At 44.0% G+C, this 72089-nt stretch overlaps 1 protein-coding gene across 1 annotated transcript; it reads left to right on the top strand.

Annotated features, from left to right (window-relative positions):
- Nucleotides 1–32043: 32043 nt before the first annotated feature.
- CIDEA (cell death inducing DFFA like effector a) lies at nucleotides 32044–56172 on the top strand. Its single transcript, XM_066579526.1, has 5 exons — nucleotides 32044–32156; nucleotides 38101–38248; nucleotides 38947–39093; nucleotides 43067–43248; nucleotides 55829–56172. Exons 1-5 carry the CDS (start codon nucleotides 32104–32106, stop codon nucleotides 55956–55958), a joined length of 660 nt encoding a protein of 219 aa, XP_066435623.1. The 5' UTR covers nucleotides 32044–32103; the 3' UTR covers nucleotides 55959–56172.
- Nucleotides 56173–72089: the final 15917 nt, after the last annotated feature.

Raw genomic sequence — 72089 nt, 5'->3', positions numbered from 1 at the left:
GTCACACAGGTACAAGGACATCCCGTTTCCATAGCGACCGTTCCCGGCGCAGGTTAGAAAGTGAAAGGAGCGCTGTGATTGGCTGCTGAGGTAAACGCTGGACCATTCCTCGCTGCTGCCCCCTAGGCCACTGCCATGTACACACATTAGCTGAACGCCACTGGCTTATTTGCCTATTTAGGTCGCCATTTTTCTGCAGTGTTTGTAAGCCCAAACCAGGAGTGGTACCTGCAGAGAAATTATGTGATGGGAAGACTTGTACTGACCAAAATACCATGGCCCCCTCATCAGACAGGACGGGGGCCGGCTCCCCGTTGTCCCGTACGTGTCTGAGATTTATGGCATATCCTATAAAGGCCGCCTGCACATGACCGGGTCGGATTCCACACGCAGTGATCCTGCGTACCTGTCCGGATTCTTCTTTATCAGCATTGCGGATGTACCAGCCGGCACACCAGCGCAGTGCAGATAATGCATCGCTGCCTCTAGGCGATGACGTGGATCCCATGACCTTTCCGCAATGATGATTGTGGTAGGTCCGCGGGGCGGACGACTTCCATTGACTTCAATGGAAGCCGTCCGGACAGAATTTGCCTAGGAATCGCGCATGCTGCCATTTTTCCTTCATGAAAAGAAAATCGCAATTCATTTCCGTTAATGGGCAGGAAAAAACGCTTCTCCATAGCTTGCTGTGGGCGGTATTAGCTGCGGAATCCAGGGGTGAACGACCGCTCCGGATTCCGCAATGCAAATCCGTCCGTGTGCAGACGGCCTAATATGGATAATTGTCTATAATTGGACTTTTCCCAATTAAAAAGCGCCGTGCCATTTGACTAAAGCGTACCTTTATGGCTTCACACGAGCGTATTTGCCCACACAACACGCGAGGAACAGAACCTATTGATTTCAATGGGTTCGCTCACACGCGCATTTTTTTCCTGCACATTTCAGTCACTCACAAAAAGCATGCAGCATGCTCTATTTTCTGTGCATTTATGCACCAAAAGCCCCCATATAATATGAATATGAATGGAGTTGAAAACAATGGTCTGCCGGCACCCTTGCATTGTTTTTCATGGAAGGGCTTTACATATAAGCTCTTCCCTGAAAAACAAGGATTTTAGTGTAAAAAAAACAAACTTACCTATCCGCCGCTGCCGTGTCCCCCGCGGGGATGAAGAACACATCTACTGCATGGGGCAGATGTTTCCTTCATCCCTGCTAGTAAAAAGAATTCCCTGCTGCTACATCTGTGACAGATGCAGCAGAGGAATTCCTTAAAGGGGTTGTCCCGAGGCAGCAAGTGGGTCTATACACTTCTGTATGGCCATAATAATGCACTTTGTAATGTACATTGTGCATTAATTATGAGCCATACAGAAGTTATAAAAAGTTTTATACTTACCTGCTCCGTTGCTGGCGTCCTCGTCTCCATGGTGCCGACTAATTTTCGCCCTCCGATGGCCAAATTAGCCGCGCTTGCGCAGTCCGGGTCTTCTTCTTTTCTGAATGGGGCTCCGTGTAGCTCCGCCCCGTCACGTGCCGATTCCAGCCAATCAGGAGGCTGGAATCGGCAATGGACCGCACAGAAGCCCTGCGGTCCACGGAGACAGAGGATCCCGGCGGCCATCTTCAGCAGGTAAGTATGAAGACGCCGGACCGCCGGGATTCAGGTAAGCGCTGTGCGGGTGGTTTTTTTAACCCCTGCATCGGGGTTGTCTCGCGCCGAACGGGGGGGGGGTTTAAAAAAAAAAAAAAAACCGTTTCGGCGCGGGACAACCCCTTTAATTCCCTACTGCAGCTGTCACACATGACAGCTGCGGGAGAGGATCCTGCTGCCGGCACCCATTCAAAGCCTCCAGCGCAGATTCATCCCAAAATCCCAAACTAAAAGCGCAGCATGCAGAGCTATTGTAGTGCCCAGAGTGACCACCATCATTTGTAAGCCTGTTTGTCTTTAAGTAAGTTATGTCAATCTTGCGTGAGTCTGCTTGTCTCCCTATCCTATTACTGTGATGTGATTGGTAGTTTGGGAATTGGGTGAGGAGTTGAGAGAGAGAGATAGATGGAGAAGAGAGTAGTTGTGCCAGTCACTGCACTGGCTGCCCGTCAAATACAGAATACAATTTAAACTCGCTACCCTCAACCACAAAGCTCTCCACAGCACCGCCCCGCCCTACATTGCTTCCCTCATCTCAATTCACCACCCAGCCCACGCCCTCCGCAGAGTTAATGAAATCAGACTAAGTGCCCCTTTAATTCGAACCTCTCATTTCCACCCCCAAGACTTCTCAAGAACAGCACCTGTCCTCTGGAGCACGCTACCAAAAAATATCCGGGCAATCACTGACACACTAAACTTCAGGCGTTCACTAAAAAAGCACCTCTTCAGGGAGGCATACCATATCCCCTAAACCAAACCCCTCTGTACTCCGCCTGATAACATGCTCCCTGTCCCACAGACTGCAATCCCTGCTAGCTGTAATCAACTGGCACCTGCAGTCACCCCGATTTCGCCACTATACAGCCTGATAATTGTCTGTGTGTATAGCATCCCTCACTCTCCATCTCGCCATACCATGCACATCTCCAGCCCCTCTACCTTCTGTATCACCCCATTATCTGTAGTATGTAAGCTCATTGGAGCAGGATCCTCACCCCTGCCGTTTCCATTAATTGATTACGTCATGTAACCGTTGTCCTGTGTTATTTCCCCTGTAATGTAAGTGCTGCGGAATATGTTGGCGCTATATAAATAAAGATTATTATAGTTGGTGGTCGGAGAAGGAGGTGCACACAGGACTGTGTCTCTGCTGTTAGAAGGCTTGTCTCCTCCAGAGACGGAAGCACAGGAGATACTGCCTAAGAGTTGGTGTGAGAGCGCAAGGGCCGCATGCGCCCCTGCTGAACTGCATCCTGGGGGAAAGCGCAAAAACCCGTTACAGCTAAAGTAAGAGTGATTTGAAAGGTCGTATAACACAAGAAAGTGTCCTTCAGATAACAGCGACTGAGCATGTGTGTGCTTTGGAAAAAAAAAAAACCTTTCTGTTGTCAAGTGTGTCTGAAAAGGTAGAGCTCAAAAATCTTTTTAGAAGCATGTATCTTCATGTTGAAACGTACAAGTAATTTGCCTGTGTTGGAAAATCAAAGTTGGATTGTGAGTAAAAGGAAACCGCGTGTCTCCGGTTTTGAAAAATCACTTTTGCTTATGGATTCATTTATTCATCGCGAGTTACTTATTGCTTATGTAGGGACACTGGCGTCACGACAATAATCTAGGACTGATCTGTGGTAATCAAGTCTGCTAAAATCTTATCTCCCTTGCTAGTGACTGAGCTGGGCTATACTTCAGCTTTTGGGAAAGGAGACGGTAGAGCCACTGTGAACTACTGCTATCTTGTACTCCACTGTCTCCGCACTGAAGGCTTTGTTCTCGGTCGCTGCACTACTATGTCCAGGGAAATACTGAACGGCTTGATAGAAACTGGACAGATCCCATTATAGTCAATGGGGTCCATCCAGCACCATTCAGTTTCATCAAAGAACTAATCCATTCCCTGCACGGATTCTGTTTTCTGCTGACAGAGGTGGAAAACAAAAACCCTAAATGCAGACCTGAACAAAGCCTAAAGCATTACGTTTCTTTACATCGCCCTTTGATTAAAATGAAAAAAAAAGTATACATTGAATATACACTTTCTTTAGAAGACAGAATAGCCTAGGTAGACTCTGCTATTCTGCCCTCCATGAAAAATAGCCTACGTAAAAGCCAAAGATAGTTAAAAAGTGTAAAACAAGGAATACATGTGAATAACTCTTTATATTTAATTTGGACACAATCCAGGACTATTTGTGGCACTATACAGTAAATAAACCTATAAATATGGGAGGTGATAGGGGCCAATGTCTGCTGCATGTACACTGGCACTGAAATGTAATGACGTTATGTCATAGAAGCTGCTCATAGTAATTTCTAGCAACACTGCTTTAATTTACTTATTAAAGAGCCACTTCAGCAAAAAAAAAAACAACATTTTTACATCCTTGCACCTTTCACTCAATTGCCTGTCACATTCTGGAGGTCTCCTAAGTATACTACAGTCAATTTAATGCAGTGCAGCCTCTTGTCTGATGCTTATCAGGCACCATCTTAATGCAGCGATTTGTCCTTGCTTTCTCTTTCACTATTCTGTGGTATTGATTCCATGTCTCAGTACATCCCATGAGCAGCTAGGGCCTGTACCATCTCTGCTGCTGGGAGGGCAGTGTGATTACCACTACTCTGTATAGAAAAGCTACAGAACATAAGTATATAGTCAGGAGGCTGAGCTATCATCTTCTTCATTCTAACCCACTGCTAGGAGTCTCTGATCATATGCAGTAACTGTTATAGGAGTTTCTGATCCCTCTAACGTCCTTGTGTAGTAGGGTTCATCACATGGGAATTAGGATGGTTTCACATCTGCACCCGAGGTTCTGCTTTCTTGCACGAAAGGGAATCCCCACGGATAAACGGCTCCAACTCTGAAAAGAACTGAAAAGAGTCTTGCGGACCGCATTGACTATAAAGGAGTTCATCCACTTTCCGCCTATCTTTTGGATGGAAGAAAAAGTGCATCATGCAGTGCTTTTTCTTCTAGTATTTTGAGCCGGATCTGTGATGGAAGCTCCAGCTGGAGACTGAAAAACTGACTTTTTGAGAGGATCATAAAGTCAAGTAAATCTCAGGTAGTCAGAATGAGATGACCTACCTGAGGAGAAGGATCCCAAGAAGTTTCAGAGAGAAAGAGTTAACTAAGTAAGGTAGTACACGCGGGCTTATATATACTGGGGAGATAGCTACAGAATGAATAGAAAAAAAAAATCACTGAAGTTGCCCTTCAAGCAAAACACATAACAGTTTGTTCCATTATTAGTGAATTATTAGTCTGTGTTCTATACTTTTTTTCACTGTCTTATGCCTGTGCCCATACAGCAGCCCTCCCAAATTCTAGCTGTGATTACTGCTCTGCTCCTGCAGTTAGTAACAGATGTAACTGTGATGTTGCTGATAACACAACTCTGGAGTGCTCACATCGATTGGTAGAAGTTGTTGACAGCCACCAACAAGTATTATTACTTTACTGTGAGATCTTGTGAGAGCTGTAATGCACTTTGCCATTACTGGGACAATAGCTCACTCCTCCATGTCTATCTTCTCTCCATCCAGTGAAGAGAGTCCGGGGTCTCGGATCAGGGCAGCACTCCCATTGGTCAAATACAGGAGGCAACTAAGGGAAAGCAAGTGGCAGCATGAATACTACTGGCGGAGCTCCAGACAGGGTCACTGTCTACTGAAAAGGAGTGGATGGATTATAATGGTGCAGGAGCTCTGGGGCACTTTTGGGTTTGTGCCCCAAATCACATCACTACACAATCTGAGTCATAAGAGCTACAAGTCCATGTATTTATTTCAGAAATGACAGGTACACTTTAAGGGCTTCTTTACGTGGACAGATGATTATGAATAATGGAATGTCCTTTCACCCAATAATCTGCCAGTGTGATAGCGTCACTGATCCCCTGACAAATTAGCACAGGCTTGTTTGTCAGGTGATAGCATCTTTTATGCGGCACCAAAAAGCATCCGTTGTCGATAGAACATTGAACTATGTAGACAACAATCGAACTGCATGTTTTTAATCACTTGCACTAATCACTTGCACTTCAGACATATAGAGTAGTGCTTATCACGTCATGTAAACGGAGTTGAACGAGACCCAAACAACTTGTAAAAACCGTCGATCAAAGCTAATTTCTGGCAGAAAAAGTGTCAGTATTGAGAGACCCGTAAGGGTCCTTTAAAATGAGTCAAACAAATTCTTGGCCAAATGTTAAAACAGTTGATCAACATGCATGTTGATCGGCGCTCATTTCATTTTCCTTCACATGTGACAAGAATTGACTTATGGGGATGAAAGATTGTAATTACAGTCGTTCGTCCCTATAGGCTGGCTATACAACTTCCTGTTCACATGAAGAGATGTTCAGCTAATCAATGAGTATTTTTATGTTTCCTCAATCCGAACAATCAGCCGATGGCGAGCGTTTGCTCCTTCGTTGGCTGATCATTGGTCCTTTTACACCGCCTGATTATCGAGCTAATGAGTGTTTGGAAGAACATTGGGGTCTGTTAATCAGTCCATGTAAAAGGACCTTAGGTTGCTATAAACTTTGCTATTAATGTTTGATTTTTCCATACCAGATGACAGGTACACTTCATTGTGCTTTGTCTATTATGTTCATTTTGGATTAACATTCTCTAAAAGGTGGGCGATTGGCAGTTTTTCCATCCTCTGCCCGCTAAATGAAAGAATTTTGCTTAATTTGTTAAACTGAAGAAAAGACACTGGCAAGTAACATAACACATGCTTTCATAACACTGAAACAATCAGAAGTGGGGAGATAACTAATTATAGAATGGGGCAGCTATTATTGGGAAAGCTGCTACAGTATACAGTACTGTATATAGTAAATAAGGGCGGATCAGGGTATAAATAGAAATCTAATCGTTAGGTAGAGCATAATTAAAGTCAGCAGTTCCACTTTGCTGGTTCAGTCCTCTATAGCAGTGGTTCTCAATGTGGGTGTCATTGCCCCCTGGAGGGCGTTTTTACTTCTCAAAGGGATGGTGGAACAAAAATGGGGGGCATTCTATGTTTGCTTTGTTGATTTTTTTTCGTTTAGTAACTACATTTTTTTTAAAAATTAGTAGCAATACCTTGGTTTTCGTCGATAATCCGTCCGAAAACAATCATTGAAATCCGAAACCGACGAAAACCGAGGCAATTAATTCCATATGAATCACTTACATGTAATGGGAGTTGTGTGCAGCCTGCGCACCTCTATCATATAATGTATAACTTTTACAACTCCAGGACTCCACTACCGATCAATCACACTTCATAACACTGGATAACCTACAGCACAGCCTAACCTGCTGTATTCCATAATGCCGCTGATTGGCTGAAACTGCTACAAACTTGCATTTGTGTAAGTCTCTGGGAGTTGCAGTCTTAGAGGACGTTAAGTGTCTTTGCAGCCAATCAGCTGCACTATGGAATACAGTAGGTTAGGTTGTTCTTTAGGTTATCCATTGTGATTGATCTGTAGCGGAGTCATGGAGTTATAAAAGTCATACATCATTATATGATAGAGCGACAAAAGCAGTGCTTTCTTGAAGCATACTTTATAAAAATAGCTGAAAAGAAGAAATGCCATCTATATTTAAATGAATACTTGAATTATGGATTCATCCCTTCTCATACAAATGGACAGCTTCCCTTGTGCCTCGTTTATGAAAAGGCATTTTCGAATGAAGCTATGAAGCCTTCGCTACTGAGTGCTCACCTTGCAAAAATGCATTCAGACAAAGTGGGTAAGCCTATTTCATTTTTCCAAGGTTTAAAGTTAAAGTTTGAGAACCGCAGCACTGTAGGCAAGCCATTTGAAAAATCTGCTCTCAATGTTGACAAAGGCCTCCTTGCTTCCTATAAAGTCTCTTTATTAATAGCACAATGTGGCAAATTACATACTATTGGGGAAACACTTGTGTTACCCGCAGTTAAAGAGATTGTCAGTACTATGCTGGGGCCTGACATGTGTGCCATGGTGAAATCGATTCCTTTTACTAATTACACAGTTTTAAGAAGAATCAAAAACGCTTTTTGATGTACTAAAGAACATAGAACTTGTAATGCAAATTGAGGAGTCAATGGTTATAGACAATGAAGCATTGCTGCTACCTTACATTCGTTTCATTAATCGGAATGAAGAGGTAGTGGAGGAACTGTTGTTTACCAGAAATTTAACCACCGACATAAAAGGCTCCTCTATACACAAAAAAGTGTAAGAACTTTTCCAAGAAAAAAAACATCCCTTTAACAAATGTACTTGCTTGTACATCCATGATTGGTCGATATCGTGGATTCATAGCACATTTAAAATCTGCAATACCTGGCATAATGGCAGTCCACTGTGTGGTCGGCAACACCTTGCTGCTAAATATTTATGTGAGCGATTACATGATTTTGTACGCTATGTAATAATGCTGCTAACAAGATAAAAAAGCACTCTTAGAACGAAAGTCTTTTCCGCAAACTCTGTCAAGACCATAACCAAGAATTCGAATGTCTACTCCTACACACCAAAGTGAGGTGCTTGTCAAGAGGAAAGTGCTTACGATGCTTCTATGAACTTTTTGACACAGTAGTCGAGTTTCTTCGGCTGATTGACCCAAGCCTTTGTGATGCACCACGTCGAACCACGTCTTGACGTTGCCTATCTTGCAAGCATATTTGACAAATTCAACGAGGTCAACACAAAGTTACCCTTAAGTCTTCAAAATGCCGCTACTCCTTTGCACAGCACTGCTGTGTGCCTGGACTCTTACTCGCCTTTCAAAGAGGAGAGTGTGATATAGGGCGACCCAAAAATCGTCCCCAATCTTGACGTGTCGGTCTACCACTGTTCAGATTCCAGGGAAAGCTGGGTGGTCAGACAGCTGTCACTCTGCTATTCCCAGCTTCCACAGAAATCACCTACATTCCTTTCCTCCCGTTGTCTTGGAAGTGTTAATGGCCCCAGACTGGAGGAGCAAATGTCCTTCTCATACAAACAAAGGGGCAGTGCCGAGAATGTGCTAATTTGTATATGGCCCTGGCTCTCTTTTGAAGCAAGAGACACGAGGCAGACAAATCGGCCACAGAGATAGCTCATAGGGAAAATCCATAATGGGGATTATGGATCACCAAAAGGTCCCAGCGCAACAGCGATTATATTTTCATAACTGGGATGGCGCTGCGGACCTAGCCATCCACTCCTTGTCAGAACCGGCAACTCTCGGGGCCGCCGTGCCCGCACCACCGGTCCGGCCACCCGGGGTACAGGAGCGCGGCGCAGAGGTACCCCGGTTCTGGTGATCTCCCCGGGCCGCTGTAAGACTGGTCGCCGCCGGGTTGCTAGGGAGGCAGCTGGTGCTTCTAGTCGCTCGACTACCAGGCTGGCTTCCCTAGTAACTGTCTGTGCAGCTAGACTGGGGGCGTGCCCCCAGCACCGCCCTGATTAGCCCTGCTGCTGTCAGGCTCTCCGCCCCAATCAGCTTCTGGGGCGGGAGCGCTGACAGCATTTAAATAGGTGTGTTTTCCTCTCAGGCCTTGCCAGTGTTAGTTTGGTCTTCCAGCTGCACCCGCGTATTCTTTTGACTCCTGTTTGTGACCCCGGCTTTCCTGACCTCTGCTTTTGGACTTTGACTACGTTTTGCCTGACCCCCCTGTACTGCGTACCCTCCTGTTGCCGACCCGGATTGTCTGACCATTCTACCGTTGTTTGTCTTCAGTGTCTGTTTGTCTTCCCGTGTCCCGCTTCCCTAGTGAGGGTAGGGACCGCCGCCCAGTTGTCGCCCTGGGGGTTAGCCCAGGGGGGCAAGTAGGCAGGGACAGGGGTTGCGGGATATCTCAGGGACCCCCATATCCCGGACACTGTCCTGACAGTAACACTGGCCGAACGAAGGTCAGACCCTTGCATCCGCCCGGCAACTCTGAACCCCTCGATGGAGGCCATGGCAGCTTTAGCGAACCAGGTCCAGTTCCTTACGAACCTTGCCCAGGACCTAACAGCCCGCTTGCAGCGACAGGAACAAGCGGCAGCTGCAGGTCCCATGCAGCCCCCTTCCGCTCCAGGAACAATGACAGAACCTCGAGCCACGCTTCCGGATTGTTTCTCCGGAGAGAGAAGTCAGTTTTTCGCATTTAGAGAGAGCTGCAAGCTCTACTTTGATCTCCGCCCCCACTCCTCTGGTACTGAATACCAGAAAGTGGGAATTGTAATTACCCGCCTGAGGGGAGAGCCCCAAAATTGGGCTTTCTCATTACCTGCTGGCTCTCCCGCCCGACTATCCCTTGACGCCTTTTTTTCCGCCTTGGGTCAAATTTATGACGAACCCGACCGTGCCGGCTACGCAGTCTCCAAGCTTCTGGCCCTGCGCCAGGGTTGCAAGATGGCGGAGGACTACTGTTCCCAATTCCGCCAGCACTGTACAGAATCCGGGTGGAATGATGCCGCCCTAAAAGACCTATTTTTGACCGGTCTGTCTGAGGGTCTTAAGGACCTACTCGTGGCCCACCCGGAGCCAAGAACCCTGGAGCAAGCCATGTCGCTGGCTATTCGGGCTGACCGACGTTTGAGGGCCAGACACGCCGCTCGGACCACTCCACTCCCCACGCCCACTTCTTCTACTGACCCGACTTTTCCACCTCCCACCACCGAGGCCATGGAGCTGGGAGCCATGAACCCCAAGCAACGACGGGAAAATCGCCTGAAGAAGAACCTCTGCTTCTACTGTGGGGAGCCGGGTCACCGCATTGCAACCTGCGCCAAGAAGCCATGGCAGGGAAAACGTCCGCTCCTAGGCAGTTGTCCGGAGGACTGTCTAGGAGCCAAGGTACTCCCTGTGTTGTCCAAAATGTTATTGCCTTGCACCCTAGAATTTCATGCTTTCCACCGTACTGGGCAAGCCTTTGTTGATTCTGGGGCTGCGGCGAATTTCGTTAACTTTAATTTCGTTGCTCAACTGTCCGGGGTTTTTTTACGTTTAGAGACCCCGATTCTGGTTTCAGGAGTGGACTCCACCCCATTGCAAGCAGGGGTGGTTAATCTGGTTACCCCTGAAGTAAGGTTTACCATAGGAGCCTTACACGTGGAAACCTGCACCTTTCTAGTGATGAGAGATTTGTCTGTAGACGTCGTCCTAGGCCTCCCCTGGCTCCGGGAACACAACCCGGTAGTAAATTGGGACACGTTGGAACTGGTAAAGTGGGGTCCCCGCTGTGCCAACCACCTTTGTGCGGTGAAGGTGGGAATCTCCACCTGCGAGGGGACCCCCCTACCAGAATACCTCTCCGAGTTTTCTGACGTGTTCTCCAAACAATTATCCGAAGCTCTGCCCCCTCATAGGGAATGGGACTGTAAAATAGACTTGATTCCTGGGGCCAAACTTCCCAAGGGCCGCATTTATAACGTTACGGTTCCTGAGAGAGAATCCATGAGGGACTATATCCAGGACAGCCTGGCCAAGGGGCACATCCGGCCCTCAGAATCCCCGGTGGGTGCCGGGTTTTTCTTCGTTGAGAAGAAGGATGGGGGTCTCCGGCCCTGTATTGACTATAGAGAGCTAAACAAAATCACAGTCCGAAACCAGTATGCTCTTCCACTCATTCCTGACCTCCTCAACCAGGTCGCTGGTGCCCGATGGTTTTCTAAACTTGATCTCAGGGGAGCATACAACCTCATCCGCATTCGGGAGGGGGATGAGTGGAAAACCGCCTTCAATACGCCCCTCGGGCATTTTGAATACCTAGTTATGCCTTTTGGATTGTGTAACGCCCCCGCCATTTTTCAGGGGTACATGAACTCAGTGTTTCAGGATATCATGGGGGTGTTCGTGGTTGTATATCTAGACGACATTTTGATTTTTTCCTCCGACTTGCCGAGTCACCATACTCACGTTCAGACTGTACTAGCTCGACTCAGACATAACAAGCTGTTTGCTAAACTCGAGAAATGTGTTTTCGGGGTACAAAAGATATCATTTTTGGGGTATATCATCACGCCATGCGACTTCCAGATGGATCCTGAAAAGGTGAAAGCCATCACGGAGTGGGCCCAGCCAGGGTCGTTGAAAGCCCTTCAACGCTTCCTCGGCTTCGCCAACTACTATCGCAAATTCATCAAAGACTTCTCCGTGGTGGCTAAACCTCTAACGGACCTCACCAGAAAGGGGGCAGATGTGAGGACCTGGTCTTCTGAGGCTCTGAGGGCCTTCGATACCCTAAAGGCGGCGTTCTCTTCTGCACCGGTCCTAGTACAACCGGATCTGTCCAGCCCTTTTGTGGTGGAGGTAGATGCCTCTGAGTTTGGTGTGGGAGCGGTACTGTCCCAAGGTCCCTCCACTCTCACCAACCTTAGACCGTGTGCCTATTTTTCTAGGAAGTTTTCTTCCACCGAACGGAACTATGATATAGGCAACCGGGAATTGCTGGCGATTAAGTGGGCTTTCGAAGAGTGGAGGCATTTTTTGGAAGGAGCCCACCACCAGATCACGGTACTCACAGACCATAAAAACCTCACCTATCTAGATTCCGCTAAGAGGTTAAATGCTCGGCAAGCCCGCTGGGCCTTGTTCTTCTCTCGGTTCAATTTTGTTGTTACCTATAGACCCGGTTCTAAGAATGTCAAGGCTGATGCCCTGTCTAGGAGCTTTGGTTCTCCGGAACCTGCCGAGCCGGAGCCTGAGAGCATTCTCTCCCCTGGGGTGGTCCTCGCTGCTGTCTCCTCCGACCTTTCACCTCTCATTCACGCCGCTCAACAATCTGCTCCTGAAGCCCTTCCGGAAGGCAAATTATTTGTCCCGTTATCACTGAGATTGAAAGTGTTAGAGGAGACACATGCTTCAGTCCTAGCTGGACACCCCGGCATCAGGGGTACGCTGGAGTTAGTGTCCAGACTCTATTGGTGGCCGCACATGGCCAAGGAGGTACGGGTATTTGTGTCCGCGTGCCCGGTTTGCGCAAGGGGGAAGAATCTCAGGAGACGTCCTGAGGGTCCTCTTCTTCCCTTGCCCATTCCGTCCAGGCCATGGTCCCATTTGTCCATGGATTTTATTACTGATCTGCCATCCTCGCTGGGGAATACGGTCATCTGGGTAATAGTAGACCGTTTCTCTAAAATGTCACATTTTGTTCCGCTTTGCAAGTTGCCTAACGCCAAACTTCTGTCTGAAATGTTCATCAAGGAGATTGTTCGGTTACATGGGATCCCCGAGGACATTGTGTCAGATAGAGGGGTTCAGTTCGTCGCTCGCTTCTGGCGAGCCTTCTGTAAAAATCTAAACGTAAATTTGTCCTTCTCCTCCGCTTTCCATCCCGAGAGTAACGGACAAACGGAACGAATGAACCAAGAACTTATCCAGTATCTGCGACTGTTTGTCTCTGATAACCAGTATCAGTGGGCCAACTACTTACCTCTCGCCGAATTTGCTATCAACAACCATGTTAACTCGTCGACCCAATTGTCACCTTTTTTTTGTAACTATGGGTTTCATCCCCGGTTCTCGCTTTCCACTCCTGTGGTCTCGAACAATCCGGCCGCCGACATATCCTCTGAGGAACTGTGCACAGTTTGGGCCCAGGTTCGTAAGAACCTTCAGGGTTCCCAAGAGAAACTGCGTAAATACGCAAATAAAAGATGTACCATCTCTGCACCTTTTGTAGTCGGGGAGCAAGTTTTGTTGTCATCCAAGAATCTGAGACTCAAGGTTCCCTCCCTGAAACTTGCTCCTCGGTTCATTGGCCCATTTACTGTTTCTCAGGTTATCAACCCGGTGTCATATAAGTTGGCACTTCCTGACCCCTGGAAGGTCCACAAGGTTTTTCACAAAAGCTTACTTAAGAAGTATGTGACTCCAGTTCTACCCACCCAGAACCCGCCTCCTCCTTCTCTGGTACAGGGGGAACTGGAGTATGAAGTAGAAAGGCTGGTGGATGCCCGACGGGTTAGAGGTGTGCTGCAGTACCTGGTCCACTGGAGAGGATTTGGCCCTGAGGATAGGACGTGGGTCCCTGCCAGGGACGTTCATGCGCCACGCCTAGTCCAGGCATTCCACAGGGCTTTCCCGCTTAAGCCCGCACCTGGCCATGGGGGTCCGGTGTCCCCCCGTAGAAGGGGGGGTACTGTCAGAACCGGCAACTCTCGGGGCCGCCGTGCCCGCACCACCGGTCCGGCCACCCGGGGTACAGGAGCGCGGCGCAGAGGTACCCCGGTTCTGGTGATCTCCCCGGGCCGCTGTAAGACTGGTCGCCGCCGGGTTGCTAGGGAGGCAGCTGGTGCTTCTAGTCGCTCGACTACCAGGCTGGCTTCCCTAGTAACTGTCTGTGCAGCTAGACTGGGGGCGTGCCCCCAGCACCGCCCTGATTAGCCCTGCTGCTGTCAGGCTCTCCGCCCCAATCAGCTTCTGGGGCGGGAGCGCTGACAGCATTTAAATAGGTGTGTTTTCCTCTCAGGCCTTGCCAGTGTTAGTTTGGTCTTCCAGCTGCACCCGCGTATTCTTTTGACTCCTGTTTGTGACCCCGGCTTTCCTGACCTCTGCTTTTGGACTTTGACTACGTTTTGCCTGACCCCCCTGTACTGCGTACCCTCCTGTTGCCGACCCGGATTGTCTGACCATTCTACCGTTGTTTGTCTTCAGTGTCTGTTTGTCTTCCCGTGTCCCGCTTCCCTAGTGAGGGTAGGGACCGCCGCCCAGTTGTCGCCCTGGGGGTTAGCCCAGGGGGGCAAGTAGGCAGGGACAGGGGTTGCGGGATATCTCAGGGACCCCCATATCCCGGACACTGTCCTGACACTCCTATCATTATGCGACCCTCGGAACCCACCAAACGGCCTATATGCATAGTAGTTCATCAGCTTCACATCGTGTTTCATAACCACAGATAGCTGGGGTTATGATATACAGCATGGCAGCCCTCATTTTCCTATGGGAGCGCCTCCTGGGAAAATATGGCCAAAAAATTTAAGGAGGCCAGGGGATCTGTGGTCTGAGGACACCTTGAAGCAGAGGGGTTCCCTGTCATTCTCAAAGATTCTCTTCAGCGAAGGGCTGTGTTAGGGTTTCTGCTGGGATTTATTATTCTACATAGGTTTTTTAACAGCATAGCTTCACAGGTGGTGTTGATTGAGCTGGCTGGGTGTGGATTGCTCCAGCCAGCCAATCCCCAAGGTCTGCTGCTCATATATACCAGCTCCTTTTCTAGAGGCTGCTGGCCTTTTCTCTTTGTTCAGTGTGTTCAATGTGGGCAGTGTCGTGCTCCTGTGTGTCTGTGTTTCTGGCTGAACATGAGGTATCTGTGCAGCATTTGGGATGTTCAGTGTGAACAGTGTCATGCTTCTACGTGTCTGTGCAGCTCTTGGTACGTGTGGTGTGAACTGTGTCTTGCTGTGGGTTGTTTATCATCTAGAACGAGGAAGGTGCCTAGGTTCCAGCATGGGGTCATCCCTATCTGGACGATTCAAAATATGAACTAATACCTTGTATTATATCTATTACATCTGTTTATACGTGCAGGTATGCTTGGTGTGTGTTTTGAGTGTTTATCAGCCATTGGTTTGTGTCTTTCCGCGAGTATAGAGTCAGTTCCACAGTTTTGCTGTTCAGTCTGGTTTTGCCACTTTGTAAGTGTGAATGGCGTAACATTTATGTCTGTTTCTCAGTTATGTTCATGAGTTTCGTGTCCAGTCCACAGTTCTGTGGTTCAGTCTGAGTTCGCCTGCTGCCAAGTTTTGTGTCCAGTTCGCAGTTACATAGTTCACGTGCTGGTAAGATTCTGCAGAGTGTTTTTGTCTCAGTTTGACGTTACAGACTGCCTTGTTCTTGTGACTCCGCACTACTAGAACTTGGACTGATCTCCAGCCTGGTATGGTATTTTATCCCTGTTTATTTTTAGTACTGTTTGTGTTTGTATGCCTGTATACCCTTATACTCCCGTGTAACATCTTTTGTGTAAGAGCGGCATTGTGGAGTGCTGGAGTGCGTTAAACTGGATCAGGATGCGATTTGTATTTTCAGTCTGCATGTGGCAGGATCCCATGAAAGCTGATTACAAATCCAACTGTAGTCTGACGACTCCACACTCGCAATCCCAGTAGAGCGATTGGACAATTTGCCATGACAAATTGAATACAATGGTTAGAGCGATTTCTCTCTTTCTTTCTTATCTGTGACAGAGAGGTCAGGGGAGAATGATCCTGGGTGCACATACTGACGTCAGTGTGTGCATCCTGCAGCAGCGCTAGTGAGTGATTACCAGACGGGGAGCCACAGCACCCTGGCTGATAATCACTAACATGGTGACCTGGCGTCCTGAAAGTGGGACAAATGGCTATCCCGTTTGGAACCCTGGGAAAAGTGGGACATAGGCTCCCAAAGCAGGACTGTTCCACCTAAATTGGGACATATGAGCATCTTACTAATGAGGGGGCCATTAAGAGTATGCCAAAGTGTATCATTTTCACTTTTTTTGCAATACAGAAAGCTTATTTTTTGCTAGTTAATAGTGTAGGGCTTTATGCTATTGTGTACACCAAAAACAGTAATGCAAGACATGACTGGAGACCAAATGAGCACTATAGTATGTGTCAATGCCCAGAGGCACCACAAAGGTCAGGTTATGCTACAGTGCCCCTACATTATCACATGACTATTCAGACCTAGGCCTGTTGTAACAGGCTACAACTAGCTGTAAAGTATTTTAGTAACATTTATTATTATTTGTACTAAATACAGCACACTAATCAGTAGTATATCACAACACTGCATGTAAGACTCTCCATAAAAGTTTCCATCACCATTGAAACTTGACCTTTCTTCAATTGACTGTGTTAGGAAAACAATGTTATTTTTTCGGGACAAAATGTTTCTGTGCTGATTCTAAATTTCTGCTCAGATTTCTGTCAGGAACAGATTTTCAGAGAATAACCTTAAGGCGACTCTAACGCCAATTTCGATCGCGGCACTCTAACACAATTTTACTTTAGTTTTCGGATGCAGGTACCTGCCTCTGACAGCGGGATTTGGTGCACCTCATCATTATGATGGGTGATGAAGTGCGCTAAATGCAGTAAAATGGAGCCGACAGTGCTTGTAAGTTGCGGCGTTTTCTGAGCACATGTCTGCGAGGACCCATTGAAATCAATGGGAACATTATACCGCATCATTCAAAACACTGCGGTAATCGCGGTACAAAATTGTGATAATGGCCTACGGCGCTAAACGCTACCATTGATTTCAATTGAGCTTCTCAGACTTGCGCTAAAATGCATAATTTTTAACGCTGCGTTTTTCAAGCGCTGTTTGTTCTATTTTCATGCATTTCTGCAGTTTAAAACGCGATTCTTTGCCCATTTAAATGAATAGGGTGCATTTTCAGCGCCGCTAAAAACACGGTGGAATATGGTTTGCTGCGTTTATAAGGCCACTCGCACACATGCACTTGTAAAAGTGCTGCCTTGACATGCAGTTTTGGCACAGTTATAAATGCAGACAAGCAAGCTGATAATGCCAAAACTGATAAAACGCAGTAAACACATTCTACCGCATTTTCAGCAGCGCTGAAAACGCACCCCATTCATTTCAATGGGCAAAGCATTGAGTTTTAAAATGCAGAAGCACATGAAAATAGGGCAGCGCTTGAAAAAAGCTGCATTTTAGCGCATGTCGGAGAAGCCCCATTAAAATAATGGTAGTGTTTGACAGCATTTAGTGCTGCACTGAAAATGCAGCATTTAACGCTGGAAAAAAGCATTGTGAGAGTGGCCTAACGGCTGAAAACGCAGTCCAACACTTTGAGGGACATGTTGCATCCCAAATCTTTGTATGATTTCAATATGTTTGTCAAAATCTGTTCGAAGTTGTTTGATCTCCTTTTACCCAATTTGTCTGTTACATTCTTAAACGCCATCCAGGCAGATTTTTCCTTGCTTGTTAAGCATTGAAAGTAGGAGGTCTTCAGAGGACTCAAGACTTTCCTGTTGAACATTTTTGCCCCAAACTCTCTAAATTCTGGCTGGTCAGTTTTTTCTTATGTAGGGAGATTGCCTGTCACATCTCTGCCACTCACAAAGAAAACAGGAATACTTTGTGAACCCCGTGTGCATTCCCAATATGACAACAATGACCTTAACCCCTTAATGACGCGGCCCCCTTTTTTTTTCATTTTCGTTTTTTCCTCCCCCCTTAAAAAAAATCGTAACTCCTTAATTTATCCATCAATGTCGCTGTATGAGGGCTTGTTTTTTGCAGGGCAAGTTGTAGTTTTCAATGTTACTATTTAAAGTACCATATAATGTACTGAAAAATTTAAAAAAAAATTCTAAGTGGAGTAAAATGAAAAAAAAAAATGTCATTCCGACATCTTTTAGTGCGTCTTGTTTCTATGGCGCACAAACTGCAACAAAAACGACATGATAACTTTATTCTATGGGTCAGTACGATTGCTTCAATACCAAACTTGTATAGTTTTTTTACTGTACTACTCTTTTAATTTTTCAAAGACTTAATTTTTTAAAAATTATTTTCTGCAGTCATCTTGTGCGCACAATAACTTTTTTATTTTTTTGTCGACTTAGTTGTGCGAGGGCTCATTTTTTGTGGGATGTCCTGTAGTTTTCTTTAGTACCAATTTGGAATACATACAATTTTTTGATCACTTTGTATTGCGTTTTTTTCTGGGAGACAGGGTGACTGAAAAAGTGCATTTCTGGCGTTCTTTATTTTTTTTTCGGACAATGTCCACCGTGTGGGGTAAATAATGCACTACTTTGATAGATCAGACTTTTACGGATGCGGCGATACCAAATATGTATTTTTATTTTATGATTTCGATTTTTAAATTATAGATATGGCAAAAGTGGGGTGATTTAAACTTTTATAACTTTTTTTTTTTACAATTAAAAAAACTTTATTGATTTTTTTTTTACTCTACTTTTAAGTCCCCCTGGGGGACTACAACATGCAATGCTTTGATCGCTCCTACAGTATGACGTAATGCTACAGCATTACGTCATACTGCTTTTTGACAGGCAGCCTATCAAGCCACCCCACGGGGATGGCTTCATAGGCAGGCTCCCAAGGCAGCCCTGGGGCCACCAGCTGCCATGACACCTGCACTGCTCCCTCGATCTCACCACGGGTGGGCCGTACGGGGGATTTAAGTGCTACTGTGAGAATTGACATTTAAAGGGTTAATAGCCGCACTTGGCCGCGCGGCCGATTGCAGCTATTGCCCGCGGGTGTCAGCTGTAATACACAGCTGATGCCCACGCTGTATGAAGTGAGGTCGCCCCGCGACCTCTCTTCATACATACCCCGACGCTCCAGGACATTAATGTACGTCCTGGAGCGGGAAGGGGTTAAAGACTCCACACATCTTCCACTTATGTTTTAACATATGTAATTGAGCGAAGCATATGCTGCCGCATTTCATAGGACTCCTTTGCAAGACTGGTATAACCAACTGGAACACAATGCGGCACATTTCCTGTGTGAAGCATAGATATCTGTTAGGTCTGGCAGACGTGGGCGTCTTGCTCTTAATCTGTGATTGCCTTTTTTGCAGCACTGTCATGGTTAAATTGGTTCTGCCTCTTCCACCCTGCTGCAGATTGTTGGTCATCTCTTTACCACTATATAGAGGCCTCAGACCTGACAGCCTCTGTTGCAGTGTTGGTGTATGATCCCTCATTTATGCATGTGTTGCAGCTGCTCCCGTTTGTTCCTGTGTTTGCAGTTTATGCTTTGTGTTCAGTTTGCTCAAGTACTTCCAGTCTGGTCCTGAACTTGCTCACTCCTTGGTTCTGCAGACGGCGTTGGTGTTATCCAACTTTCTCGTGATTAGTCCTGACAGAGTTAATCAGTGCCTAGGTTCCCGTGCAGGGCCGCCCTTGTCAGGGTGACTACTCTGCTGTTGATAGGCAGGGACTTTCCATCTCCAGCTTCCAGCACAGGGCTAGATCCTTTGGTCACCTTGCATTCCAAGTTATACCTTCCAGCAGTGAGCATCTGGGTTTCCAGAGTCGGCTGTCTGCCCTGCCGGTCTGTTCTATGTACTGGTTGGGCAACACAGTGGATCCACATCAAATCCCGAACAATATCCCAAATGATATTTATGTACCTGTATCCACCAGTTTATTAATTTCACATAGCAAGTGGCACAAAAGAAATGTGGGGCCAAGTCTCATCCTGATCTGCGATTTCACATCGTATTACAGATGGCAAATTCTTCTTATGTCTGTCAAATGTAAACTCACCACACATATAGCAAAAGCTGTCTGGTTTGTTTCGACATATGCCATGTTGTTTCACTAGGAAAATATGGTGCCTTATTTATTAAAACTGTTTAACAGTAAAACTGCCTGTTACCTATACCAACCAATCAAAGTGGAGCTTTCATTTTACCTGAGCAGTTTCAGAAATGAAAGCTGAGCTGTGATTGGCTTCTATGGGCAATAACGACAATTTTACTGTTAAACAGTTTTGATAAATAAGGCCCATGGTTTTAATGGTCAATATACAGTAACAAAATTATATGTGTATTTACATACTCCTACACTAGGTGGCAGTAGATACTAATATATGTATATCAATCAACCTTGCCAGATTTCTTCTATTCTCACATATTTCTTGCCAGCAATACAGATCTTCACATAAAATTTAATGCAGAGATCATCTGGGTAAACATGACAGGGTGCTTTCATTAATAGTGTTTTAATATGGATTTTTAAAGCCAGTATCCGGAGTGAATTGTAAACAACAGCTTATGAGCGAATCGTTGTGTGTGATTACTACTATGGTGCACTTTTCGTGCACTTTTCGTCTGAACAATGATTTTTAGGTGAGCTTAAAAACCATCATTCAGACCGCACACTGTGTTCTCCATGGGAGCTAGAGATAACATTGTATTTTCTTTGCAGCCCATGCAAGAAAACAGACCACGCATGGGTGCGGCTGATTACATTGAATTCATGCTGTCAGCTCCTGACAGCCCCTGTAAGAACAAAGGAGCTGATTGCAGAGCTCAAACCACCGGTTGAGTTCTGCAAGCAGCTCTTGGAAGCTCTATCTCATATCTATCTATCTATCTGTCTGTCTGTCTGTCTGTCTATCTATCTATCTATCTGTCTATCTCATATCTATCATCTATCTATCTATCTCATATCTATTATCTATCTCCTATCTATCTATCAATTAGAGCTGAGCGAACATACTCTGCCGGGCTTGATGCTCATTCGAGTATTAGCGTACTCGATGGTGCTCGTTACTTGAACGAGCATCAAGCCGTGTTCGACCCCGCCCTAGGGCTCCTCCCCGCTGTGACGTGCCTGTTTTGCCCCCCCCCCCCCCCCCGCCGCGACGCAGCGCGCGTCATTTGGAAATTTTTTGTCTGGCAGGCAGGGGAGAGAGAGAGTGAGAGAGAGAGAGAAGGGAGAGAGAGAGAACACACGAGCCAAGAAAAAAAACAAAACTGGGGACCCGGCGTCCCACAGAAAAATGCTCGAGTCTCCCATTGTAGTCAATGGGGTTCATTACTCGAGTAGAGCTCTCGAATTTTACGAAAAGCTCGACTTGAATAATGTGGACTCCAGCATTTGGGTGCTCGCTCATCTCTACTATCTATCTCATATCTATTATCTATCTATCTATCTATCTATCTATCTAATTAAGTTTTATTAATTGTAAAAAAAAGTAATAAAAGTTTAAATAACCCCACTTTTGGCATATCTATAATAAAAAAAATCTAAATCATTAAAGAAAAATACATATTTGGTATCGCCGCGCCCATAAAAGTCCGATCTATCAAAGTAGTGCATTATTTTTCCCGCACAGTGAACGTCATCCGAAAAAATTAAATAAAAAACGCCAGAAATGCACTTTTTCAGTTACCCTGTCTCCCAAAAAAAAAACGCAATAAAAACCGATCAAAATGTCGCATATATTCTGAATTGGTACTATCATAAACTACAGGACATCCCTCAAAAAATGAGCCCTTGCACAACTATGTCGACAAAAAATTTTTTAAAAAGTTATTGCGCGCAGAAGATGGCGGCAGAAAATAATTTTAAAAAATGAAATGTCTTTAAAAAAAAAAAAGAGTAGTGCAGTAGGAAATAAATCTATACAAGTTTGGTATCGTAGCAATCGTACTGACCCATAGAATAAAGTTATTATGACGTTTTTGTTGTGGTTTGTGCGCCGTAGAAACAAGACGCACTGAAAGATGGCAGAATGTGTTTTTTTTTTCTCATTTTACTCCACTTGGAATTTTTAAAAAGTTTTTCAGTACATTATATAGTGCAGTAAATGGCACCATGTAAAAATACAACTCATGCAGCGACGTCAATGGATAAATAAAGGAGTTACGATTTTGTTGATGGGGGGAGGAAAAAACAAAAATGGAAAAAAAATGGGCCGCGTCATTAAGGAGTTAAAGGTTTCCCCCTCCAGTGTGGCTCTATCAGTCAATATGTTTAGGGTCATTGTCTTGCTGGAAGCTGAACTTCCATCCCAGCCTCAAATCTCTGGCAGACTATAACAGGTTTTCCTCAAGAATTGTCCTGTAATAACTACCAGACATCTTATTTCAGGCAAATTTCACACGAGTGATCGCAATATCGCCAAAAAAAGCACGCCTTTTTCTCGTTGCCGTGCAATTTTACCACAATTTTTTAGTTCAAAAGTCAGTAAAACTTTCTAATGTTAAAAACGCATCGCATCGCATGTAAATCACAAGTTCGTGCTTGGCAATTTGATAAAAAGGAGGCTCCATAGGGAAATAATCAGAGATTTTTGTCACGTTGTAGAGGCGAGATTTAGGAATTGGCCAATCAATGCTGCTGCTTAGCCAATTCTTAAATCCTACCTCTACAACGTTATTGGTTTTTCAAATTGTGCTCAGCCAATCAATGCAGAGCTGGATGAACCAATCACAGCCCTGGCATTGGTTCATTGAGCGCTGCATTGATTGGCTGAGTAGCGCTGGATGAAGCAATCAGAGCCATTGCCTTCTGAAGGCGGGATTTTTGAATCCCACAACCAGTAAGTAATCTTCTGTGGGTGATCGAAGACTGCAGGATGCCCAGCGGAGCTACAGGGAGCAGCGGGAGAACCTGAACTGAGCCTTTTAGATAAGTATTTCCTTTTTTTCAGGGTATTCAGCTAGGGCTTTTTTTTAGGGGGAGGGCTTAACCGTCTTGCGATAAAACTGTGCAAGTTTATCGCTCGTTTTTATTGCTGACAGCAGCAAAGCAATGCACGTTTTTTTAAGAAGGAAAAAGAATCACTGACACTACAAATCGCAGAAACGCTACGAATTTGTAGCACCAATATCATTGTCACCCGTGTGAAAGAGGCCTCCGCCTCCTCTGAACAGACAACCTTTCATGTGTTTGCTGAGTCTACCACATTTCAGGAGGATAACAGATCAATGGCACAACACAGGCATATGAGAAAAGACTAGCTTGTTGCCCACGACTTCGGCATCAAATTTTTTATTTTTTGATTAAAAAAAATGCTGTATATTGAAACGTAAATGCTGCTGAGGTAAAATGATAGCTGCGCTGCGATTGGTTGCTATTGGCAACACAGATTTTCTTTAAAATCTCAATCCATGTTAATGTGTCTTTTGTTCACGTTTTAATAATCACATATGTGCAGCAGCTACGTCCGCCCTCACGTATCTGCCCATTTCGGAAGGCCTAGCTTATGATGTGCACCCCCTTCCCTCCTCTTTGCCGTACTTAAAGGGGTGGTCTCGCGAAACCAAGTGGGGTTATACACTTCCGTATGGCCATATTAATGCACTTTGTAATGTACATCGTGCATTAAATATGAGCCATACAGAAGTTATTCCACTTACCTGCTCCGTTGCTAGCGTCCTCGTCTCCATGGTTCCGTCTAAATTCGCTGGCAGCTTGCTTTTTTAGACGCGCTTGCGCAGTCCGGTCTTCTGCTCAGCGCGAGCCGCTTCAGTGTGTTAGACGCTACAGCTCTTCTGCGCATGCGCAGACGAGCTGTAACCTCTCGGGAGCGCGCTGGAGCAGAAAGGTGCAGAAAGTTCAGCAGCCCAGCCGAGCGGAGACGAGAAGCCCAGCCGAGAAGCCGCCCATGTAAGTCGCCTGTCCCCGGAGCCCACCGCCTGCCCCACCGCCTGCCCCCGGAGCCCACCGCCTGCCCCCGGAGCCCACCGCCTGCCTGCCCCCGGAGCTCACCGCCTGCCCCCGGAGCCCACCGCCTGCCCCCGGAGCTCACCGCCTGCCCCCGGAGCTCACCGCCTGCCCCCGGAGCCCACCGCCTGCCCCCGGAGCCCACCGCCTGCCCCCGGAGCTCACCGCCTGCCCCCGGAGCTCACCGCCTGCCCCCGGAGGTCACCGCCTGCCCCCGAGCCCGCCGCCGTGCTGCCCGAGCCCGCCGCCATGCTGCCCGAGCCTGCCGCCGTGCCCCCGATGCTGCCCGAGCCTCCCGATGCTGCCCGAGCCTCCCGCCGCCGTGCCCCCGATGCTGCCCCCGATGCTGCCCGAGCCTCCCGCCCCCGGAGCTCACCGCCTGCCCCCGGAGCTCACCGCCTGCCCCCGGAGCTCACCGCCTGCCCCCGAAGGTCACCGCCTGCCCCCGAGCCCGCCGCCGTGCTGCCCGAGCCCGCCGCCGTGCTGCCCGAGCCTGCCGCCGTGCCCCCGATGCTGCCCGAGCCTCCCGCCGCCGTGCCCCCGATGCTGCCCGAGCCTCCCGATGCTGCCCGAGCCTCCCGCCGCCGTGCCCCCGATGCTGCCCCCGATGCTGCCCGAGCCTCCCGCCGCCGTGCCCCCGATGCTGCCCGAGCCTCCCGCCGCCGGGACACACACACAGACAGACACACACACACAGACAGACATATATATAGACAGACAGACAGACAGAGATATATATATATATATATACACACAGACAGACAGACAGACATATATATATATATATATATATATACAGACAGATAGAGATATATATATATATATATATACACAGACAGACACACACACAGATATATATATATATATACACAGACAGACACACACACAGACATATATATATATATATACACAGACACACACACACACACATATATATATATATACACAGACAGACACACACACACACACATATATATATATATACACAGACAGACACACACACACACATATATATATATATACACAGACAGACACACACATATATATATATATACACAGACAGACACACACACACATATATATATATATATATATATACACAGACACACACACATATATATATATACACAGACAGACACACACACACATATATATATATATACACAGACAGACACACACACATATATATATACACAGACAGACACACACATATATATATATATATATATATACACAGACAGACACACACACATATATATATATATATATATATATATATATATATATATATGTGTGTATATATATATATAATGTGTGTGTATATATACACTCACGAATACGCGTATGCGTATACTCGTACACACGTATACTATATATATATCTCTCTATATATCTATATATAGATATATAGAGATATATATATATAAAAGATGTGTACACGCATATATACACACACACATTATATATTTATATATATATATATATATACACATACACATATATACACACGCATATAAAAAAACACGTGTGGGTATGTGTGTGTATATATATATATATATATATGTGTGTGTGTGTGTATATACACTCACGAATACGCGTATGCGTATACTCATACACATGTATACTATATATATCTATCTATATATATAGATATATATATATATAATGTGTACACGCATATATACACACACATATATATTTAGGTGAAAAAACTATTTCATCTAAAACAGTGGCAAGTGAATTGCAGGGAGGCATTACAGTACCTTCTGCTGAGAATTCAGCACTGGACAGCTCCCTGCTATTACGAAGCCTGGGTTACTTGTGCAGGGGGAAAGGATCAGCACTGGACAGCTCCCTGCTAATACGAAGCGTGACCGGCGTCTCGGGAGCGAGCACGTCGGGCTGAAGCAAGCGCAGGGAGAAGAAGCGGCGGCCATCTTTGGGAAACTTTTTATAAGTTCATGAAACGCCAGAACTGTAAGTAGGAACCGGCTTTAAAAGCCATTTACATTGGTACTTTGTAATGTATGCTGAAGAAGGGGGACTGGGCAAAAAAAATATTTCACTGCTGCCTCGAGACATCTCCTTTAATAATCGCATACGTGCAGCAGAGACGTCTGCCCTCATGTGTCTGCCTGTTTGTGTAGGCATAGCTTATGATGTGCACCCCCTTCCTCTCTGCCTTGCCGCACAGAGCGGCACCAGTGGCAGAGTGTAGGTACGCCTGCGTATCACCAAATAAATCTGTCTTGTCACGCCCCCTAGAGAACTCTATAAATTTTCGGGCTAAAACGTACCCTATGTCATTCTTCAAGATGCCAGCTATCTCCCTGCTAAATTTCATCAAAATCGCTTCAGCAGTTCAGCCATGAGAAGGTAGCAGTCAGACAGACATAGTTACTGTCGTATTTATAATACACTTAATGGACAAAAATATTTGGACACTGCAGAAAATCAGCAAATATGCAAATACTAAGATTGCTAAACGGTACACTGGGAAGTGCATGGGTAACATAAAAAGCTGCTCATTTTGTAATAACTATTCATTCATCCGATCGAGCACTTGTGGGACGAACTGGAGTGACGGGTACGACACCGCCACCCACGCCAATCTTCACAACAATCTCTTCTCACAGGCTTTTTGAGAATACAGACCCCCCTTTCCTGATAGATGGGTCCTTAAGTAAGGATGGGAACCCATCCACGGGTTCCAACATAGCCCCAAAACACCAGCATTCATCTAGAAGGTTTACCTCTAGACAACGATATAGGAGGACCCCCTGAGGCTATAACTCCCCCAGGACCACCTCTAATTACCAACGTGGTAGACCTGTATATAACGAGAATAACAGGATCTTCAGAAAGGAATATAATAAGTCTAGACCTACCCCTCCTCCTGTTACACATAACAGATATCACAATAATAATATAAGACATGGTACAGGGTATCCAAACCACTATGATAACTATACAGATAGGGAATATTACACAAGAGATAGGTAGATTCCGACCCTACCCATCTATTCGAAAGAGAGATCTAAAGACTACTCTATTCATAACAATATTGATAGTAGGAGAACTACCTTGAGTCGCACTCAGTCCTACTCTAATGGATCTGAGTGTTACCCCAGGAAATACCACATTCGCAAAGGGAATATCTCCCCTCAAAACACTATTATACAATCTTCTTCCATATCCTCTAATCCTATCAATATTACGGTTCTTCCTCTAGTCCTATCTCGAAATAGGGAGAGACATGTATTACCCCTTGTGAATTATGTGATACCTGAGGAGAATAATGTTCCTGTAAGTGCACCTCCACTAATGGGGCATACATCAGGAAGCCCTACCAATCTCATAAATTTTCTCCAACAAAACGAGAACTTACCCACCAGGCCTAACAGTCTGGTTGGCAATAACCCTTTAGATTTCACATCTGATATGGACCTCCAAACTCCTACATCAACAACGGCGATATCTTTTTTAGGGACAACGGACACCCGGCCCATTGTGACCGAGGTGTCAACACACAATGCTAGAATCATTCAAAGCTCTACCCTCCCCACACATATGAGGGTGAAAACCCTAGCCAAGAACAACGGAAACAATCCCAGAGGAACGAAAATTACACATTTTTACAAGTCTCCAAATGGAAGGCCTTCCAACTGCAGAACAAAAGACGCTGTAGAATGGGAAAACAGGCAGGGAGAAAGACATACAAAATATCAAAAGGCAGCTCGAGGGATCAGGAAAGTACAGTTTCCAATGCCGAAGCGATGAAATCTGGTGTATTCAACCTTTCACAATACAAGTTTAAACAAGGAGAGTTGCAAATATTAACAAGGGGCCTCTTCTTCAGTCCATCTATAGAACGAGGTCTATTTGAACTCTATATAGACCTAAATCGGTTCATTAGAAAATTAACATTGAAGAGATTTTTCGCCCAGAAGGAGTCCTATTCAGGAGAAATCCATATTGAAAATACAAGAAATGAAGCTCTGGATCTGAGGGCCACATCGGGAGAACCTATAACTACTAACCTGAAACCAGCAAGTCACTTTTAACCAGTGGAATCGAAGGGCCCTCATATCATCACGCTTTATGACCGCGTGATGGAGGATTTTAAAAACTTGATAGAAGAAAATAAGAATTCTAAACGATTTCACAAGAGACTATCAAAAAATGGAAATCTAAGTATCCCACAATGGAAGTTAATTAAGAAACTGGCGGACAAAAAGATTTGGTGATAAAGAGTGCCGATAAGGGTGGGGGCATAGTAATAATGAATAATGTATATTATTTAAAAGAGGCTTCAAGAATCCTGGATAATCTAGAATATTACAAGAAATTATCAGGGGATCCAACCCCAAAATTGAAGGAAGATCTACATAATATGATTCAAAATGCCTTCTGTATGAACAGTATAATTAAGGATGAAAGGAATTTCCTATATCGTACTATCCAGAAGTGGCATAGTGTTACTTTTTGCCCAAAGTACACAAGTCTCTAACAAAACCCCCAGGAAAGCCCATCATAGCCGGAATAGGCTCCCTGACAAGTTGTCTATCCCAATACATCGATAGGCAATTACAATAAAGCGTAAAGACTGCAGCATTCAGGTTGTCGGTGTAAAAGCATCTTTTTATTTCCCCATGACATATAGTAGACAGCAATGTTTTAACCTTGATGGTCTTTATCAAGCTATCAGACAATGCAACCACCCCCTCTTAAAAAGGTATAGCAGGGCAGTCACCACCAATCACATGAAAGGTTACACCCTCTAATCCCCACACATTTAATTACAATATTGAAAACATCTGTGTACATAATAAAAACATACAATTGCTTTGCATATGTTGCTGACATCACATTGATCTCTCATACTCTGGGTCCACCGCTCCAGCCAATGTCGGCGTCTCATTCCAGCTACTGTGCATACGCGAGAACGATATCGTGATCTCGCGAGGCAGCGCCATCTTGGATGAGGCGTAGCGATATACATAAACACAGTGCACAGGTGTAAGCCGCGCCATCTTGTAGGTGGCATATTCAAAACCTAAAATGCCATTCCCTACCTAGTAGTGATACGTAATGTATGTGCATCGGATCTTCATAGTCACACCCCTAGGTAATTGCTGGGCAGCACGGAGATAATACAAAGGGGTTAAACAAGATAGAGTAAACCGTACTTCCATTACCTACGCTGACTTGGATTAGGGGGGCACTCATTATAGAGGCACCCCTGTGAAGTAAGCTTTCAAGTATTTATACCGGGGAATCTGTGGCCACTGGAGCGCTGGGGCTTTTTAGCTTATGCTTTTTTTAGCTTATGCTTATACCTTCGTACCTTTCGTTTCCGGTATATATACATATATTCGGAGTCCCCCAGGATGCTCTCCTTATGTGGTTGTTTTAAGGACTAGTGATCCTTGGATTGCCCATCCTACTAGATCCCCCTATAGATGAATCTGAGTCCACCACTCTCAAGGAATACTCCATAACCTAGAGATTGGATCCATTCCCTGCCGTCCTGGATCTTTGACGTACCCTAGGGAAATCTGATGCGTCAGGGTGAGTAAATATTAAATTATTTTCTCCACCTATTGCCACTATATACCCTGAATAACCCTCCATACCCTGGAGTGCTGCCTCTGATTATTTTTCTACAGCCTTGCACGAGGAATGGCCAGCTATTCCTGCCCAGACTTACAGAGAACTTGTGTAAAGTATGCCTCAACATGCGGCCGCTGTAATACAAGCAAAAGGAGGGCAGACACGTTACTAAAAATAATAATAAAGCACTTTTTCTAAAAAAAACCATACAGTGTTCAAATACTTTTGTCCATATAGTGTATTAGGATGGTTATGGGTGTTCCAGAATTGTTACTACTGCCTCCCATACAGTGCCTGCTGCTATCGCCAATATGGGATCTGCTTTTACGCCCAATCCTGTGCCTTTTGCTACTCCCAATAGAGTGGCTGCTATTTTCCCAATACTGTTCCCTTAGGTGTGCCTGCTGCTGCCCATAATATGGCGCCCGCTACTCCCTCAGATGTCCCAAAAGCTGTGTCTCCTGTAACAATAAGTATGTTGAACAGGTTAATATAATATAAAAAAGCCTACAGGCTTTTACTTGCCTACACTTTGACCCCTTTGCCTATCCTTTGGTGGATTATTTTGGTGTCATTAGCTTAGTGACATCCTCACCACCACCGTAAAATCCTAAAATTTGAGTTTGATGCATCAAGTGACCTGTGAGGGCGGCTCAAATTTGCAATGTTAAGTCTATGGGCACGCGCCACTAGGGAGAGTGAAGCATTGCAAAGCAGCACGAGACGTGAGGAGGGGAGAGTGCGGCTGGTTTAACACGGGTGATATCGGGTCATGATTCACGGCCCGATATTACACTTTCCATCATGTGAAAGCCCAGTGGATGCAAGGCATTTTCATGTGAAAACAGCCTCGCATCACTACAGGGAATTCCTTCATCCCTGTGAGGATCAAGGATTTCTCCCAGCCGTGGCTGAAGGTATTCCCCAGCCGCGGCTGAGGATTGCGAAGCTCTCCCATTGCTTTCAATGGGAGGGGGGAGGGAGGAGGAGAGGGAGGGAGAGAAGCGTCGAGAGAAAAAAACTGTGAGAGAGAAGCGACGAGAGAAAGAAGCAGAGAGAGAGAAGCGGCGAAAGACAGAGAAGCAGTGAGAGAGATAGAGAGAGAAGCAGCGAAAGACAAAGAAGCAGTGAGAGAGATAGAGAGAGAAGCGGTGAGAGAGGGAGAAGCAGTGAGAGAAAGAGAGAAGCGGTGAGAGAGAGAAGCAGTGAAAGAGAGAAGCAGAGAGAGACAGAGAAGTGGTGAGCGAGATAGAGAAGCGGCAAAAGAGATCGAGAGAGAGAAGCGGCAAAAGAGAGAGAAGCGACGAGAGAGAAACATCGAGAAAGAGAGAAGCAGCGAGAGAGATTCTCAGCCCAATATTGCACTCATCCTTCTGAAGTTAGCCTAACTGCGAGTGATAGAAAACCGCTCATGTGGATAAGTCCATTCAAAAGAATGGAGTTCATATTTGTGTGAGTTTTGTGCATCTCACAATGCACAAAATTTGCGCAAGATTCTCGCTTATGTGAATAAACCCTTCTATTAATAATAAGACAATTATTTTTAGGGGAAGCTGCATCTACCCACAAGAGATTGTCTTCATGAAGCAACCCCTTCCAAAATACAGCTGCTGAGATGGTCAAGCTGACAGCTCTAAACAGCCCAGATACCTGATTTTCCGAGGGCAAACGGTGGCTAGCCAGACTATTCCCTTAGGGCCCTTTGAAACCAGCGCAACTCGCACTGGTCAGCATATGGGCACCCCATCCATGTGCTGTTCAATACCCACAGGCAATGGACATTACATATCTGATCATGTTCTGTCATACAGAGTAGAATACGATATGGTGTGCAAATATCCTTATTGGCTATGATTCCATGTACTGTCCATGAAATACACGGACAGCAGAGAGATGGGAAATATGCCTGTGTGAACAGGCCCTTACAGTGACTGCTGCATGGGAAATGTGGCATTCTAAGACGGCCTGCGGATGACTTGCCATCCAAGTAAGGCTGCCTGCACATGAATGGACTTTTGCTGCGAAATCCGCACCGTGAATCCGCAGCAAATACCGTCTATAGCATGTTATAGGAAATTGATTGTTCCTGCACACAAACGGAAACCAATAGCAGTTTCCACAAGTGGAGGAAAAAAAATCACAGCATGCTATATTTTTGCACAGATTCCGCGCTGACAGCTTCCATTGAAAAATTGCTGCGTTTCCTCGTGAGGGATCTCTCATTATTTCCTGTGGGATTTTTTATTTTGTTAATCACACATTTGCATGTGAGTGCGATGTCCTATTTTTCACACAAGTACACTGATGCGAGGCCATGCGTTTTTCACGCAAAAACGTATGGTGCTTGCAACTAGAATTGTACGTTTACAAGCGCGTTTCTTGGACCGATTGCACTGGCCCATGTGAATGCAGACTGCCTACACTGATTGCAGATGAAGCTGTTGCCCGTAGTAACTAATTACCGCTTCATGTGGTTGGAAATTGGAAGCTGTAATATGATTGGTTGCCATGGCGACCCTTTGCCCAGTTCCATACATCCCCGTCATGCATCACTGTGTACGAATGGTGTGTAGTATCAGCTGTGGGCAGGAGGAGGAGGAGATCCGGCGGCTCCATACTGGAAGTAGGGGAAAGGTTAGCCCTCCTCCTCCTCAGTGCTGCCGGCGGCATCAGACACACGGGAGGATGCAGAGTGCCCGGGACTACGCCAGCGCCTTGTCTCCGCGGGCTCTTCTACGGTGAGACCCGGTCACTGTGCGGGCGGCCGCGGCTATGGGAAGAGGCAGTCGCTGCTAGCATGTAGTACAGGCGGCTACTACTGGGCGGCGTTATACAGGGGTGGAAGTAGCTGTAACCCCGGCTGTAGGGGCTGAGCCTGCTCCGGTACATGTGCTCCGGTGTGTGCGGCACAGCTGTGCCCGGGTCACGTCTGTCGTCCGGATATTACCGGGCTGTGCCCCGTCCCGGCTGCGGTCTCCATGGAAGCAGCAATCATTGTGAAGCCCATACATGTGATATGTAATGAAGATGGGCTCTAGAGGACCGCGAGGCTACACCGGCCCGCCGTGTAGGCTATACCTTCCCCAAGGCCGGCACTGTGGGGACATTAATACTAGAGGCGGCTCTGGACAAATTATTATTCAAACAAGCGGAAGTGACCGATGATCGTTAAGTCTGAACGCCGCCGGCGGCCGAGCGATGATCGTTCACTCTTCTTTTGTCATTCGCTTAGTGCAGGCATTAATCACCGTTGGCCCGTCCACTTATCGTGGGGTTTAAATGCCCATCGTTCAGTCGTTCTCATTCGCTTATACTGTGAGGCCGCTTACACGTAAATGGGTCTGATCCGGCAGCAGAGCCCGCCCAGCGACGCCGCGTGCCTGTCCCCATTCCTCATTCTGTACTGCAGAATTGGCCAGCGTAAATGCGCAGTACAGATTATGCCGCGGCGGCGTTAGGCGATGACGCAGATTCTGTGAGTTTTTTGACAAACGTGAAACGCTGCGATTATGTGCGCAGGAAATTCCTGCATTAAAGGAAAGACTAGAAGCAATGGGATGAAACGGAAAGGCAGGAGACACAAATTAGATATTAGACAGTGAGGCCTCATGTCCACGGGCTAAATATGATTTAAGATCCGCAGCGGATCACCCGCATGCGGATCTGCATCCCATAGGGATGCTTTGACCACCCGTGGGTAGATAAATACCCGCGGATGGTCAATAAAAGTGATTTGAAAAAAAATGGACCATGCTCCACTTAGATGCAGGTCTCCCGCGGGCTTCTATTGAAGCCTATGGAAGCCACCCGGATCCGCGGGAGACCAAAATCAGAATATACTCACCTGCTCCGGATCTTCCCTTCGTCGCGGCTTCATCTTCTCTCCGTCGCGGCCGGATCTTTCCCCTTCGGGCCGGCGCATGTGCGCGGCACGCAACCGACGTGCCGTGCACATCCGCCGGGCCGAAGAAAGAAGATCCGGCCGCGACGGAGAGAAGATGAAGCCGCGATGAAGGGAAGATCCGGAGCGTGCGAGAGGCGAGTTAATTCTTCTTTTCAGCGCTTATGTCCGCGGGGCAGGAGGGACCCGCTACGGATTCTCCAGTGGGCCTGATTTTCCCCGTGGACATGAGGCCTGAGGGTGATCAATGAGTGGAACAGATTACCACGGGAGGTGGTGAGTTCTCCTTCAATGGAAGTGCTCAAACAAAGGCTGGACAAATATCTGTCTGGGATGATTTAGTGAATCCTGCACTGAGCAGGGGGTCGGACCCGATGACCCTGGAGGTCCCTTCCAACTCTACCATTCTAGGATTCATTACAGGGAGAATAAAACCCATTGATTTCAATTCATTTTTTTGCTCCCGTTGTATTTGCGTACACAAAAAAAAGGGGATCTGACCTCTTTCTGCATTTTGCGCACCAAAGACCTCCATATGAATCGGCTGTAATTGAGGTAGTCGATGTGACTCGGTCAGGGACGCCTTCAGAATCTCAGCGCGCTGATATCTTCAATGGGCCCTATATTTCCCTCCCACTTCCTGTGTCCCTGCCAGTATTATGTGGCTTAGTTTTCCAGCCGTAGACCTTGCTGAGCCAATGACTTCAGCTGGAACAAAATGCAATTTAGACCTCTGAAGCAAGTAGCTCCGCACAGAAGCATAACGTAACTCTAGATACGGTAGTTGTAAAAGTGCAATTGCAGTAACCCACAGGCCGGCCTCGCATGACCGAATTTGTATTGCGGTTTCCGTTTCGCCGTCCGCTCCGATTTTGGACGATCCGTGGTAAAATGCAGGTATTGGAAGACATGAACCTTCTATTTATTTTCCTTCACACTCGTGGTTCCGAATTGCATATTCCGCGAGCAGAAGAAAAATCCCAGCATGTTCTATTTTGCCGTGCAATCCACGTGGACAGTCTCCATTGAAGTCAATGGAGTAAAGTTTGAGCAAGCCTTGATACCAAGCATCTCTCATCTCTCACCTTACTTTGTCCATTAGATATACAGTTGGAAGAGGTTTCGTGTTCCTCTTAAAGACATGCGCTTCCATTACTTCAAAGAGATGAGGGACCCCTAAAGATTGTTTCAATATTAAGACTTGGCATACTTCATTTCCCACTTCCTAAAATGCTACAATTAGGAAGCCTGGTAATACAGTTTAGCATCAGGCAATGCTAGTCCACCTTCTTCTGCTAACTGTAAAGTCTCTAAACTTTTTTGGGTGCCCGTTTTACACCATAGTAGGTCTCGAATGATACAGTTTACGGTCTATTTTTTTTTTAAAAAGGGGGTATCTAGTAAAGGGCATTATGAAGTAAATAAACTAACACTGGCATCCAGATAATTTTGACCATATTAACTCGGCCAATTACTGATAATGGCAACTTGCAAATATCTCTAATTTTTGCTTAAATCTGGGTTCAATTTGGCATAGTCTTTATATATTCCTTGTGACATAAACTCCCAGGTACTTAAAGAAGTGTGTACAAACTGTGGGGTCAGAACCTGTATGTGCCACCAAATCTGGGTTATGCACATGAGAATGGATTTATCCCAGTTATTAGTGAGACCGGAATAACTGCCACGGAAGGATCTGTTGGGCGCCGGTGCCAGATAGGTCGTTTCAGTGATAATTGTTCTTGTTACACAGGACAAGCATCACTCAGTTAATGGGGGTGCAGCGGGTGGGCATCATGCCTGCCTGCCTCCATTCAAGCAGTCATTCATAAGTGAGTAACTGCCTGCTTACGGAGCCGATCCGTTCCGTTTTTTTCACACGCAAAAACGAGGAACGAGAAGCAAACAAATTCTCGTTTATTGTTCAGTCGGGGCGTGCATTTATACCAAACGATTTATCGGCCCTTGTAAAAGGGTCCATAGGCGAATAAAATTGGGGAGAGTGGGCATCCCTGGTGGGTTAGATTGGAAATGGGGGGTTCAAGCTGCAACCTGACAGCACACTGCCTCTAGGGTCTGCATATAGTAATTGCAGCCACTTGATAAAAGTAGTACTGAAACCATCATAAACATAATTTCCCATAGCAATGACCACTCGGCACTATCAAACACCTAGGCGTCGTTGAGTGAGCAGATGACCTTTTTCCCTGCCAGACCCAACGAAATTTGCAAATTGAGCTACAACCTCTGTGTTTATTGCCGTGGATGCAGAAGGTATGAAACCAGTTTGGTTAGTATGAATCAAAGAGCAAATGGCCCACGGTAGCACCCTGGCTCTAACTTAATATTCACTGTCCGATATTGGTCTATGTGATTCAACCCTAAGGCCTCCTTCCCACGAACGGATTTACGCCGCGTAAATTCGCGGCAAAAATCCGCTGCGTTGCCCCCTGCTATTAGGTTCTATTGAATCTAATAGCACAATGCTCACGATGCGGAATTCCACCGCGGAATTTCGCACCGTAATATCTCCCGTCCTCACCCGCGGTATGCTCTATTTGCCGTGGGTGTACGCGCTGACAGCTTCCATTGCAGTCAATGGAAGCCGTCCGTTCACGCTATCTCCCGCTGTAACACAGCGGAAGATAGCGTGAAAAAACGCTTCCCCGCCTACCGCCGCGCGTCATATGACGCGGCCGGCCGCGTCACGTGACGCGGTGGGCGTGTCACATGACGCGACGGCGGTGGGCGGGGAAGCGTCTTCACGCTATCTTCCGTTGGTAAGTATGGGGTCTCTGGGGGGCGCCGTGACGGGCTTCACTGCGGAATATTCCGCAGCGGAGCCTGTCACGCTCGTGTGAAGCCGGCCTAAGGGGATCCTTTCCCCGATTTGGGAAGGACTATGACTGCTTCTTTCATGGAGGTAGGTAGCACCTGCTTAGTAGCCACATCATTAGAGACTGCCAATAATTTTGGAAACATAACTTTTTTGTACAACTCAACAGGGGGGCCGTCCATACCCAGGGCCTTATTACTTGACATAGATGCCACGGCCTCCTACATTTCCTCCATGAGTATTGAGGAATCTAATCTCTAATCTAGCGCCGGAGAAGGCCGGTCTGTTTCAGCTAAGTAACAATGACTTTGGCCGTTTTCTGCAGCTGGCAGCAGTATAAAGAGTTGTAGAAAGATAGAAATTTTAAAAAAGGGGGGGGCTCCTTAATTTCCACCATGCCAGTATCTATATCTCCCCCAATGTTTCTTAAACCAGTTAGAAATTGTGTTGTGTCTCCTTAAGAAGAGCACCCAAAAAGTGTGTGGGGACACATAGGTGGTGAGTGGATATTTAGGATGGTATAGTCTCTCCCCAAGGAGAGCACCTAGAAGGGGTGTGGGGACACCTAGGGGGTGAGTGGATATGGGGATGGTATAGTCTCTCCCCAAGGAGAGCACCCAGAAGCACCGTGGGGAGAGACTATACCATCCCCATATCCACTCACCCCTAGGTGTCTCCACACCACTTCTAGGTGCTCTCCTTTGGGAGAGGCTATACCATCCCCATATCCACTCACCACCTAGGTATCCCCACACACTTTTTGGGTGCTCTCCTTAAGGAGACATGACACCGCTTCTGACCCATAACATAGGCCCCTCAAAGATTAAGCCAGAGACCTACTGCATACTGATGAGGGGCAAACACCCCAAAACAGTCTATATGTATGGTTTCTGGCTTGGTTTGAAAATCTCATAATTGTAGATCTTTTTTTATAAGGTCACTTTGAATTGAAGAAATGCTGCCATCCAATAGATGGCGCTCTAGAGGTATTTTTCCATCTTTCTGACAAGCCTGAAAATGGATTTTCTTACCTGTCCGGATGCAGCGGATCTTCCCTCCGTCGCGGTCGGATCTTCTTTATTCGGCCTGGCAGATGTGCTCGGCATGCGCCGTGCACTTTTTTTTTTTTTAACTCCTGCTCTCCCGCACTGGAGAGCAGAAATTCAGCTGCGGGTGTGCCGCGGATATGGACGGCTTCCATAGGCTTCTATGGAAGCCTACAGGAGCCCCGCAGAAAATGGAGCATGCTGCGGGTGTTTTCCCGCACGTGCAATCCGCGCGGCAGGGAAAATTGACATCCGCAGGTATTTACTTACCTGCGGGTGTCCAATGCATCCCTATGTCCGTGGAAAACGCGTGCGGGACACGCGCGCGGATTTCCTAATTCTATTCTTCCAGTGGACATGAGGCCTTAGCCAAGGTAGCCAGTTTGTGACCAGTACATTCACCCTGCTAAAAAAAAAGGGCTGCTTCAGGAAGCCCCGTTTATTTGCCGCCGCTTCTACATCATATTGAGTCACGGTCTTCTGCCAATTACATCAAGCATCAGGGGTGCAGTCTTGTACATAAATGGCTTCCGACTCAAATGTCGCCACCTACGTTTAATGAGTTAGGGCTTATTTACACAAGTGATATTCTCGTGCAAGTTTTGTCATAATGGGGTATTGCAGAATAATGTGCAAATGTAAAAAAAAAAAGTTTTCCCCAAGGCCGCAACATAACATTAAATGAAAGTATCTCAATACTTTCCAGACCCACTCTATTTACATTGACGGGCTCGGTTAGGGTGTATTTACATGTTGTGCTCTTGTGGCTTGTTGTGTGTGTTGTGATTGGCTGGTATATATAAGTGGATATACACCTTTTCATAGTTTCCACCTTTTTAATGATACTTGTATTTATATTTTGATCCATTCCTTTAGTTTGTGGTGTTGCTTATTTGCAGATCCGTTACTAACGTGGGCTCCTCACTGACCCGAAAAGTTCTTTTCCCGCCTCTTTCTCCTTCGTCACGACCCTTTCGAGTGTCTAACAGCGACAGGAATAGACGAAAAGGTGTGGTGGCTGGCACGTTAAAGGAACTCCTGGAAAAGGTATTTGCTCTAAATATCCCATATCTGTAAGGGATCGCTCACACAGGTGTATTCTCTGTCTGGATCCAGTCCATATTTTTTACTGACTAAGGATCTATTGAATTAAATTGGTGTATTTAGATGTTTTTTACACAGGCCAATTTTTTGTGTTAAAATTTTGCAGCATGTCCTATTTTATTCCATTTTCACAGACCAAAATGGCCATAAATGTCTGGGTGCGTGAAATAAAAGATAAATTGAATGCATAATAGTATCCGTATTTATAGAATTTATTTATTTTTTTGCGCACCCCGTTCTTTGTGAGTTGTGACAACACTGGTAGTATCGTACTTGGACATCCTTTTTATTCGATTTGATGCATCGGCTCCAATGAATAACTTGCTACTTTAGCCCAGTTACTTGGACTTTCTTCACGTCGGCTCCCTTACTCTACAGCGTCTTGTATGGAATCCCTTATTTGCACCAGTTATCTACTTATACAAGATGATCCGTATCTGTGTATTAATCTTCTCTGTTGATACAGATTAAGGTAAATCGTTGCACGGATGAGATCCATTTGGAAGTGACAGCATCCCTACTCGTAGCACGTGGATTTCCACTAATACACAATGCTTGTGTCAAAGGAATATTTTGTAATAGTTTTATAATTTGTCTTGTATGTGATAAATGTTAAAACTCAGTGTAATTTATTATTGCAGGCCATTGAGACGTTGTTTATTACCGCCACCGTCGTGACTCTGGTGCTAGAAGAGGATGGCACAGTCGTTGACTCGGAAGAGTTCTTTCAGACTTTGGAGGACAACACACAGTTGGTACTTCTTGAAGGACAACAGAAGTGGACACAAGTATGTTTTCCGATGAGACTGTGTGAATATTCAGTGATTGAATATAATTATTCTGATATCTGTCAAATAGTGCTTTAATATTGACTCTGTGTAGATTCAAATTGCTGAATACTTCAATCAACTGACTTGAGTGCCAGCCACATGTGCTCATGTATAGACATTAAAGTCAGGGGCGACTTAGATCTAGAGGATTTTTCAGGAGGGTTAATAAAGGGGATGTATCGGTTATGATGACATACACCCAAAAATTGGAGCATGCTAAAACATGTCCACACCAATAAAAGGTGCTCCTAATGCCAGTGCTCACTATATACTATGTCTGCCACGTGCTGCACCATGTGACCACATCATGGCATCTCTTACAGAGGAATGCATGCAGTTCCACAAGGCGTCTCACTAGAAGCTGCTCCCTCTAATTGAGGTGTTTTGAGAAAAAATGCAGCTGATTAAACTTCACTTGAATAGATTAAAGCAAAATTCTAAATGTTGAATATGTCTGTTTTTGCTGCTTTCAGAAGGCTTTTTATCTTAAAGGGGTTGTCCCACGCCGAAACGGTTTTTTATTTTTTTTTTCCACCCCCCCCCCCCCCCCCGTTCGGCGCCAGACAACCCCGATGCAGGGGTTAAAAAAGAACACCGGACAGCGCTTACCTGAATCCCCGCGCTCCGGTGACTTCTTACTTACCTGCTGAAGATGGCCGCCGGGATCTTCTCCCTCGGTGGACCGCAGGGCTTCTGTGCGGTCCATTGCCGATTCCAGCCTCCTGATTGGCCGGAATCGGCACGTGACGGGGCGGAGCTACACGGAGCCCCATTGACAAAAGCAGAAGACCCGGACTGCGCAAGCGTGTCTAATTTGGCCATTAGACGGCGAAAATTAGACGGCAACCATGGAGACGAGGACGCCAGCAACGGAACAGGTAAGTGAATAACTTTTGATAACTTCTGTATGGCTCATAATTAATGCACAATGTACATTACAAAGTGCATTAATATGGCCATACAGAAGTGTATAGACCCACTTGCTGCCGCGGGACAACCCCTTTAAGTCCTACATACTAGGTCTACTCTCCTGAAAAAGCACGATTTGGTACTTTGCTTTTATCTTTGCCAAGGCCTGAAACCCCATCTAGTGTAATGCAGGGTTATGTCAATCAAAAATGACAGATCTAAAGAATTTGAAGAAGGATTTTCCCATCCTAGAAGGTGGGGTTATGCTGCTAGGGTACTTGGATTACAGATGGGTTGCAGTTCCCTGTGCAGCACGTTGCTTACACTCTTAGATAGCTAAGAAGCAATGAAAAACAAACTGAAGCCTGAAGGGGCCGTAGTGCTAATTGAAGGGGCCCCTGCGAGCTTTGGAGCATTAGAGTGCCTGCAATTGGTCCTCTTTTCACTTTTTTGTTAGCAGCCAAATGTTGCTTAATGATAACAGGCTATGACTTGGTCTAGAGTCGCTGCCCTAGGTTTTAGCCAGAGTCTGTTGTATGATAAGAGTAGAGAGAATAGAAACTCATCAAAACAAGGATAAACACACCAAACGGTTTTTCAAGAAATGGAAATTTTTCATTGCCAAGCATTTGAGCAGACAGGAGATTGTAGAGCTAGTCATGCCTTTTCAGTACATGGAGAGGTATTGCTTGGCACTAGTGAGTTGCTCTGTCAGCCTACGGGTACTATAACCATGATGGAGGTCTAAGGTTTGTCACAGTTATAAACTGAGGATGAGGTGGGAAGCCAGACAGTCAGAAACATGGCAGACTAGGAGAAATCAGCACTGTGAACTCGGGCCCGAAATGGCCCATGGTTACACTACGATGGACAACCTTTTGTTGTGATTTTTTTTCCTGATGTATGTGACTATGATGCGCTGCATAATGTGAAACACAATCTTCCTTTATTTTATTGAATGTTTTAATTATACAAGCAAAAGCACTAAAGGCCCATTTACACGCAACGATTACCGTTCAAACGAGCAAAAGTGAGCGATAATCGTTCAGTGTGAAGCGGAAAAAAAAATGCTCACTTCTGGTTCGTGGTTGTTTAAGCTGACTTTTTTTCAGTCAGCTTAAAAAAAAACTTCATTTGCTCGCTGGCTTCTCGTCATGTTACAACTTCCCACTCAGCGCTTCCTATAGGAGGTGAAACATTGCGCAAGAAGCGGACGAGAAGCCAAAGATCCGCCAGCAGGACTTTCAGTTTGAATGCTCTGCATGAGCGTGGTCTGCCTTAGCGGTGACGTCAGCACTCGTGCAGCTGCTGGAGACTGTCGGCCTTTATAAGGACATGCTGAGATGTGTCTGGGCAGAACTGGGCTGCCGACTTAACATCTGCTGCATCACCAGCAAACAGCCACATCGAACGTCTGTAATGTGCATTGGGAACTTCCAGTTCTCTCTCTTCATGTCATTCTGGCCGTTGGCCGTAATTTCATGTATGAATTAATTTGCTTTACTTCTGCACCATTTTTTTTTCTATCACCTTTGTATGAGTTCTTCCTTTTTTTTTGAAAAGTTTGTCTTGAAAACCATGCTATATGTGAAGTTGCCCTTAGAGCACATCCCTGCTCTGTCACATATGGGGGCTCAAGTCGTTTAACCCCTAAGATGCTGCAGTCAATGCTGTCTGTGGCACCTAAGTGGTTTTAAAAAGAAAAAACTTTTTTTATACAATGTTTTATTGAAAAAACATTTTAAAAAAATAGGTAATTGGTATCACGGTATCCATAACAATATGTGCTACACAATAATTTAGTATTCCACATGGTAAATGCAGAGAATTATTTAAATTAAAAAACAATGCTACGATGGTGGTTTTCTTTTGACCTGCTTCACAAAAATGGGAAAAGCAAGTAATTTTTAAAAGCTAGGCGCACCTTGTTTAACAAACACGTTGAAAAGACTTGTTAAGCGGCACATCTCCCGTAACCAGTTTGTTTCAGGTTAGACACGTCGGCGCGAGGAATACCTGTCCCTGACCTGAGAGCACAGGGGGGCAGGGAGTTCTTGCAGGCCTTAAATGATGCTTTACTCTCTAACTTCTATTATAGTTTTTATGTTTAAAAAAAAATACCTAAATACCTACCACCAACCCCACCTCGTGTGGTTATTCTCAATGGTTTTTAAGTATTATAACTTTTTTTTTTTTTTTAAATATATGTATTTTTTTTCCCCCCAGCACAAACTTAGGAATGCTTCATTTTCCGTACACCACCACTAGATGGCAGGCAAATATTACATTTAGGAGAAGTGCTTTTTATGTGCCTAGTTGCTTGTCACCATTTATAGAATAAAAATGTGTGTGTGTATTAGAATTGTCAAAACCCACTTCACATCCTCTAATATACAGCTAGTGAAACATATAGACTATGGATTGCTTATATCATTTGTAGGAAAATGGTGACAACCACACAAATGTGAATCAATTGTTCAAATGCAATCTGAATTCTGGTGTCAACTCCGAAACCGTCTGCCTCGTTACAAGCGGCACAGCAAATGTGTTGAACATTGTTGCAAATGCACCTCAGGGACCATAAAAGTGTAAATGGGACACCCAGCGCTGTGATTAGGCACAACAAAACTTTGAACCTTCCTCTTCTCAGTGATGATCAGATTGTGTAGTTGTCTTCTATAGCTTATTAAATCCCCAAATCTGCCCCTTTTTGACTATCCCTGTATTTTAGCCTTTCAGATGCATATACAATGCTTATTTCTGCAATGTACTTTGCTGCTCATTTAGCGATCCTCTAATAGATGCCATTCTTTGTCCTGTCCGATGACGTGGCACTCTGCTCTATAGGATAAAAGGTCTTTGTTAGTTTCTTGTTAGGAGTACCTGTTTGCTGTGACTTATATTCTGGATCACCCAATCCTCCAGACTCGGTGCGTGCGCAGCACAAGCATACCCTGTTCTGTATAATCTGTATACAGTAGCTTCAACTGACAAAATGGCAATTGTATCCTCTTGTTTCTAGGAAAGAAATGTCTTACGATCCATCCAGCAAGCGAACAAGAAGCCAATAGCCAACATTACACTGGATTTGTATAAACTGAACCCCAAGGATTTTATTGGCTGCTTGAACATAAAGGCCACCTTTTATGAAATGTACTCTGTATCTTGCGATATTAAGTGTTTGGGTGCAAAGAAAGTCCTGCGGTGAGTATGTGCCTCACATTGGTGACCTTTAGATGCTGACAAACCAGAGTGGTTACCCAGCCTAGGGCTATATTGCTGTATGTAATACAGTATATAGTAGATGGTAGCACACAGCCTTTAAGAGGAACGATCATGTTCTCGCGTCAGCTGTGTGGCTATGGCCGCGCTAACTATTCTCTTTTCCCTCTACTCTCTCCTGTTCATTCGCATGGGCTATTCTTGGTCTCATTTGAATGTGTCTGCAGTTCGCAGTTCCTACTGTCAATCACATCTGACCTCACCCATTGACTATAAGCAGTGAGGATTGTCTACTTGACACGTTCACAGCTCTGGGAGCTGAAACTAAGGCCGGCTGCACACGGGCGGGGTAGGATTCCGCATGCGTATCCGCACGTACCTGCCATTCTGAAATCTTTTGTGTTCTGCGGATGGTCCGCACAGCGAGCTGTTTGACATGCACAGTACAGATTTTAATTTATCTTTTGTTCAACTTCTGCTTTTGCCGTGTCATCAGCTAGCGATGATTCAGAATCTGCGACCTTTCCGCAATGTCGTTGCAGAAGGCCCGCGGATCTGACTGCTTGCGTTGACTTAAATGGAAGCAGTCTGCGTGAAATCCGCGCAAAAATAGAACATGCTGTAATTGTTTTTTTTTTTCCTCCACGAATGGAGAATCGCAATTTGGTTTTTTCGCTCGTGTAGTGAAAATAGTGTTTTGTTTTTTTTTCAATAGCATGTTGTGAGAAATAGTTGCTGCAGAATCCAGAGGCGTACGCCTGCTCCGGATTCCGCAGTGCTAATCCGCCTGTGTGCAGGTGGCCCTGGGATGCTGTTAGACAGAGCGAGAAATCGTTTGCCCAAGTGAATGAGCAAATTCTGTCAGTTTGCTCGTATTACTTCAGCACTCAGTTTAAGCACAGTTAAATGGTTTCATTCCTTGTATAAGTGAATGAGAGCAACTGAATGATCGGTATTTAACCCTTTCTAATTCAATTTATATCCTGGTTTTCCTAGGGGGCCTTACTCTTTTTCTGCCATTATACAACAGCGCTATCTGCTGGCTAAAGCCAGTGCTGCATGAGGTGACACGTTGGATAGGCTTCTTCAGCAGAGGGGCTAGCAATATACAGTAAGAGAACCCTGACGGATGTCTTCAACATCGGAGCGGTGCAGCCTTAAATCATAATATCTTAAGACATCAGACAGTGGATTGCAAAGGGTTAAACTGACCGATTAGCATATGAGCGAATGATTATTCTCCTGCTTGCATGAAATGAACGATAATTCGTTCGCTTATTGGTCATTGTTCAATCGTTGACTGTGCTGAAGGAATTCATTCAAACTTGAACAATCCAGCGCTTTAATTTAAGAGGAGCCTTTACAGAATGAAATGAGGGCGTAGATGGAACAGATAGACCCCATTGGAGTCGGCATGGCTGCAGCTGTAACGCTGTGCAGTCGGCCTCACTGACATGACAGGTGCTCTTTAAACTAAGAATAGTGGAAGGGCAGGACAGACTAAGGACAAGAAACGCAAACGAAGAAAGGAACCTGACACCACTAGGTAAACTAATAAACGAGATATCATTGATAGACATATGGAGAACACGGCACCCCACAAACAAACAATACTCCTGCTACTCATCCACATACCAATGCTTATCTAGAATAGACCTAGCGGTAGGGAATATTCAGATATATAGAGATATAACCTCGATAGAATATCTACCAAGAGTTGTTTCTGACCACTCCATCCTACGTCTGGACATACAGCACAGTAACACTGTGAGTCATTCCCAAAAAAGATGGAATCTGAACTCGCACTGGCTAAACATATTAAACAAGGAAATAGTGAAAAAAACACTAGAGGAATACTTCATATTAAATAAGGATACCACAAGTATGACGATTTGCTGGGAGGCCATGAAGGCATATATGAGGGGGGTATACATACAGCAAATCACACAGGCAAAAAAAGGACATAGAGAAAGAGGGCAAAAAATACGAGACAAACTAAAAGAATCAGAAGAAAATTACATAAAAGAGAAAACTATAACAACACTCAACCTATGGAAACAGGCCCAAGAGGCCCTTAATAAATACGTCCTAGAAACGGCAGCCACTAAAAATGGGTTCAGGAAACAGACATATTATGAGGAGGGAGAAAAAACGGGACATATGCTGGCAGTTATAGCCCGAGCACAAACTAGCCCCACATACATCATTGAACTAAAAGACGCACAAGGCGAGATAGTCAGGGACGCAACATCCATAAGAGAGATTGCACGGGAATTTTACTCCTCTCTGTATTCCTCGAAACTGGAAAAAACGGTAGAACAAATCGAGGAATACTTGGCGGATATAAGAACACATAAATTGACGGAGGAACAGAGAGAGTTTCTAGATGCACCAATAGACTTGGAGGAGATGCAAGAGGCAGTAAAAGATATGCAAAATAACAAGGCCCCAGGGGAGGATGGTTTCCCAATAGAATTTTACAAACAACATGCAGACACTTTATTACCACAACTCCTGGAGACATGGGCGGGGGCGGAAAAGGAAGGGGAACTACCACAAACAATGCGAAAAGCAAAAATAATAATTCTGTTAAAACCAGAAAAGGACCCCCTGTTGATGGACTCGTATAGGCCGATATCGCTGTTAAACGCGGATGTCAAAATTATAGCAAAAGTTTTAGCCAAGCGGCTATCACAAGTGGCATCCACCTTGGTGCATCCAGACCAGAGTGGGTTTATACCAGCAAGATCAACGGCTACGAACATCCGTAGAGTATTTCTAAACCTACAAATACCCGTAGATAATACCGGAGACAGAATCATATGCTCACTGGACGCGGCCAAGGCGTTTGATAGCGTTGAGTGGCAATACCTGTGGAAGGTACTAGAAAAAATGGGCTGTGGCCCAATATTTGTGAGACGAGTAAAACTCCTATATGCTAGAGCGGAGGCGGATGTGTCCATCAACGGGGGGTCATCAGAAACATTCCCACTACATAGAGGGACAAGGCAGGGATGCCCACTATCGCCACTCCTGTTTGCACTTGCAATAGAGCCCCTAGCATGCAAAATTCGGTCACACCAGGAAATAGTGGGATTCATAAGAGGAAACATGGAGGAGAAAATCGCTTTGTATGCAGACGACATGTTATTATTTTTAGGGGACAGGGAAAAATCTTTAGAAACCACGATGCAAATAATAAAAGAATTTGGAGCCTTCTCAGGACTCGCTATCAATTGGACCAAATCCGAAATACTATCAATAGACACCCCAGACATGCAAGTTGCCAACAGAGAATTAACCCTGAAATGCACCCCAACAATTAAATATCTGGGAGTTAAAATTACGAAAGAGGTCAGTGAGTACGGGAAAATAAACCTGGAACCACTTATGGAAAAATGGAAACAAAAACTTCACATATGGAAAAAACTACCCATGACAATCATAGGAAGAGTGAATCTTATAAAAATGATATGGATGCCCCAATTACTGTATCTAATACACAAGTCCCCACACTGGATAACACAAAAATTTTTCCACAAGGCCAAGGGACTGTTTAGAGAACTCATATGGGGAGGGAAGACACCTAGGATAAAATTAGAACTGCTATACAATTCAAAAGAAAAGGGAGGATTAGCCTTGCCCAATCCGTTCTCGTACTTCATGGCCTCCCAGCTGCAACATCTCAGGGGATGGGAGACAGAAGAAACACACGACGCTAGTTTCAGAATCCTTAAAAATCTCTTTAATGGATCACATTTGTTTGAAACCCTGGAACGTGGAGCGTTTAAAAAAAACGGTCAAAGTGCCCCCACGCTATTATTGATACATAAAATATGGTGGAAGACCAGAAACATGCTTGATATAAAAAACTGCACACAACATACCCCCATATGGAATAACCCGCACCTGCCAGAAATCAACAAGCTAAAAGGATTCCAAGGGTGGAAAGACAGGGGAGTTAGGAGAATGGACCAGATACTGGAGGGGGGGGAACTAAAAACCTTCGAGCAGTTAAGGCAAAACCACGACATCCCCAATAGTGACTTTTACAAATATCTGCAACTTAGACACGCTATACAAGCGGAAAAAAGCACGGCGGAAATAACAATGGTAATAAATATAGTAGCGGACATAATAGGAAAAGCCACCACCACAGCGGGGAAAATATCTGTACTATATTCCCATATACAGGACACGGTCAATGCACACAACCCGTTATCAACAAGAGCAAAATGGGAGGCAGACATAGGGCCCATTGAGGAGTCGCACTGGGAGGAAATCCTACAAATGACACCCAAGCTATCTCTGAGCGAATCACACAGTCTCACAAATATTTCTAATACACAGAGTGTACCGCACCCCGGCCTTCTTACACAATATAGGAATGAGAACCTCCCCGATATGTGTAAGGTGCAAAACCCACACGGCGGACCTAATCCACATGCTATGGCGATGTCCGAAATTGCACAGATATTGGATGGGAATAAGAAATGCAATTAACGCGGCAGGGAGGGGAAACCAAAGATTTGTTAAAAAAAAATGTTTTAAAATATGCAAAAGGTGAAAAAGTTTAATAAAAAATACTTTAATTAAAAAAAAAAAGAATAGTGGAAGGGTTTGGGTCCCTTGGTACTTTGAACTAGTCTCCGGGCCCCCTAATGCTATCATGTAACTAGTGCATACATCATATACTGGACACTGCAACATTGTCCTGTTAGTCTGCTGATGACAATATTGACATTTCTTAAAAGGCTTTGTCTTCACTGCTTGCTGCGGACACTTGAGATGGGACACCTGTTCATTACAAGCTGAGCAGTGCTACGGTGGACCTTGTAAGAGCATGTGCAAAAGAAAAAAATAGTTTGGGCAGCAAGACTTTTTTAAATTTAATTATATACCCTAAAGCTGTTATGTACAGTTAGGGAGGGTTACAATAATTTAATATAATCCACGGTTCGGCCGGGTTCACATCTGAACTGGAACCTCCATTCGAAGGTTCTGTCATAGACCCAGCACAAAATATCGGGCGTCTGAGCGGAAACAGAATGGACCCCGTTTTTAGTCAATGGGGTCCGTTCAGCACTGTTCAGTCTCATTATAAGACTGGTACATTCAGCCAGAGGATTCCCCTTTCCTGCACCCCGAACAGAGAAGGAAAACTGATCCCCGCCGCAGATGTGAAAGCAGCCTGACTGACTATTTAAAAAAACAATCAAAACCACTCCAGCATTTAGGAAGTTTACTATTTCTTATCTTTCACGTCAGTCTATAATCAGTGTGGGAAAGCGGGGATGGGCAATATCCAGTCCATACATACTTTTAGTGGCTGGTAGTAAGAATTGTTGTAGACTCACATGGAAAGTGACCTGAAATGATGGCTGTCAGCTTCAGACTTCTTGGGTCCTGTGAGTTGTTCAGTCTCTTGGGGAAAGTTATCCTTTAACTAGACCAAATGACTGGTCCAATCCCATAAATGGATTGAAGAAGTTAATTTATATATTACACAACCGATTTAGGATTATTTCTCATATTAGATGAGTGAGTTTTAATTATAGCGTTGGGTGTATACCAGTAGCCAGGCTGATGATGCGCCAACTAAGTCGTTGTTCAGATACCTAATGATGCGTCTAACATTAATCCAAAATCTTAATTAAATTTTTTTTTTTTTTTTTGGTACACTCCTAATGGCAAACGCCTGACTAGTTTGGGTGGAATTGCTCTTTTAGGAAAACTATATTTCCCCTTGTCATTATCTCTCTATGTATGCTTAAATAAATATTCTGTGGAGTCAAAATATTAAATGAGCAATGTACTTCTATGCTGCTCCCTTCTGTCTCTGTGATGGAAAAAGGGTGCTTAGATAAGGGACTGATCCAGATAGCCGGTGCTATCACATGTCACCGACACAGAGTTGGGGAGGAAGATCTAAACTTCAAAGGCCACATGGTGATCCAATGAAGAGTTGTAAATAGTAGACTAGCAAGTTGCATTAATTTAGATTTTAGACCCATGTGTACCACGCGGTGAATGGAGGCAATGAAAGTCTATGGACTTTCATTCTTCCATTTACACCTGCGTTGGAACTGCGAGGGGATATCCGTATAAAACGCAGGAGAAATAAATTGCAGCATGCTCTATTTCTCTGCGTTTCCTACAGAGGCCTGGAAGGACTGCTTTTGCAGACATTGTGAAGGGGTAGCGTTTCCAAATGGACAGAGTTTAATACGCAGCCCCGCTTTCAACAGAAAAAAGTCCTACTGTGCATGTCAGTGACGTCATAATCCCGGGCATGCGCAGTGCCTATCACAGCCCGTGACGTAATCCCTGCTGGGTCTTCTGCTGGCAGCTTGCAGGGGTTGCGATGAGTCCAACGCTGCAAGACTCGCAGTGTTGTACTCGTACGCCCATGTGAATGAGCCATTATTTAGAGACAACGCTCTAAAGTATTCAAGCAAAGCTTCATTGTTACAACAAAAGAGTTAAGAAATGTAAATTCTAGCAGATTGAAGAAGGAACGTCCCATTATGTCAGGGTCTCCTCACCCAGCCTATTTTGGGATACGTTCCATCTCCAAATCAATCTTGTATCTGGATCAGGAATGTTTTCCTTACATCACTATTTAGTGTCATAGTTTTTTCACTCACAGCTAACTTTTCACACTGGAGACACCAGAGAACAAACATGCCTTGATTTATGCTGCACACCAGCTGTTCTGTGGAAGGCAACAGTTGTACGTCCAGTTGTGTCCTGGGGGAGTCTGGCCACACCTGCCACCATATCCTGATTTCATCCGCCTCGCTCGCACAACTGAAATGAGAGCTTTAAACGTTCACATGACGCTCCCTCATGTCTCTGAGACATCTTTCCACTATTCTTTACTTTTACCCTTCTAGTTAGACGTGAGAACTCCATAGAAACCTGGGCCACAAGGGTTCTTCTGAACTATATTAACGTATGTTTGTCCTTATCCGTATAGCTGTAGCGGTGAACTGCGTATGCTTGCGTTCTACTTGTAGACCAAATACGACATCTAAAAGTAGAGTACTCCTAAAAACTTACCCCATGCTGCTGCTGCCTCACTATGTGGTGGGTATTTTCCTGCTATGTTTTCTTAGTCTGAACCGGCTGGCAACCAGTTTTTTGTTTTTTTACACATTCCAGTATTGTTTTAAGAGGAAGTGGCCATAAAATCTGAACAAAGGTCTGAAGTTTGTATTGTAGAACGTGTTACTAACTGTGTAGTTCTCACCAAAACCTTTCTCAGTATTCAGTCTTGGCGAAGCTTCGGCTCCTTACAATGAAGTTATTAGCTTGTGTTCCTGGTGGTAAATGTAGAACAAAACTCGGGCAGGCAATGATTTCCCTTGTATCTTCCTTTAAAGTACACCGGCTACAAGAGTACTGCAAAGCCTGTAATGCTGCATTTACATACATCGGTTTGCGGTGCTTTTCATGGTGTGATCATTGGTGCTTTTTGGGGGGGGGGGGGGGGGGTTCTCGTCTGACAGAGAAAAGAAAGTTGCAGCCAGATATTACTTTGTACATGGACTTTGCAATTATTTGCTATAGACTTCAAACAACTTTGGTTTGTGGTGTTTTTGGTGCCATTTTTTCAGCATACTCTGCGTATTGTGTTTTTTTTTTTTTTTTTTCTGGCATTTTACCCATAGCCTTCTCGGGCTCCAAATGCCCACTGAATGTTCTTGGCTTCCCACCAGGATCTTCTTAGACATTACCTGTGCTTCTCTTAGGGCCCCTTCACACAGAGGTGTAAGCACATTTGTGAGTGCTTGAACACTGATTTTTTTTAATTTTTTTTTTGTGAAATTAAATTTTTTTTAAAAGCATGCATCAGCGTACTTTACTGTACTTTTTGCTCCCTGCAAGGCATGTTTATTTGCATGTAACAAATGCACTAATTAAAATGGCTAATTCTTTCCAGGTGTGTTCCTTTTCCATCGCAATTACGCAGTGCTTTGTGCATCTTGTTGCAGAAAGCTAAAACATGTTTTTGTTTTTTCTTTTTTGCGCAACCAAAATGTGTGCTCAAAATACGGAAATATGAATAAACCCTTTGAGATCAATGTGTTCTAATCTGAGTATTGCGTGCGCAAATTTTGTGCGCACAAATTCGCCCATGTGAAGGAGCCTTTATACTGTGTCTTCCTCAGCCAGCTCTTGACTACCTAAAATATAAGCCGCACTTCTAGCAGCTGATGTCAGTGACTATGGGGGAAATGTGTTGGATCGGTGTGAGGAGACTATGGACAGCTAGGAAGAGCGGGAGGGGGTGCGTGTGATTTGAGGTGGGACGGTGTGTAAATGATCGCTAAGAAGAGTTTTGTACGACTTGGGAAGATTGCACTGGGGAAGCGGGGGGGGGGGGGGTGACACATCGGGATGCGTATATTTTAATTAACTTTTAGTGCAATACAGTATAATGCTAAGCGTGTTTATACAATGAAAATGTTTAGCTGCCAACCGTATATATAGTTATATTTTAGGTTGGTGACCTAAACTTTTTTATTTGCCTCCTTTGCAGTTTAGATAGAGATAGAGAGAGATATGAGATATTAGAAAACGCTACAAAAATGCTTGGAATTCACAGAAATGTAACTTTATTTTTGTCTTAGACAAGCTTTTAGAAAAGCAATATACCTAAAGGAGCCACAAGTACCTTCCGCGCTGTATAATGCCTAATATTTGTGTCCGTTTCACAACACTTCAGTATGAACCAATATTTGAGTCCCCAGTAAAGTACACACAAGGTCACCGTGGGGCAGATTGCAGGTAATTGTCAATAAGTACATGCATGGCTTTCGGCGTGATTCTGAAGAAAAATAGAAAGCCGTAAGGGAAGAACAGCGAGTAGCCGTCACCCAAATGGACAGCACAGATTACAACTACTGGACTTGTCAATGAAATATGTCATAACTATATACTGAATTCATGTAAAATACTAATAATTCAATAAACATAACAGGCAGGTATAATTAAAAGCCATTAATCAGGCTTACATGGTTCCTGGTAGGTTACATGCCATATAAATCGGAGACCTCAGGGTATATTTTAGGGGTTGTAGTGATACAGCATCTTCACATCCACTGGACTTGTCCAATTGTTCAGACATTCTGGAGGAACTTGTCGCACCTCATTGCCTCCATACTGGTTGCTTCTTTGAATCAGATCCCTCTTTTCTTCTACTAGGTGACAAGCCCACTAGAGTCCATTATACCTCCTGTAAGCTGCTGTAATATTTAACAGTGCCAGCCTGCACACTTATTGCGTAACAGTGCCAATCGCCACATCTCTCTTTTGACCCAGTGATCTACCCCATAAATAAGATGCTTCTTGGAAAATTGCCTGCTTATACATTTAGAGGAGGTCACCCGTTATGATAAAATATGGAAGCCATGGATATAACTTAGTAACCTTGAATTATGTTCAGCTCTAGCTCTTGCGTGGTAACGGGTGTATGTATTGGCTTGGGATTAAGGTTATTTCTGATGTCATTTCCTGTAGCCTCAGAAGTACCCTTAGTTTGTTCTCTAATTACTTTAGTTTAATTCTTTGTTTAATTTTCGATCAGACATGTTTACTCCATGCATATAATTATAATCGTATGTTTTTGTATGCGCCTGCGTGGGGTTCTCTTGACAGATTGTTGCCATCAAGTACACTTAAAACTCAAATATGTCTTAGAAACACAAATGGCTCAACACATCTAGAAAGTGCATATAATTACTTTCAGCAGGGCTCAGGAGAAAAAAACTAAAGCCCTAATGGAAGAAAACATTGCATGTAGAGTCTACCCCAAGACGTATTTTAGAGCAAAAGCTTTGTCTAGGGTAAAGGCCCATTTACACGGAGCGATGATGAACTCAAAAATCGCTAAAAGCCAATCGTTTGAGCGCTAATCGTTGCGTCTACATGCGTGGCCATTGTGCACTTTTTGTGCACTGCTAGCTGAGCATTAAATTCAGTCCAACCTGAAAATCGTCATTCAGCCTTATCAGCAGTTCTCCACGGGGAGTGCTGATAGCATTGTTTCCCATTGTAGAACAAAGGAACTAAAAGCTGATAAGAGCCCTCGGGCTATTAACTGCTTTCAGCTAAGGCTTCATTTGCCCAGTAATTGCTCTTAAGCAGCTGAGTAGCTACTTAATAGTTTATGCAAAATGTTCGCTCAAAGCTGTCACTCAAACTGTCCTTTGAGCGATCATCGCTCCGTGTAAATGGGCCTTTAGTCAAGGCTATGTGTGTTGGGGTAGACACTACAAACTTCAATTATGGGTTTCACTATTTTTCTCCTAAATCATGCTGAAAGTTGTTGTATAACCTGCATGTGTGCATATATCTTGTGTGAACGATTTTTACCAGGAATTCATTATTTGGTTGCGATAAATATTGATTGGCTGTAACCTGCGCTGTTGTTTTTTATATACTGTGGACTCCTTTTTATATATCTGCTCATACTAAAGGGTTAGCAATAAACTTTTTCTAAAGTAATATTTATATATATATATATATATTTATTAGTGTTATTTTTGGTTCGCTTGTAGGCATATAGATTGGATATAGATGTACCATGTAGTTACTGGGTAATTTGATATACAATTGTTATGACTTTTATACTGTCCCTTTCATTTGTATAACAATTGCTATATTTCGTTGGTATACAGCTTCTGAAAGATCTCTTCCTCTCACACTTTAAGGCTGCGCTCTCAAGGGATGGAAATCTCGCAGCTGGGCCACACCGAAAAAACTCAAGATTTCCACAAGATTAGCGCTGTTTCAAAACCCGCTGCTGCATGTTTTGAAGCTGCGTCGCCACCTGCATCTCTGCTGCGGCCATCTCTTCCCATAGAGAGGAGAGAGGCTGCTGCAGAAATGAAAAAAAGAATTGACATGCCGCGTCTTTGTTTTCCGTGCGGCATGTTCGTTTCAGTGCGGCTTGGCCGCAGCGTGTGGATGAGATTTTTTTCAAAATCTCGTCCACTTTGCTGGCTATTCCCAGGCTTAGGAGGAGCGGGCAGAATTGCCGCACGGAAATTCGGCTGCAATTCCGTCCCCTGTGAATGCAGCCTAAGGCCTCCTGCACACGGGTGGAAATCCTGCGGTGGGATTTCCTGCAGAATTTCCACCCATGCCCACTGCCATAGGATTGCATTAGATAACGCAATCCTATGCAGACAGCCGCGATTTGACCACGTTAAAACTTGTGCGGTAAACAAATCGCGGCATGTTCCATTTCTGTGCGAGCCTCACAGAAACGTCTCGGCTGACGCACTGGCTCTGCTCTGCACATGTGCAGCAGCTGGCACATAGCAGAGCGGAGAAGACTGGGAGGAGGTGAGCCGCGGGGGTCACTACAGAGGCACGGCTTGTATCTGCTGTGAGAATTCTCGCAGCGGGATCTGACCCAGCTGTCTGCAGGAGGTCTAACTTACAACTTTAAGAAATTACATGTTTCAAGATTAAGATGTTGGCTGTTTGTTCGTTTTGTTTTTTAACCTGGGTGCAGGTAGAAGTCTTCTTGAGGACGGCTGTATAAGGTGTATAAGGCTGTATAAGGTTCTGTACAGTAGCTTTCTTCTGCCAGTCATCCAATACATTCCTATAGCTCTGTATAGTATGATATTGTGACCTCTCAAGAAAAGTCTTTCTGTAAGATTATTAATAATAATCTTAATTTGTATAGCGCCAACATATTCCGCAGCGCTAAGTCCTGTGCACTTGTCTCATGCTGAGGAGGACCGATTATACGATTATATGAGGCCTAAATAGTGCTAGTAATGCTTCTATCTGCTAGTGATTGCAGCAAGCCCAGGATTGGGTCACATCAAAATCTAAGTCCCGCATTGTACATTTATAAGGAAGGTTTCGTTCTTTTTACTGTTATGCTTGATAAAGTCGCCTTTTGGTGCGACGAAACGCGTTGCTGTGTGTGTGTGTGTGTGTGTGTGTGTGTAATATATATATATATATATATATATATATATATACATACATACATACTATACACACACATACACATTTTTAGGATTGCTTTTCACAATAAATCAAGCAGGTTTATACCTGCATTTTCCATCTTGGCTTCCATGGTTCCTCAGAGCGCCTAAGGTAACATTTTCATTCTTGCCATCCACTGCTGCCTTTTCTTAAAGGGGTTGAGCCTCAATAATTTGGGGATACAACTAACCTAAGCTAGCCCCTCCCACACCTCTGGGAAGTTTAGTAAACCATCTGTTTTTTTGCGTCCACACTTCGGATTTCCGTTGGAATTATTCTACGTGCATACTGGGACGTGGAGATGTCGGGTGGAGAGTTTCTCTGGAACTTTTCCACCTACGCCGGGTAAGTTCTCTTCTACACCACTGTAATTTACATTTATATTGGCATTAGAGGAAGGAGCGCTGTCCTTACTTTTCTTTCTTTTTTCATCACCGCTAGCTAAGTAGTAAGCCTAATCATGATTGTCACAGATGTGATGTCAAATGATGCATTCATTTCATTCCTCAACTGTAATGTTAACATGACTTTCTTTATGGCCTCCTAGGAGCTTTCTGCGGATGCTGTCGCACCTTGCTCAGGTCGCTGGACACTTGCTCTTGTACAGCGGCTCATATATACGTCAGTGGACAGAAGACTTTGATGAAAGAGCTTGCAGAAGGGCAGAGATCTCTTAAAATATTAGTGGACATTCAATGATCTGTTCTGTTGTACAAGTCTGTTTTTGACTAGCTAAAAGTAATGGCAGCAATCTGCTTTCCCAGATACCTATCATGTACCTGTCACTGGAGCCGTGGACATTCCCTTCTTCACATGCACTTTTTGTACAGCATGAATGTTTTATGTGTAATTTTTCAAGTTGTTATGATAAAGCATCTCTAACTATTTGCATTTCTGTCTCATCAGTTCTGGAAATAGAAAACCCCAAGTCTGATAATTCCAATACGAATACCACATATTGCTTGTATGTATTGTTTAGTTACAGTAGAGTAATAAGGTGCATTTACACTCAAAGCTGATTGCTCAAAAACTGGCTTTTGTGTGATCATCTTGCATAAACTACTACTTGGTACTAATGCCTATTAGTAGCATCTGAGCTGCCAGGAGCTGTATTCAGAGAACAGACCACCTGCTGCTCTCTGAATAAATTTCTTTTGTTCTACCACGGGTTTGACAACTAAGACTATGTAATCGGCGCTCCCTGGGCAGAACACGGCATGCGGTCCTTCTTATCAGCTGTTCTGCCAAACTATGAATTTTCATTCATCGTTCGGCAGAAAAGTGAAAGATGGACACATTTACACGTAACGATTATTGCTCAAAAGATGGCTTTTGAGCGATAATTGTTGTCTAAATGGGCCTTTACTCTGCTGCTTGGAGTTCTCCTATCGTCGCTTTTCGCACTGGTGAGAAAATGACATGAGATTTGTACATTGCAAGACGCACAAATATGAAACCCGTTCTTTTGAATGGGTTCATACTCATTATTGATGTTTTCCTGCATGGCAGCGCGATGCAGGAAACCCATCACAGCATGTCCTATCTTTCTGCGAGATCGCTCATTGAATTCAATGGGAGAAGTCTGCAATCCTCTGCTACAGCTGTGACTGCCACGGCGGGGATTCCCTTCATCCCTGCAGTAATGCAAGGCTGTTTTCACATGAAAAGGCATCGCATCCACAGGGCTTTTACATACTGGCAAGAGCGATATCGAGCCCTGAATCACAGCCTGATATCCCCCTCGCCAGTGTGAAGGAGCCCTATGTTACTATTCTAATGTTATTCTCAGCAAGGCCAAAGAAGCTTGAGACATGGAGTTTTGTTGCGGGTTTATAATAATGGATAACTGCTGGTTACCTGGTCTAATCAATAGAGGAGGAAAAAATAGCTGCAGAACTGAAAAACTGAAGAAAAAAAAAATTGGGGTCCTCAAACTACAGAGTTATCAACAGCTCCCCATATCTGTTTCTTGGACCTTCTAGAAGTAACACATTGAGGAGTAGGTTATAAAGTTAGCACAAACTTCACTCTGTAATACGACCATATTATATCAATCGCCTTCAGGGATATCCCATGGGTCTTTAATTTTGGTTTGGTAGATCTACAAGTATCGGGTTGTTGTACCTGGATTTGGGATCAATCTCATGCAGCAGATTTATTGAAGACACTTAAAAAAAAAAACTCTGCTGGTCATTTGAATAGTGCTTCAGAAATCTATACACATGCTACAAAAACAACTCCATTAAAGGATAAAATATCGATAGTAAATCTTTGATTCCCTGCTGATTAGCTGTTCTCTGGGCCCGTGCACTAAGCTGACTTCTGCAGGAAGCAGACAACTCTGTTCCTATTGCATTGGCCAGACTGGGTGTTACAGACATTGTAATCAATGGGAACTTTGCCTGCAATACCAAGCCTGGCCACTGCAGTGGGAACAAAGCTGTCTGCTTCCTGCACACATCAGCTCACTGCACAAGCACAATGGTCTAGCAAACATCTCATCTGTGGGGTCATTGATGAAAGACCCCCACCAATCTACTATTGATAACCTATCCTGAGGACAGGCCATCAAAAATGGTTTTACAACCCTTGTTAGATGTATAGGATTGTCAACTGCAGACCTTTCTACAACAAATCTGCTGCTTCTGAATTCACCCTTAAAGCTGCGTGAAACCAGTCTTGGTGTATGTTCACACATGGTGGAAATACTGTGGGTTTTCTGCAGCAGAATTGGCTGCGATACAATACAGAACCAGCAGTGTGGATGAGACTTCAAGATGTCTCATCCACAGACTATGGACCAAATCCACAGAGCAGATTGATCTGTAATGTGGAGTTTATATCTGCAGATTTCGCCTCTTAAAATGAGGGGGTGAAATTGCATCAAAATCCTTGTTGTATTCAGATTTTGACTCTCATCCACACTAAATCCTGCAGCAGGTATTCTGCTACAGGAAATCCAGTTCATGTGAACTACCCAGGGCTAGAAAGTGGGTGGTTTATTTATTTATTTTTTTGTTCTTTCAAAATCAGTGCCACGTCCGTGTATTTATGTGAATGAAGCTCAACTAAAATACTGATGAATTGCAGTACCAGCCATGGCCCATGGAGAGCTGTGGCACTGTTTCAGGGAAAACTCAGACCTTTTTATTCTTTTGTAGTCCTAGATTGAGCTTTGGCTGCAGTCAAACACTTTTTTTTGCTATAAGTAGGGAATTTGTATTGCTGTTTTGGTTTTGTTTAGATGTTTTTATTACTGGTCTTTAGGTTGCTGCTAGTTTTGACAATTTTGTATTTGTCTAATCACGTCACACAATGTAACGGTTATTTATTGATCTAGAGTTTATTGTTTTTCATTGGTGCTGCTGAAATAGAAGTGTCTTTTGTGTCTCGTTAAATATGACCTGAGCAAATGTGAATATTTTAGTCTTCACTAATTTCCTGCAAATCTCTTGATTTGCCTAATTGTTTCATGTGACCAAGCTTAATTCTATTCAGACTGATATGTTGTTAAAGGAACTCAATTGTTACAGCGTCTTCCGAAGAGCCCCACAAACTTCATTTATTAAATGCTTGCAGCCTTCACAGTAAAAATTCTGCAACAGTGGACAAGTCTGTTTTTTTTGTTTTTTTTTGTTTTTTACATTTGACAGTTCCAAAGGTATTAGCCTGATGCACTTTGTTCTGTCCAAGGAACTGCTAATAAAACGGACTTCTGATTTTCATTGTCCTCACAGTATAGTTACAGCTATTGGGACCAACCTTTTACAATGCAGTTAAAATATGTCATCCATAGTAAGTGCTTATTCAAACGGGCGTATATCAGTCGGGTTTTCCGCCCACGTCCCGTCCCCTCCCATTGCAAACAGTGGTGGGGGGTGGAGAGGGGGTGTGAGCTCAGTGCACTGGCTTGGCCTGCCACCTCCCCTTGCAGAGAGGGGCAGTGTATATCGTCTGGGCGTGAAAACCCGACTGATATACGGCCGTCTGAATAAGCCCTAAAGCCCGTAGTTTTGAGTTAGGACATTGTAGTTAAACCCTCATTGACTGCACAGACTTATCTGCAGTTTTTTGGTCTAGTTGAACTAATATCTCTGCTGTGATATCTCATGGCAATATGGATTATGTACCAGTTATTGTGATGGCTATTTAAATATCAATCAAGTTTAAATTCATTAATTGAAATAGATGGGAATAAATTGAACTGAAAGTGTAACTTAAACAATACATTTATGTTGCAATCCTTTTTAAATATTGGAGTTTTTTTTTTTTATGTATTTTTGTATCTCTTCTGTATACTGACTTGTTTTTTTGTTTTGTTTTTTTTAATGGTGTTTAATGGACTGATATCTGTGCATGTTTGCAGAAATTGCTAAGGCTGGGTTCACACGGGTCGGATTTGCCGCGGAAATTCTGGCCGGAATTTCGCCCCGGCAAATCCGCCTGCGGCCGCTAATCCCTGGATTAGCCAGCCATGTGGACGAGATCTCTCAGAAATCTCATCCACATGGGACGGTAAATCCACCGCGGCAAAGCCGGCGCGGATTAGTCGGCCGCAGCATGCTCGTTCTTTTTCTTCCTCCGCTGTGGCCGCGCTCTCCTCTATGGGAGCGCCGGCCGCAGCGGAAGAGCGAGTGCTGCGGGTTTTGAAGCAGCGCTTCTCCTGGCGGAAATCTTGCGATTTTTGCGCTGCAGCCAAACCGCGAGATTTCTGCCGGGATTCCGCTGTGTGGGAACCCAGGCTAAGGGTGACTTTACGTGGGCCAACTATCTTAAAAAATTGGTGAGGCCATGGTTGTCCTGTGTAAACGCCATATCGGACTGGGTACTCAGTTAGCAATCGCCAGTAGTTGCTTCAGAAACTAAACTACTATTGAGCGAGTTCTTGCTCAGTGTAAACAGGAAGTGATTCATCTGAACGAACGCCTGTTCAATGAATGAAGCCGCCCACCTTCATTCACTGAACAACTATCACTTCTGTGTGAAAGGACAGGAGCAATAGTTAGGGGGATTTTACATGGGATAAGTCTTTTTACATGAGCCAATTCACATTTGAATAAGGGGGTGACAGCACCGCTATTTGGACAGGCAGATACATCATTGACTTGTTAAAACGAGAATCATTCTGTCCCTGAATAAGCAAACGAGCTAACGATGGCTTTTATGCCTGCATAAAATGAACGGCGAGCGATTCTTGTTGGTCGTTCAGCCTTTAGCTCGTGCTTAGACCATTTTTAATTTACTTTCACTCATTTGAACGATAATTGTTCCCTCTAAAAGCATCCTGACCCAAATATACAGTTTATCAGTGCCCTAACTGCTTGAGATGCCTAGTTGGACAGATGTTTGCTAATCCTGTATGGTGGCAGAAGCAGGGAGATTGTCACAAATGTGGATAATCAATGTTTAATCTAAGACTGAGCCACACAGCTCTGTGGAATGGCTAGCAGGCCACTAAAGCACCTACTGAATGGTCACTTCATTAGAGACACTCATATACTGATACAGGGAATCTCCTCTGGCCTTCAGAGCCGCAGTAATTTATTGTGCCATATATACCACTAGGTGTTGAATTTGTTCTACAGCAATACTGGCCCATGCGGACAACATGGCTAATTGCAGTTCCTACAAATTAGATGGAGATGCTAATTGCACAGGTTCATCAATCCATGCTGCTTGTGCCAAATTCTTATCCTCTCATTGTGATCATGCAACAGAAATCCAGATTCATCTGATCAGGCAATGTTTTTTTTCCACTGCTCTTTGATTTAATTTTTGCAGACTTTTGCCTGCTGGAGTCTCTCCTTCTGTTTGTTTTAGGCAGCAATGACACTGGAACTGCTCCTCTAGTGTTGTAGCCCACCCATGCTGAATTGTGCACTTGGACACATTAGTTGGAGCACCAGTGCTGTATTTGGCTACATTTAGCTTAACTAGACACCAACTGCAATTTCTAAAGCATTTACCATCATGCATAATAGGTTAATATATAAAATGAGACAACTTTGGTCTGGGCGGAAACGTGTGTATCTGGGTAAAGAACTGGCTCAGAGACAGAAAGCAGATGGTGGTAATAAATGGTTGGTACTCTGATTGAGCCACCGTTTCTAGTGGGGTGCCACAGGGTTCAGTATTGGGCCCCGTTCTGTTCAGTGATTTATCAATAACCTGATAGAGGGGCTGCACAGTAAAATATCAATATTTGCATGCAATATGAAATTGTACAAGGTAATACAAAGGAGGACAATGTACGGCTACAAATGGACCTGCATAAGCTGGGGGCTTGGGTAGAAAAATGGCAAATTATGTTCAATGTGGATAAATGTAAGGTTATGCACATGGGCAGGAGAAACGGATGTCACCAATATACACTAAATGGGGTACTGCTAGGGAAAGTGATATGGAAAAAGACCTGGGGGTACTAGTGGATTGTAGACTTAATTGGTGCAACCAATGGCAGTCAACCTAATTTGCCTTTGCAGCAGCTTTGGGGTGCATTTAGAGGTATAGGGGCGAGGGACGAGAACGTTTTTTCCCACACTATAAGGCACTTGTCAGGCCTCACATGGAATACTGTGTACAGTTCTGGACACCGATACTCAGGAAAGATGTTGCAGTGATTGAGGGGGGTGGGCTGGGGTTCAAAGAAGGGGCAACAAAATGAATAAATTGAGTGGGAGGACTGGAATCCCCAGAGAGGCTATCAAAATTGTGATTATTTACCCTGGAAAAAAGACAGTTAAGGGGCGACCAAATAACTATGTATAAATACATTAGAGGACAATACAAAGATCTCTTCCGTGATCTGTTTATACCCAGGACTATGACGGTAACAAGAGGGCATCTTCAACCAACACCGAAGAGGGTTCTTTACTGTAAGAGCAGTGAGACTGTGGAGCTCTCTGCCTGAGGATGTGGTGATGGCAAAATCCATGGACTAGTTTTAAAAGGGGACTACATGTCTTTTTAGAGCACTACTACATTACAGGATATAAACATTAAATAACTAGAAGGGTGGTTGTTCTCAAATGCTGATCCACATTGAAGGTAAACTGGCTTCTGCCCACAGTTTTTTTTTTCCCCCCTGCCTTCCTCTGGATCAACAAGGTGGGGGGGGGGGGGGGCATTTGTCTTTTTTCAACCTAGCATACTAGGTTTGCACATCACAAGGACTCCTGACATCCTACTCTGAACTCTTTTATTGACTAGTTGTTTACATTCACAGAATTTCCTTTTTTTTCCTCTGGGGATGTTTTTCCTTCATCACACCATTGCAGGAAAAAAAAACCACAAGGTTGATATTTTTTCAAATACCAGTGTCAGATAGTCCTGCACCTATATCCATAGCTTTGTTCAAACTTGCTCAGCTTGATCTTCGCACTCAAATGGGGAAGCACACTTAAAGTGATTCGTGGAAAACTTGCTTTCATGCTGCGCTTTGGGGGCCTCGCGTCTAATTTCCAAACGGGAAAACCCCTTCATGGTGGTAACCCCCTTGGATTACTGGACATTTTATTACTTTTGGAAACTGGACCTCTTAATAGTGGTTGGTATATATGACAGGTTTCTCTACCATTTCTATAGTTGACCAATGCGGTATCGCAATGCAATATATAGTTTTTTCCATATCCACCATGTATGGGCAAGCAAATGAGCACAAAGATGCAGCTGCACCACCCTGCAGACACTACGACTTGCAAACATTGTGTTGTTTTTTATATTGCATCACTGCTATATTCTCTATACGTTATTCATTTGAGGCTCTTAGCACACATTTTAATCAAATTGTGTGAGCCCATCTGCCACGACAAGGGTACCTTCCTCAGATGTGTCCCTATACTACAGTGTAACTCTACATGGAGTCTCATCTTTCTCTCTTTGGCCAAGGCCTATAAAATGTACTTGGGAGAAGAAGGGAACACTTTTTTTTTTAAATTCTAGACTGATTTTAGAACTGCCATGTACAACGCAAAAGATAGCGCCTATCAAAGTGCAAGGAGTAAGCTCTGTGTTTTGTTACTTTTGTCCTTATGTACTGTATTACATCAAACTATTGACTATCATTACCTCTGTTTTATTACTTTTGAACATAAAATCGGGTTACAAAATAACAGCTGCTTCAGGCATTGGGACAAGTAACAACTTATTACTGAGAGTGAGTTTGGTGTTTTTCATGACGATATCAGCCCACATAGGAAACAGATGTATCTATAAAATCTGGAGGCCACTGAAAGGGCAAAATGGATGTGTTTTGTATAGATTTTTGTTTATTACAAAATGTGTGGGTCTTAGGGCTTTTTTTTTAAAATGTGTTTAGTGGGGATATAAAGAACTATAAGCCCACAGGCACCAACAGGTATGGGCCCCATGCTATCCACAATACAAGTAGTTTGAGGGTTATGTTTGTTTTACTATTTAAATAGTGTCCGTTACCAAAATGCTTTTTCCCCCACTGTCTGTGATGCAAACAAAATAGCAGACACTGGTGTAACTATAGGGGATGCAGGGGGTGCGGTTGCACCCGGGCCCAGGAGCCTTAGGGGGCCCATAAGGCCTCTCTTCTCCATATAGGGAGGCGAGTACTATGACTAAAGCATTAGAGTTGGGGGCCCTGTTACAGGTTTTGCATTGGGGACCAGAAGCTTCAAGTTACGCCTTTGTGTTAAGGAGTTAAGAGAAGTTGGGGTACCCCAGGAAAAATTTTTGCACCCAGGCCCATGAGCCTTTAGCTACACCCCTGGAAGCAGATGACAGATATACAAAATAAACTGAAACATTCAAACTTCTTACAATGCCATAAACAGCATTGGTTATATAATATTACAATGGCACCTGTCAAGGGGTGGGATATATTAGACAACAAGTGAACACTCAGCTCTTGAAGTTGATGTGATGGCAGTAGAAAAATAGGCAAGCCTAATTGATTTTTGATGAGGGCCAGTTTGGAAGGGTTAGATAACTGGATCAGAGAAGCAGTTTTGCAGCACGTTCTCTGTATGCAGTCGTTATTACTTACCTATAGTAAGGAAGGACCGCTGGGGCTTGCAACGGGGTCATGAGCGTCCAAGGCTCTTTAACCCCTTAAGGACCAGGCTGTTTTGTACCTTAAGGACCAGACACTTTAGGGATTTTAGCCATGTGGTGGTTTTACTGCCCTTTTTTTCTTCCTTTAGCTACCAAAAATAATTTTTGCTTCGCTTTTTTTCCCATGTGATATAGGGCTATTTTTTTTAAATATCTTTTCTTTTGTGTGTTACTGGGGGTAACAAGCTAAAAAAAAAAGATTTCATTTAACACTTCTAGTTGTTTTGTTTTAATTGGTATATTTACACTAAAATAAAGTATGGGAACTGTTTCCTCATTTTGTTTTGGATGTTTCAATATATATAATATGTATGGTTTTGGATTACAGGGCGCATATAGCAACTGCTTTGGTTGGCGTTGGCTTTGGGTTATTTTCTTTCTTGTATATATTGTTTTATTCTATAATTTGTTTTTACTTATTTATGTAATTGTTCTTTTTACTATCTATGTCCCTCATGATGTCATATAAGACCTCTGGGGGATATTCACGTGTTTTTCTTTTTTTTTTAATTTGATATTTCCCCACTGTAGCCGGGGCATCCATAGAAGCACCAGTTACAGGAGAAAACATCCCCTGTAGTGACAATAGTCACTGGCAGAGCTGGCCAGGGTCTAGTATGACCCTACAGCTCTGCTGTCACACTGTTGAAAATGTTCATGCTAGCTATAAGTGTCAGAACATGGTTAACAGTTCAAAGTTCACAGCATGTGTGATACTTCTCTCTTAGTAGAAGATCACAAAGGTTAATTATAACAAAGCTGCATGCTCCAGTGTCTGGGACCCTGTTAGTAAAACTACAATACGTGTATTTTGTACATGTTCTTGCTGTACACACGGCACAAATGTTATGCTCATGACACTACTGTATAAAATATGTACTTCAATACCTTCACACTGCTATACTGAAATTTATCAGTGTATTATAAGAATGATCAGATATGGTGATATTCCAGTCCCCTATTAGGACAAAAATAAAAAGTTTACAAAAGTATATTTAAAAAAAACAAACTTTATTTTCCCCTATTACTATGTAAAAATAATCTGTTATTGCTGCGTTCATAATCACACAGAGAAAAAAGTAAGTCCGCTTTACATCACGCCATGAAAAAAATACAAAAATTAAGGTGAAAATAGCTGCTTTTGCCTGTCGGCCTGCAAAAAAACAGAATAGAAAGCGATAAAAACATTGTATGGATCAGTAAGTGGTACTACTAAAAAGTACAACTCATCCTGCAACCCCCCCCCCCCTCCCATCCTTAAATGGCACTATTGACAAAAAAAAACTTAAGGGGGCTTTGAATGCGGGGATAGGAAAAACCTTTTTTTAACTGTAAAAGGTTGCAAAAAAACCCTATACATTTGGCACTGAATGGCCTGCAAAATTAATATATTATTTATACTGCACGGTTAACACCATTTAAAAAAAAACAAAAAACCCAAACATTATCTAATGCAATTATGGCAGCGTGCACGGCCGGAAATTCTACGGGAAATCCCGCCGTGGAATTTCCACCTGTGCGCAGGAGGCCTTTGTGGGAATTTTCCAATCCTTGTTGTGCACTTCAGAAAATGAGCAAATTTTTTACTCAAAACCCATCCACAGCTCCCCAATTGGCAGCCTGCTGCAGCTGTATCTAGTTATATATATCCCTTGTGTTATAATTATTGGGCGACGTTGTATATCAGATTGATGCATTTCCCCAAATAAAGTTAAAAAGCCAAGGGCCCTCTGTGCATCCAATTTGTATTACAGCACGCATTATAAAGCAATTTATGACTACATGGGTACCCAACAATCATCATTTATAAGAAATCGCATATACCTCATGCACAAACTATGTAACTTTTCTAGGCCAGGCTTGTCTCAACATAAACAGTGTGAGTACCTGCACCTACATGACTGTCTGGAATCCAACCCATGTAATATTACTGAAATAACAGTGTGTTGTCACCCTTCACAGAAGATTGCAGCCTTTTCATCATCTCTATCGTATTTCTGTAAATTACAACCTGATGAACGCATACATCATGCTATAACCACATATAAACAGATCAGAGCAGAAACAAATGTCTATCTGCAATACCTAATGCAACAGTTTTCATAAGGTCAATCAGTCCATTATCTACCATGAATGTCTATATTAGAAAGTCAAAGTTTGTGCAGTTATACAGCAGGAATAGCACTGAAACCAATATTTATTTCCATATTTTTTTTATCGCATGTTTTCTACTGAAAGATGTGAAAAGTAAAACTTCTAAGGCTACATTAAGGGGTTAAGTTGGCGCCTCTACTATTTTTTCTAGCAATAAAAGTCAGCTGGTGCGAGTAGAGCCCACTAGTATCTCTTAAAAATGGATCTGGCATAGCGGTGTCATAAGTGGAAGCAGTGACATTAGTGTGATAGCCTATGACCCCTTTTACCTTACCATTGCAAAAGTAACACAAAAAAGTAGATGGCTATCTTAAATGGGATGTTTGCTTGGAACTATCCCTACTTATTAAAGCTCATTTACACACGATTATCACACAAAATGCATTCAAACGATGGCAAATGAGCCATAATAGTTACGTGTAAACGTTGCCATCGTTCACTCTTTAGCTGATCGATGATTTTAAGGTGAGTTTAAAATCCATTGTTTAGCCGGAGAGAGATAACTGGGACCACAAGCTGTGTTCTGTATGGGAGTCAGAGATTATGTATTCTACCGCCACCCCGTGCGAGAACAATGGAGCTGTGTGCAGAGCTCAGACCACATGCTGGGATCTGCAAGCAGCTTCTGGAAGCCTTTTTACATGCACATGAAGCTGATAGTGTTAATTAAGACATTAATGCCTATTAACACTTTATGCAAAATGATTGCTAAAACTGTCAATCTTTCAATCGTTTGAAAGATTGTCTTTGCATGTAAATGGGCCTTTAATCAGTTTATTCTAAAGGAACCCTTTTAAAGTTTGCCTCCTGCTGGGACCCCTATCAATCAGCTGCAGTTGATGGGGAAACTTGACAATAAGTGTTTAATTTCCCTGCATCGCCATCCCTGGGAAATTAAGCACTACATAGTTAAAATCAATGGGTTGCATAATGCACGACATATTATTTGTGACTGCTCTCCACTGCTGGCAAGTTAGAGGGAACCTATAAAGGAAGTGTTCTAGGAAACGTCTATAGACAAGTTGTTAACAGGCTATGCTTATGATGGATTTCCTAATACATCTTAATATACATACATGGGCTGGTGTGCCTGAACTAAAATTTCTGGTACCATACAGTCATTCCATGCTAAGCTTGCTGACACTACAGCGGACATGCTGACGTGGTCAACAGTTTTAACCCCTTAATGACACGGCCCCTTTTTCTTTTTCCATTTTTGTTTTTTCCTCCCCCCTTCAAAAAAAATCGTAACTCCTTTATCCATCGGCGTCGCTGTATGAGGGCTTGTTTTTTGCAGGTTGAGTTGTATTTTTCAATGTTGCTTCTACGGCGCACAAACGGCAACAAAAGCGACATGATAACTTTATTCTATGGGTCTGTACGATTACCACGATACCAAACTTGTATAGGTTTTTTTTCTTACTATACTCCTTTTTTTTTTTTCAAAGACATTTAATTTTTTTCAATTATTTTCTGCGGTTATTTTGTGCGCGCAACAATTTTCTTATTTTTCCGTCGACGTAGTTGAGCAAGGGCTCATTTTTTGCAGGATGTCCTGTAGTTTCCGATAGTATGAATCTGGAATACATATGACTTTTTTTGCTCGCTTTGTATTGCGTTTTTTCTGGGAGACAGGGTTACTAAAAAAGTGCATTTCTGGCGTTCTTTATTTTTATTTTTTCGGACAACGTTCACCGTGCTGGAAAAATAATGTGCTACTGTGATAGATCGGACTTTTACGGCCGCGGCGATACCAAATACATATTTTTATTTTATAATTTAGATTTTTTAATAATAGATATGGCAAAAGGGGTGTGATTTAAACTTTTATAACTTTTTTTTTTTAACAATTAAAAAAACTTTATTGATTTTTTTTATTTTTTTTTTACTTTACTTTGGAGTCCCCCTGGGGGACTTTAACATGCGATACTTTGATTGCTCCTGCAGTATGGCGTAATGCTATAGCATTACGTCATACTGCAGTTTAACAGGCAGTCTATCAAGCCACCCCACGGGGATGGCTTGATAGGCAGTCTGGTAAGGCAGCCCTGGGGCCTTTCATTAGCTACCATGACACCTGCTCCCCCAATCTCTCCGGGGGGGGGGGGGGGGGGGTTCGGGGGATTTAAATGCCGCTGTCTGAATTGACAGTGGCATTTAAATGGTTAATAGCCACGAACGGCCGATAGTGACTATTGCCCACAGGTGTCAGCTGTTATAAACAGTTGATGCCCGCACTGTATGAAGCTCTGCCACGCAGGCCTGTAGATGATGGATAATGCTGGAGTTCACGTGTAAAAGTAACTTTAGGCCTCCTCTCCACGGGCGATATTTCACTGTGTTACCCTGCAGCGATAATCCGCACACGAGTAACACAATGAATGCTATCCATAGGATAACTATGGAGAGTGCAGCCCGTTGTACAAAAGCAGAAAATCACGGCGATTTTCTGTTTGCGTATAAAAATTGCAGCATGCCGTGATTTTCCATGATGAACCCAGGTTCATCGCAGAAAACCGTGGTGAGATAAAGCTACCCTGTGGTGGAAATCCGCGGCCGTATATTGCAACGCCTATAGACAGCCGGCCTTACTCAAATAATTCTGAGCAACTGTCGGCCTGTGTACTCAGAGTCCCCAACAGGACACGGAGCGTAAAGTTGCTCATTAGTCGCTAGTCGTTCTGTTTAATCTCACTGAACTGGAACGACTGTTCAACGACTTCTCTCTGTGTAAACAGGAGTCACTCAATCTCTAACCTGTTTGCGGTGAATGGCGGGGCGCTTGGAGAGATCTCTGGCCCGCTTCATCTTCATTGTCCGACAGACTATTGCTCCAGTGTGAAAGCAAGGAGCGATAGCTGCTGGAACGGCGGTTGGGCGCTTATGCGCTCCACGGTCATCCTGTGTAAAGGTACTTTAAATAATCGGTTCCAGCTCTTCATGTAATGCCAATTACTACTTGGCAAACAAGGAATGATGACCAAAATAAAAAGATAAGGAAAGACATTTCTTCTGGCAAATCTTTGCTAATCTGGCATCTGTTACAAATCACACAAGCATAAATCAGTCCTATTAATAAATACACAGAACCTGCTGCTGCTTCATAAAAATGTAGGGGAGAAAGAATGTAATAGTTTGTAAAGTATGTCTGGTCTGTAAATCTTACACAAATGTTTCAATGGCTTTTACAAGGCAATGACTTTCTTTGTGCAGCGACTGTGCAATGCAATCCTGATCCTTTAATGTGACGGGTACAGAGCTTGCCAAATGAACCAGGAGAATTGATTATTCATGGACAAATGACAGCATAAATTTGGATGTAGTCCACATGGCCTCGCAATAGGCTTATGCAGAATATCACAATCAGAATATCACCTGCTTTTACGTCCTTATACTAGAAGTCCCCAACTTTATGTAGGTACTGAATTACACAAAATGTTAAAACAACACATGAATATTAAAGAGATGACTAATATGGTTTACCAAGAGCTGACAGCTAGTGACATGATTCCAACCATAATGCCATGAAGAAGGGGTGGGCAGAATAAACGGTCATTAATGGCACCATTGGATTAAAATAAAGCAATAACCATGCTCTGCCTTTTAAAATCATTATAGCAAATGGAAGTGTGTATTCCGCAAAGTCAAACATGCATATTACTTGAATCGAGATTGTTATGTTGTCTGAATGCTTGCCCATCCAACAGCTATACAGCGGAAGTATCTCGTGACAGACAGCTTTCATTGACTACAATGGAGGCCGGCCGTGCGTTTTTCTGCGGCAATTAGAACATGCCGCAATTTCTTTCACGCTGCGGAATTCTGCGTTAGAATTTCGCAGCATAAACATTGAAAGGCAGAAAGCTATTAGGCTCAATAGAACTTAATAGCTTCAGGATATCGCCGCGGATTGCTGCCGCGTGAAATGTGGCAGAAATCTGTCTGTGGACATTAGGCCTAAAAGCTATCATATCTACAGGATTACTGAGAACAATCACTTATTATATTTATACACCATTAATTTACCCCAAAGTGCCTATCTATTTGTATTTTTGCATGTGCTTCATAAATATATATTTATATAATAACCATACTTATGAACTCCCCTGTAACAAAATATCATAACCATTACAAATTGTGCATAAATCTGTATGCTGTACCTCCTATTTTTTGGATATAGTTTCATTGGTCATTTGACAGAAATGGTAGTAGACGACGAATGTTTTTTGTTTAATCTCTATCTTGCCTTCACTTAGGCCCCATGCACACGGGCGGAAATACTGCAGCGAGGGAATTTCCTGCAGAATTTCCGCCCATGCCCGCTGCCGTAGGATTGCATTGCAAAACGCAATCCTATGCACACAGCCGTGATTTGTCTGCGTGAAAACATACGCGAAAAACAAATCGGGGCATGTTCTATCTCTGTGCGGGTCTCGCAGAGGCCCGCACAGAAACGCCACTAGCGACGGGGCGGCTCCGCTCTGCACATGCGCTGGCTAGGCAGCAGCCGGCACATCACAGAGCCAGAGCCGCAGGAGCAGGTGGGAGCCGCACTGGTCCCTCCAGGGGCATCGGTTGGATCCCGCTGCAAGAATTCTCGCAGGGGATCCGACCCGGCCGTTTGCAGGCGGCCTTAAAGGTACTTTGCACAGGGAGATTATCGCCCACATTCTCACTGAAAACGATGAATTTGGGCGATAAGTGTTCCATGTACATGCGGCCACCTATAGGGCACTGAGCAAGAAATCACTCACTTTTTTTAGGAGTCACTTAGTTTTTAGCAAAACTAAAAACCAAACCACTATTGGCCCATGTAAATAGGAGGTGCTCAGTGTATGAATGACTCCTGTTTACTGTGAATAGAGGCAGACAGGTATGAATTATCCTAGTCTGCTATGGCTCCATTCACTTGAACAACTATCGCTCCTGTGTAGGCACAAACACACTTTATTTTATTTATACACCATTAATATATTCCAAGGTGCCCATCCATTTGTATTTGTGCATGTGCTGTATAAATATATATGGCACAGGAGTAATAGTTGGGTGGCAGTCTGTGGGATGGCCCATGTAAAGGGACCTTTAAAATTGATGGGTGGCCTGCGACATATCACCACTCTCCTCAGTGATATATATTGTGTTATAGAAGCCATACATAAGGTTAACATTCTATATTTATTTTCAGAATAGAAATAGTTAAACATTGTCATAAGGCATCACAAAAACCATGCTTCAGACTTTTCGTAAACTGTCAACTGACCTGAGCTGTAGTAGGTTATTTGCTTAATCATTGTGAAATTTGACCAAAATTAGAACACTTAAATTGAATTTCTTATTTTACCAAAATATCCCATTTACTTGTGAATTGTCCACTGCCCCCCCCCAGACGCCGGAAAAGAAGGGGGGTAAGGTCCGACGGGGAAAGGATAGGGCAAGGCTAGGGAAAAGGAAAGGGCACGTAGGGAGCAAACAAATGCCCACAATCCCCGACTACCCCCCTATATTTTGTTGTGTTATTATTTTATTAGCCGAGGTAATAAGGACGGGATTATGGCTCAAATTTGGTGACA

This window comes from Eleutherodactylus coqui, chromosome 9 (assembly GCF_035609145.1).
Source record: "Eleutherodactylus coqui strain aEleCoq1 chromosome 9, aEleCoq1.hap1, whole genome shotgun sequence".
NCBI classification, from domain to species: Eukaryota; Metazoa; Chordata; class Amphibia; order Anura; family Eleutherodactylidae; genus Eleutherodactylus; species Eleutherodactylus coqui.
Note: the sequence above shows the minus strand (reverse complement) of the source record. Positions and strands in the feature narration are given on the sequence as shown.

Coding starts and splice junctions, on each gene's coding strand:
- CIDEA (XM_066579526.1), top strand. CDS start 32,104: ATGCAGAGTGCCCGGGACTACGCCAGCGCCTTGTCTCCGCGGGCTCTT. Junction 32,157..38,100: donor TCTCCGCGGGCTCTTCTACG/GTGAGACCCGGT, acceptor GCTTATTTGCAG/ATCCGTTACTAACGTGGGCT. Junction 43,249..55,828: donor GGTGCAAAGAAAGTCCTGCG/GTGAGTATGTGC, acceptor ATGGCCTCCTAG/GAGCTTTCTGCGGATGCTGT.